Source organism: Megalops cyprinoides, chromosome 22 (assembly GCF_013368585.1).
Source record: "Megalops cyprinoides isolate fMegCyp1 chromosome 22, fMegCyp1.pri, whole genome shotgun sequence".
NCBI classification, from domain to species: Eukaryota; Metazoa; Chordata; class Actinopteri; order Elopiformes; family Megalopidae; genus Megalops; species Megalops cyprinoides.
Window position 1 is genome coordinate 25114551 of NC_050604.1, and position 71844 is coordinate 25186394.

The 71844-nt window shown below is 48.3% G+C and overlaps 1 protein-coding gene across 1 annotated transcript; it reads left to right on the forward strand.

Annotated features, from left to right (window-relative positions):
• Nucleotides 1–16408: 16408 nt before the first annotated feature.
• On the forward strand, nucleotides 16409–49232 carry LOC118769506. The gene is made up of 5 exons (XM_036516634.1): nucleotides 16409–17613; nucleotides 28496–28645; nucleotides 29447–29530; nucleotides 48341–48374; nucleotides 49084–49232. Exons 1-5 carry the CDS (start codon nucleotides 16792–16794, stop codon nucleotides 49230–49232), a joined length of 1239 nt encoding a protein of 412 aa, XP_036372527.1. The 5' UTR covers nucleotides 16409–16791.
• The last annotated feature ends 22612 nt before the right edge of the window (nucleotides 49233–71844 follow it).

Here is a 71844-nt window from a genome sequence, read left to right on the forward strand (position 1 = left end):
CATACACACACTCACACATACACACACACACACACCTACTTTTTCTTTTGGTAACACTCCAAAATCTAGCCTGTTGTATGGATCTCTTTTTTGAAGATTCTTGTTTTCATTCAATAACAGCCGTATAGCTATATGCAAAAATATTGCTTCTGAGCTGACGCTCTCTAGGGGTTTAAACCTAAAACCCACCACATTAAACTGCCTTCCTGCTGTCCCCATCAGTAACAACCAGTTACACGGTCCAATTCAAATCCAGGCCCTGGATGGCCGAAAGTAACACACACCTACTTACAATGGCCAGTTTGGTCTTTTATAACCAGGCTCTCCCTGTTTTTAGTTACCTGATTCATAGTTCTGCCTTGTGCTTTTTTAAACTGGCTTCAGAAATTCCGCTACAATAGAGATGCAGCTTCGGCCCATAATTACCCCAGCACCGCCCACAGGCCCTTCCCTTTCTGAAAGAAAAGCTATTTGAAATTACCTCCAACAGGAGAGTGGGAAGAAAAGACTGTAAAAAAAATAATCCTGCCATCCTGTCTGTAAACAGTAAGGTCTACAATCATGAGTCACCACACAGGGCCCTGGCGCCTGTCCATAAACTGAGTTTTTACATATTTTTATTCTTCAGAAAGAGACAGATGCATACAGGAGAATGAGAATTAGAAGCAGCGCAGCCACTGTGGAGAAGGGGGGGGGGGGGGGGGGGGGGGGGGTCACGGAACAGAACTGACCAACGGACGGGTGTTGGTGTAATCCTTACATTTATATCCATTTATACAGTCGGGTATTGGTGGGTTAAGTACCCTTGCCTAAGGATAGAACTGCAGTGCCCAAGTAGGGAATCAAACTTGCAATCTTTGGGTTACGAGCCCCGCTCCTTACCACTACACCGCACTGCTGGATTAGGGAACGGAGCTGGTTTGAATTGGTTTGAATCCCTGGGCAGAGCTCTGCCGTTGAACCTTTGAGCTAAATTGCCTCTGTAAATGTCTATGTGAATAAATGGATACTGTGTCTAAGCTCTGAAAGGTGCCCCAGATTCAGGAGTCTCTGCCAAGCTTATAAAGTATGCACTGTACAATAACACAGCCACTGTCGAAGAGCTAAACTTCTATACTGATGACATTATACACATACACATAATGTGCACATTTACCATGAAAGCAACACAAAAAGAGTCTTTCGTGTTGTGTCCGGTTTTGCTCCTAATAGCACATTTGAGTCAACAATGTTTTGTTGTTATTGAACTGAACTTTTCCATTACATGAATGAAATGATTAGTCACAACTGTTGTACACAATCTACAGTCTTCACAGTTCTTTACATCACATTACACTACCTTACACACATTTAGCAGACGCTCTTATCCAGAGCGACTTGCAGCACAGTAGAACATAAGCGTGTCCATTCAAGCTGAATGAGCAACAGTGTCAGACCAGGCTACTAGCACTCCCAGACCACAATTCTTACACCATATATCTCGGCGACCTCTAATCTGAGGACACTGTGTGAATACCAAAATAATAAAATAATGATAAAAAACTCAAACTCAGACATAAAAAAGTGAGGCAGAACCAGAAGCACAAAGCTGTGGGTTGGGGTGGGGCCCCATCTCTCTTTCTCTCTGTGACACTGTCTAAGGCTGCTACTGGCCTGTCTGATCAAGCCTCTGGCCCTCTGTCATTCGCACGTTAGGAAATGCTCCTTCTTCTCCCTGCCTCTGAGCGCAGCCACATCATACAGCTTACCACACCACAGAGCTGCTGCTGGCCCACTTTGCTTCAACACGCTGCTATTCCACAAAAAAAAAAAAAAAAAAAAGCTTGTATTTGCGCATAAATTAATAAAAAGAATCATTTCAAACACCTTTGTGGAGCTTTACTCTGGCTATATTTTCGGATTTAAGCAGCTTCGTCTCCCTAACTAAATTATTCTTTTAATGCATTCTGTATGGGTAGTGCTGATATTTCTAACATGGTCTGGATTCTCAGAATTCCTTTTTGAATTCATCTCTTTATTAGGCTTTCTGGTGGCTCTGAAGGCATGTCCTGTAGTCGGAAAGCCCCTGGAAGAAATACCACCTCCCTCAAGATGGCTTTCTGTGCTAAGAACCAGAATCTTTTCTGAATAATCCTGACCTTACCTGCAGATATTGTAAACAGCTATTGCCTCCTCCGAACAGAGGTTTGTTTTCTGAAAAACCTTATCAAGACTTTGAACAAAAAACAGGTTCTTGCTACTTTAAAAGGAGAAGCACGGATCCAGCCTTGTGAATTTCGCAGAGGGACTTTCTGGATGAACTTTATTGGATTATTTATCTGAAAAAAAAAAACATACACTGATGGTACTGATCTGGGTCTGATTGTCAGTTGTACTTCAGCGCTTCTCCTTTGATCACTTGATGGCAAAGCAGACTCTGAAAAGGTCATCTTTATTTGAGTTGCGTAGCAGGGGCGGGCAGTTCCTATGTACTGTAGAGCTGGAAGTGTCTGCAGTTTTTGTTCCACGTGAGCTCTTAATTGCATAATTGGAGCAATTACTTTTCCAAATGAGTGCAGGTGGTGCAGAGCTTTGAAGGGTGACGTGCTGAGTACTTGGAGTGGGGTTTTTTTTTGGGGGGGGGGCAATTTGTCCTTCACTTTGAGTCACAGATTTCTGCATGTAACTCATTTTTATTCTTTAACATCATCACAAACCTGGCATGAAAGATGACATGAAAATGGGCGGGAAATATTTTGCGTTTTATGTCGTTCCATAAAACGGTTTGTCTGAATGAAGGAGGTTACGACGTGGAGATTACGCGGGAGGCCTTCCCTGTGTGGGGCGGTTGTGACGCTGTTGAGGGATGTGCTGCTGTTACTAAGCACATATGTATCTGCTCTTCCTGTGCAGGGTTGGAATATACAGCCTGTTCCTGAGAAAGATGCTTTTTTTTCCGGCGAGTGTAGGAAGGCTCTTCCTTATGACACATCAAGGCAACGGCAGGACTGTTCAATCCTGTGGTTATAGACTGCAAAGGTAATGTCAGCCACTTCTGCTTCAGAGCCATTTGGTTTGGTCCAACTTCCACACACAGCCACACCCCAGGCCACAGTTCTGACATCTTAAAGCTCAAATGGAGTTGTATGTTTTTTTTCTTAAAGCCTCTTTACACAACAGAGCGTTCAACATCGGCTTTCTCCCACAAACTCCGAGCGTTGACAGACAGGTGGCCCTTTGTCAGTACATGCTGCTGGGTGCAGAACATGACCTGTAACATCGGTGACAGGCAGAGAGACGTTTCCCCTGGCAGGAGAGTGAAGTCGAGGGCTCGCAGTCATGCGTCTGGCTGTCTGATGGGTTCTGTCACAACGGAACACGACTGCAGGTCTCCCGGCGGAACATGGAAGAACATTCCAGAAACGTGTTGGCTCTGACCCGGTGACCTTAGAAACATAGCACGGACCGATCTCTTTTTTCCTCTCCTAAACCTTCCTTGTGTATCAATAGTTGCAAATCTGCCAATGGCCTTAACAGCTTGACAAATGTATGTATTACTGGTTTGAAAATATTAATAGAGATATAATAGATATTAATAATCTATTAATAATCTATATTAATAGATTTTTGAGGATTTTTGTGTAAAATCAGTTCATCTGTTTTTTAGGTAGATTGAGGTAGTTCATTATATAATGGGTATATTAATGTTACTGTATTATATAGTGGCCAACAAAACCATTTTGAATTTGAATTTAAATGAAGAGTTTATGCATGTGAGCATTAATAACCACCATAACAAATGTTCAAACCACAGTCCTGACTCATCATCTTAACCTCGTACTGATGATGATGTCGTGGCAACTGTATCCAAGGACAACACCTCCCCTCGGAGCTCCACTTCAGACAGCCGTACCAATAAACACAGTTCATTCTGTAAAACTGTAACCACTGTTAGTCACCAGCGGTTCACTTTACAATTATTATTCAGTGAGTCTATCCAGGTGGAACTTCTGCTTTGGAAATTTTACGTTTGTGAGTGGGTGCAGGGGGGCTGATGCAGTATTTATTTGAGATTTGAAACCCTGGGAAAGTGTTTTGAGTGTGTTTTTGTACTCCAAACATGCAGATTGAATCGCCTGTTCCATTCAGATTTACAAAGGCTGGGTATGTCCAAACAGACACGCTCTCATGGAGCAGCACCACGTCCCTGCAGAAACAGCCATGTTTGCCCCAGTTTGTTATGAACCAATCAAAAGCCTGAGCTGTCACAGCGAAACACTGTGATTGGTTCAGATCAATAAGATCTCTCCACGTGAAGTCTCGCTCCTCCATTGGCAACTCGTAGGCTCTGCCTCAGGGGTTAACAAGGTTCAGCAACCTTCATACTGTTGGAAGTCCGCTTACTGGACTGTGGTGTGACAAAACCAGGAATAAAGGATTAATTACCGCGACTGTGTTTACACGAGCACAGTGACAGGACTAAATGCTACCTCAGGGTTCGTAGCTTCCATCTGTGTTCTTGGAGTGTTTGTAATGACCAGGCTCACTGTGTGTTTATTGTGCATGGGGCTTGGATTATGAATTAAAAGGCAGCCCTCGCTCAGCACGGTGTTAGCCCGTGTTATTTTATGACTGAGTTTGTAGTGAATTTCTACACGTGGATTCTGCTCTTGTTCCAAATAAGTGTTTTTGCATGCCTCATGTCTGCTTTGTTTGATGTGAACTGCAGGTGAACCGTTGATTGCTCTCGTGGAAGTTGCTGGTTAATATGCATGTACCCACAGTGCACTGCACCACCGATTACTCTCTTTCAGTAATCTCCATCTGCTTTCAGACTGATGACCTGGAGAGGCAATAGTTGGATTTGAACATTATAAATACAAACTGGTGCACTTTACTGGCTTCCCTCATCATTCAACATCACTTCAGTTTCACTGCACTGTACATTATACCTCGGCATGTGACAAATAAAAAAACTTTGACTTAAAAAAAAATTAATACAAAATTCTAGTTTCGCCTCTAGTCATTGCTACCAACTAGCCTAACCTAGCTTCCGTGGTGCTGAACAAAACACCAGCAAATAACAAGATTACCTTTATCGATTTAAAGTCTTGTCTTGTCTTGGCATACCTCAATCAATACTATAGATGAGGTTAAAACTAAAATAATATTCAATCGACAGCTTAACAGGAACGTCACATCCGGCGCACACTGAGATTGCACAGAATAAAATCATCACATGTCAGGATATAGCCACAAAATTGCTCTCAGACAGCAACACAGACGGGCTGACAAGCCACACAAAAGACGACATTGCGTTTCTACAAATTGTAGCGAAAATGTGAGCAAAAGGTCCACCAGCGTCCCGTCTGTGTGGTCCTCTGTTAGCGCCCTGCCCTTGGAGCATGACCCTACCGCGCAATGCTTAAATGGGGTGAAAAAATTCGCCGGCTCTCGGTGACCGCAGCTGACCCGTACGGGGAGAGCGTGGAGGTGAGGTGGGGACAGAGCGCTGACTCTCAGCCCAGAATTCAATCTTTCAAAGCCACAGCCTCCGCTCCGGCGTGACTAACGCGGTACGATCCGAAAACCTTCTCCTTTCACAGGCAAACAATGAGGGTGGCGGAAACGCACGTCAGCAGGGTGTGGGTGGAAAAGGTAGCAACGCTAGAAGGGATGAGAAAAGGAGGGCATCATGGATTTTAACATTTCAGGTTTACCCTCATTTTTCAAGGAGGCGTAGGGTGATGGTGGGGGGCGGTTTTTTGCACTTGAGATTGATCACCGTGGCCCATTTTTAATTTGAAATCGTCACATTTCCCGTGACATATCAAAGTGTTTGTAAAAAATGGCGCTCAGGCGCCGACGTGCCGAGATCTCGCAGTGTGGACTGATGCATCTTGATCCACAGAGTGCCTGAGAATTGGCTTCCGTTTCCACGGGGAAATGCGCGTAATTATTCCGGAGCGGTGGTGCCTCATTCTTGCCATGATGAATGTGATTAGTTACCTGGTATGAAGCCCTGGAAGTGAATTTAAACTTGGGAACGTACAGCCGAGCCGATCTGACAGCATCAGAATGTCTTCAGCTAAACCGTCTGACAGACCACCTTTTCTCATTAAGGCTACCCGTACTGAAAGGATTTCACCGCTTGGTTTCAACCACTATATGTAAATGGCAATATAGCACGAGCATCAAATTATTCAGCTCTTTGACTTAATCTATCATTCAGTCAATCAATCACAGTTAATCACACTTCAGTTTTAAGGCCACTTGCAGATAACATTGTTGTCACAGGAAAAATATGGCACAATGAATGAAAAATTTTGCTGAGAACTGATTCGAAGTTGAAAGGTTGTGGCAAATTTTTTGCATTTTACAGCATTATGCTTTTACAGGCCTGTGAGCCCACTTTTTTCCCCATGGGCAAAGTACCACGGCAACAGCTGGCTTCGTATTTTTACTCATCAGCTGTTGCCATGGCGAGCCCACACCCCTTAAATGAAAACACTGAATGAGCGAAATCAAAGGATCAACATGTCATGATTAATGTGCGTAACAATGAGCCTTAATGAGGCCTTCCTGGTGGGCTGGCTCACCCACAACAGCTCTGGACATCTGTCTAATCCCCAGTATTATTTACACTGAAACGCTCACTGCCTGTGAAATTACAGGGAATTGGTCCGCGGTTTTTTAATCACTATCATGAATGAGAATATATGAAAGGTTCCGTTTTTGCCCTGAAAGTCAACCAGGCCCTTGTTCACGCCTCTCGATTGGACAGACCCACTTCCTTTGCCGAATCCGTGGCCATCTGTTAGAGGTGTGGCCAGATGGCGGCAGTGTAGCATAGTGGAAAGGAGCAGGGACCTAATCCAAAAGGTTGCTGGTTCAATTCCCGACGGGAGGACTACTGCTGTGCCCTTGGGCAAGGTACTTAACCCCCAGTTGCCTGAGTAAATATCCAGCTGTATAAATGGACAACATGTAAAAATTGTAACTTATGTACGGTAAGTAGCTCTGGACGACAATAATTCAACAATGTAACATGTGTGAAATGTCCGGTAGGCACAGCCTTCAAAAAGAGCCCTGAAGCTTTTTTTTAATGGTCCGCACATTCATTTAATGTTATTGTGTTCACGGCTTCTAAACAAAGGGCCTCAAACATCAAGTACCTTCATTTATAATGCGGCTGTATTTTTGCAGGAAATGTTCAATATCGCTCCACGCTGCTCCAGGCGTTCCAATAAACACCTGAAGCGCACCTGACTGATATTTTACTGTACAGCTTAGCGTATAGTCACGACGACGAGTTGACAGCTAGTAATTATGATTCTTATTGGATTTGCAGCACTTAGGGATTTGCGAGTGGAATTATATTAACTGTAAAGCTCGGTGTTACTTTGCATATTTAGGGGGTTGTGTTTCCTGTTGCCTTGCGATTATTTCCAATTTGTATTCAGTGGTTGTGCCATCTAATGCCCTGATCCGCACTGGATCAGGCACCCGCCAAAAAAAGAAGTCACAGTAATCACAGTTTATGTTACAGTAAAGTGGAAATCATTTACTTCATTGACTTATTTGAGTATTCAATCAAAGCCACCAAGTCATCTTAAGGTAAAACTTTGTTCAGTAATAATAATAAAGGTATCCCATATTATTAATCCATATTAATACAAAAGTGGCTATTTCCATTTGAAATAGCTTGATTTGACACACAGCTTGAAACAATATATCTTGGACAACCTCATATTTTTTAAGACAGATTTTTTTGGTTGTGTTTTTTAGTGGCATGCAGTTGCATCCTGAATCCTGAATCCCCAGCCATCAGCATTAATGTGTTGTAGCTGCGGAGGTCTGTCCGATCGTTGTGCGGATCGATAGACTGTCACTCACACGGTGGAGTCTTGTCTTTTTGGGTCAATAGAAACCGGTTCAAGGTCTGGGCTTGTCCAATGCAGCATTAGTAAAAAGTGACAGAAAACCAGAGACCAGAGAGAAGTGATCCCAGCTGACCCCAGGAACAAATGAGAACGACTCATGTTATTAAGAATTATATGGTTCACTGTGAAAACATAAAATGGTTGGTGTGTGATGTAAACTTTAGGGATGAAGAGCACAATCATAGACACTCTGGGACAACACCCCCCCCCCCCCCCCCCCCCCCCCCACGGCCCCCTGTAGTCCCAGTGCAACATTAGAGAAAATTCCCCAATCTCCCCCAGAGATGTAAAGCAGGATTCATGCCATCTGGATGATAAACGCAAGCTCAGAACACGCTTAATGTTGTCTGTGTCTCTGGCTGAGGTCAGCGCAAACACCAGTCAAGGAAGGGATCACATTGATTATTTTAGCCTGAGACGTTGTCACTGTGGATCTTCCCAAACTCCTGTTTCCTGTTCCCACGGTTACCCTCATCCCATATCATCTGTGAAGCCCACCACCCGCCCCTCACACACACACATACACGCACGCACGCACGCACACACACGCACACACACGCACACACACACACAAAGATATATAGAAACAACACATGCACTCCAGCAACATGCATTTCTGTTTACATCAATTGAGAGTTTTTTTTTTATTACTCTTGTTATGAGATGAAAAATTGGCAAGCACAAGTTATGCACTCTGCAAGGCGAACTCTGGCAATTTTGCCTCTGACCTCCACTGCTTTGTATGGAACCTGTTTTGATATATTGAGGAGTTCGGCTTCACACGACCCCAATCTGGTCTCGACAATCTGTGAGGCGCTTGCATTAGAACACAGCGACCTTCTCGGCAGGCTGGAGTCACCCACACGCTAAGGACATAACAAATGAACTTCCCCAGCGCTGAGAGTAGGGCTAGTCTCCGGAAAGATCCATCCCAGGGCCAGCCAGATTAAAAGACTTTACTGGTGGTTTTAACTTGGGGGTAATTTATCTGGAAGTGTACTCATGCTCTCCCTCTCCACTCCTCTGAATTAACCACATATAGCACAGTATTAAAGAGGCTGATATTTATAACCAAAGGTACTCCTGCACTAGTAGATTTTTTTTTTCCTCTGCCCTCCTGTATTAAACTTAATGGACCTCCCTCTCTCTTTAATTTCACCAGGGTACAGGAGGATTGGAGTGTATTTGTATTTGTATTTGTATTCAGTTAGTGTACTTGCTGTGAGTTTTTAGAATGTAGTGGATGGTGTCTTAAAAAAACAAAAAAGACCATAAAGTCTTTAATTTGGTGCTTTCAATTTGAATGTAAATTGTACCGTTAAGGTTTACAGCTGTAAATGTGGTTTTTGCAGGCAATTACTTTAAACATTATTTTCGGACTGGACACACAACAATGAGCAGATCGCTGTAAGATATACGTGTATCAGTGTAAAAATATTGCCTGTATTTATAATTTTTTTCATAGTCTTTGGGTCTTTGGGTGTGTTCGGTCTTGTACAGTAGAAAAGGGCCTTTGAAATGTCCCAGACTTGCTGAAAGCACTCTTTGTTGAAACAAACTTTTTGATGGGGAAGGGGGGGGGATTTTTTAATAAACAAGCTTCTCCAAAGTTTCCTACAAGAGCAAGAATTCGCACCGGGCTTCCTTGCGATTACGGGTGGAATTTTTCTCCAATAATAAACCGTATCGGCGAGGTGTTTGAAAGAGAGCCCTCTGGGACGGGCGTTCGGGGAAGGCGAAACAGAGCAGGATTATGTAGGCTTGGTGAATGGCTCATTCTTCAGCCCCACCCTGGGCGTCACGTGCTTCCCGGGACCGGCATGCTGGGTGGAGGGGGTCTGGCTGCAGGCCGGAGCCGGAGGCCTCCAGCCACGGGCCATTGCACGCGTTCAGTCGAGACCCAGATCCCTGACCTTAAATGGACATGTTCTGCCCTTCGCACGGTCTCGGTGTAGCCAGCACACAATGATGTCACTCACACAGACTGAGGGCTCATTCTCCTCCCTGCAGCCAGATGTTCTTGGCTCGCCGGTGGCTGTCGAGGGACAGCCTGTGGTGACTCGTGTGCGCACACACACACACACGCCCACGGTCTGTGAGAACGATGTGTTCGGCCGCTCTCCAGGCGTGTGAAACGGGAGATTATGTCAGAATCTCCCTCCCAGGCCCATTTCCTCTCTGTCCTTCACGCTGCCTCAGTCTGTGTGCCCCTCTGCTCCTCTCTCAGCCTCACAGTGGGACTGCATCTCTCACACACACACACACACACACACACGCACACACACACACACACACTCACGCTCTTCTGTTTCTCCCTGGACACGGACACAACTGCACTCAGATCAGCTGGTGGGTGTGTGAGTCAGTTTGGAGCACAGTTCCTAATTCCAAACCCAGCTGGCGATGATTCACACATTCAGACAGCAAAGGAGACGAGGGAGGTGGGGGGGGCGGAGACGGGTGGAGGCGCAAAGGAAGCCCTCGCCTTAAACTGCAAAGGAGACTCGCCCCACGCTTCCCCTGTACATCACACATGTCATCCACCTTTGCATTATATAACGGAAAAACAACAGGCAGCGGTACGTTCAACAGGTGCCCTGACAGAGCGAGTCCTGACGGTCTCCGCTGTGTGGAGCTCTACCAGGTGGAATGCCGTGATGAACATTCCGGAACGCGTGCTGTTCTGAGGCCGCCTGCCCTGCGTTAGAGATGCTCTCTCACAGACACGGGCTCTGGGGGCGGATCTGAGGGTCTCGCACCTGCCTGTTTCAGGGGACCACGCTGGCCCGCATTGCTTCACAGGCATTTAGTAGCACTGCTCACACAGAGTCACCGGTGTCTGTGTTTCTGAGGTTTCGACCACCAGGCTGTGAGACTATAGACACAAAACACAAGATATCTAGCCAATGGTGTTATCCTCTATATGGCAGTATGGAAGGCAGGGAAAGGGGGTCTTGCAATTAGTCCTAGTTTGAGGAGCTCCTACACTATTTAGTATGGCAGTGTATGGCAGTGAATGTTGGCAGTGTGGTGTAGTGGTAATGAGTTGGGCTCGTTGGGCTGCCGGTTCGATTCCCCACTGGGGCACTGCCGCTGTACACTTGGGCAAGGTACTTAGCCCACAATTGCCTCATTAACATCCAGCTGTATAAATGGGTAACATGTAAAAATTGTAACCCATGTAAGTTCCTCTGGAGAAGAGAGTCTGCTAAATGACAATAATGTAGTGTAAATTTTCATACCCAGATATCCAGCCTGGATATGTAAAATATAAGCATTGAGAGTCACCCCAGATAAGACATTACATTACATTACATTCATTTAGCAGATGCTCTCATCCAGAGGGACTTATAGCACAAAAGAACAGAAGCGTGTCCATTCGAGCTGAATGAGCAACAGTGTCAAAGCAGGCGAACAACTTTCCCAGACCAGTGAGTGTGAGCGTAACACGATTGAAGCCCTAAGACGTCCGCTAAACTGATGAATAATGCAATGGGAGGCCGTGATGGTGTCTGACAGTCCTGCATTAGAGAGGGATTTTGCGTGAAATGGCTGGGTGTTAAATCAATGCTCTGCCCTGCTCTGTTATGCACACGCGTCCGTGTCCTTTCAGCGGTTAGCTGGATGCAGAGCAGCTGCGTGTCCAGACGTGTTCCCCGCGGGGGGGGGAGACTCTCCTGCAGGTTTAACACGGTGCAGACGGGCGGTGGAGCGTCCGGAGGGCCCTCCGGGAGAGCGGATGCAGTGACTCACCCAGCTGGCTCCTCCGCCGACCGCGCTAGAGGGGAGCTCCGAGCTCATGAATAATCCTTCCCAGCTCTGCTCCTCCGCTGCTGTGACTCGCGTGGATAATAAGTTACCCAGAATGCTTTGGGGACAGCTCAGCTGCAGTAGCAGCACGCTAACTTCCGCAGACGGTTGGGACAGAAACCGAATTTAACCCCAAAGAGGAGGCTCAGGTTGACGTTAGCACCCCGAGACAGACCGGAGAGAAACTTCCCTTATCTCTGGAGAGGTGGACTCAGGTGGACGAAAATGAGTCACACACTGCACAGGTGCCACCGTTTTCCGTGGCTCTGGAGACGTGTGAATGACTCCCACAATCCCAGCTCTGTTGCTTGAAACGAAACAGAGTGCAAAAGGAGGTTCCCCGTATGCTGAAGAAGCCGACACACATCCTCAGACGTTTCCACCGGGTTAGAGGGATGATCCAGCCTTGAACAGCCTAATTAAAATAATTTGACTCCGGGGCTAGTGGTAAGCTGCATGTGTGGTGCAGGGAGATAAAGGTTAAAAGTTCTCACAGTTTGACAGCATAACACCTCAGGCTTCTCTCGTTGCTTCAGACTCTCTTGGCTCTGTTTTTCCGACGCTTTAGCGTTTGATATTTTGGCATTAGCACAAACAGACATCATGCTCTGCCTCTGCTCGGAACCGAGCCGCCTTTCGTTCGCCCGGCTTCACGATGCCGTCTGCGTGTGCCAGCCTCTGTGACATCAGGTGGCCTCGGCGCTCGGGATGCGCTGCTGTCGCTGTGGGCTGGAGTGTTTCGGAGAGGCATCAGGAAGTTTGCAAACAGGAAGTGGGCCCTCTTCCAGAGGAGAGACATTTCGGGACGTGTCAGTTCGGACTGGGGTGAGAGGTCGCGGCTTCTCTGGGGCTGGAATGATGTTGTTATGGCTGCCACATGAGATGTCAGAAGAAATACCAGGTCATGGAGGTGAGAGAGTGCGTCTTATAGGTTCCTCCTCTCAGGTCTCAGATGTCTTCTGTCTCCCAGTGGTGCTTCTGTCCAAACAGCCCCAACCAGATGGTGCATTATTCCTCTCTGTGACATGAGCAAAATTCTGACGAGTTCTTATGAGACCTTTACATTCTCGCATTCTTCTAGCATAAATGATAGACTCTTCCATGCTCCATACCATGCCGAAGGACGCTGGAGACCAAATGTCTGACAGCCAAGGATATTCAAAGGCCCTTGGTGGGTTTAAGGAAGGAAGAAAGAAAGGGAGAGAGAGAGAGAGAGAGAGAGAGAGAGAGAGAAGGGTTAGATTAGAAAGTAATGTGTTGAAAATATTTTCCCTCATGTGAGTAAGTCCTTCCAAACAGCAAATACGTCATGTGAGTGGAGATGGGAGGGGTGGAGCAATGTGGGTTAAATTCTTTATTTTTTTTTTAAACTGTCCTCTCCAGTAATTGCAACAACACGAATGGTTTCTTTAAATACATACTAATCCTATGCCTTGGATATAAAGGGAGTAGTTCATGTCTATATTTGGTAAGTAAATATGTTACGCGCAAAAATGCTATAAAATGCGGTTTTTCTTTGAAACTCTCGAAAAAGTCACCATTGTCCTTTAAATACCACGTCGTTTAAATCTGTCTAAAACTGACAATCGCTAGCTTTGTGTTTCTGCGGGAGTCGCACATTTTGCAGGAATGTCTATAAACATGTCTCGCTGAATTTTTTTTCCTCCCTCTGTTTATTCAAGGATGCTGGTACAGTTAGAGGGAACGGCTCAAACGCGCGGAAATTACTGCCAAAACACTGCAATCTCACTTGGCTCGTGTCCCACGTTTTACAGAGCCGCCTGTCTGTTTTTAATCAAAGCCAGCGGAAGGCTGGGCTCTCGGTCGAGGAGCGGCACTCGAGGGCGACTCGGAGGAGCTGCGACGGCAGGAGAGAGCGTCAGCAGGGGAGATAGATGAGACCTGGCGCGCAGGCTGCGAGCGGCGAGCCGCAGGAAGCGCAACACGTGGGCCTTTATGGATACGCCAATCCAACAGCTCGTCAGGCGAGGGAAAGCGCTGATCTTGTGTTTTTTCTGTCACTGAATACTTTACTGGATAAAGATGGGGACTTCCTCCCTACTGTTTCGCTCCTGAGGACTATGGGAGGAAAGGCATGGGTAACACTTCACACTGACGTTGAAAACGTTTAGTCCCGACAGAGAACGACTCCAGTGGAATTTTTTTTTTTTTTTTTTTGGTCTAGACGGAATTAGACGTTGGTTTTGATCGCCATTCTTAAATAATCCATGATGTAATTTATTTCAGTTAGAGGTTAAACGACTAGACAAGACCGATTGATCGTCCTTTACCACGTATTTCATTAGTTCATTTATGGCATTAATTTTATTTTCCTTTTCGCAGAGTGGCAGCTCTCTGTCCATCATCATAAATATTAACCGTGCACCGCAGACGGTCAGCAACCACGGCTGAGCCGATCTCACGTTTCAAAGGGGTTATGTGGTTTCCACCAGAGGTTGCGCTAGGGAAATAACTTTCACATGTTCACTTCTCTACAGCAACGCGTACAGCCCTGTCTGTGCACAATAACAGGATGAGCTGATGGACGTGCCGCGCTAGGAACGCTTCGCCCTATGGCCCTCAAACATATGACAGCTCTTCTGAAGGCAGGAAACACCACGAAGCAAGCGAGGGTCTGGTGGGCATTGGCCACGACATTAAGGAACACAAGCCAGCCTGAGACCCGTAGCATATGCGTGGGAGTTACAGGGTTTTGACAGAAGGCCACCGAACTTCCTCTCACAGCAAAGTGTGCGCTAAGTTTTGGTCCGGACGGATGGATGGAACGGCAAGTGCCCGTGTTTGCGCATTTAAACCCGTCAGCCCCGCGGCTCTCCGGGGTCTCCGGGTCTGCTCAGTGGCAATGGAATGATCTGTACTCCAATTTCCTCTCGTTCCCTCAAGGAAGGTAAGCGACTCTCGCAGTGCGAATGAAACGATGTAATAGATGCTGAGAAGCAGAGGACAAGCTGTTCAGGCACACGGGCTGTTTTTAGAGCGCCGCTCGCCCTGGTGCAGATGTTTATGGGAAAGACACTGGAGAGAAGTTTCTCGGTGCAGAGTTCGCGTCATTAGCACCGGCAGATTGGAGGGTTAGAGTCATGCAGTCGTTCTCAGACAAGTTTTACATTCTTGTAGAACCACTACAGAATAGCCTTTTATGCAGTTTTTTTATAGCTATTTTGGAAAGTTCCCGTCACTGACTTAAAACAGTATGACTTTTTGTGTATCAAAGTTACGAAGAAATAAGGATTGGAAGGGGGTACAGCGCTCTAAATGAAAAAATGTCAATTTTGCGCGAGTACTATCCGTTCTTTAGTGTGTGTATTGTATATATTGTATGTCTTTATTCCGTTATTTCAGTTTGCTTTTTGGTCTTTCAATAACTTACTCGGCCAATGATGACAACAGATTTGACCAGTAACATACACGCTCACGCGCTGCGAGCTCCTCTCGTGCTGCCGAAACTCCCCGGATGAGGCGTTTCGGCGGCAGTCGGATGAGTGCTCATGCCCAGGTGGGCGTGCGGCGCGGTCCCGATGGCTCTATTCCATACCACACAGGTAACTGCGTCAGTGCTGTTTAATGTCGGTGGGTACGTTAGAAAGTGTGAGGACAGAACTTTTAACAGTGAAGTGAAGGATAGACTGAGGGTGAAGCATCCTGTTGATATTAGCCTCGTTGTTATCAACGTTCCTTCGCGTTCAAGTGACACAGTAACGGCCGGTTGTAGTTGAAGCGTTGAAGAGTTTTTTATTTTGCATTGATTCAGATAGTTTTGGATCGTGGAAGCACAAATCATCTGAATTATCTCCAGACCCTTTCTGTGGAATTATATTTGTGGAATATATGTCGAATAACAAATTACCTTTATATTCATTATGAATAAAACTGTCAAGTCATCCTCATCTTATATCTCATATAATTCTCATCATAAATCTCATATATACCTGGGAGCGGGGGGATAGGATTTATGGCAATGAACTTTGGTACATCCATGATTTGAAAGAGAATGCACTGTAAACACAGATATTTCTGTTTAGATATTCATCTGATAATCTGGTAAACCGAACAGCCTGTGACTGCAGTTGTATCCTCGTCTTCTTTCCCCGATAGCCTCAGAGATCGCGGAGCGGCCCTGCTCAGCCCTGGCCTCCAGCCGGATCCTGACCGGAGCGCGCAGTGAGCCGCGACCGCAGCCATGCCCGTGGCGCTGAGGACGCGCAGTTGGGAGGGGCAGGAGGCCCGGGGGACCGGGCTACGCTACAGCTACGACGATTTGGATATAATCTGCCCCGGGATCGCGTACGACGCCCCGAAGCCCGGCGGGGATGCGTGCGCGCTGGGGCGCAGGGAGAGGTGCATGTCGCTGCCAGACTCCCGCCGCGGTTGGCGCGTCCACGGGCTGCTGTTGGGACGGCGCGCTGCTAACGGCGCGGGGGCGCGCAGAAACCCGGGTCGCCTCCTGTCTGCGGCGAACAGTAGCGAGACCCTGACCCGCGTGTCAGACGACGGGTCTGATGATCTCTCGGGGAGCGGCTATCTTGTTGGCGAGGACCAGACCAGAGCTCATGGAGGTGGTGTCTTGGGCAGCGCCGCCACTGAGATAGCATCTCAGGCTGGAATTGGGGAGGGGGAGTGGACTTCACCTGATGGCACCTGCAGCAGTTCTCAGAGCGATTCTGACATAACTGATGACATTGCAGATCCAGCTGTTCAGCACAATTTCTCACCACATCATGTCTCTGACAAACAGAGTGATGGTGGTCATGATGGTGATGATGATGATGATGATGGTGGTGATGATGATAATGGTCCAGATGGGGCCCAGGATCTGGGAAGGGCCAGAACCACCATTAACACCGTTCCCCAGAGACTCGAAACCTTCGAGGAAATTCCCCAAAACGATGAGATTACAGACAATCTTAGGGGTCCACCTGGGCCCTCTCTTCCCCGATGTGAAGCTCAGACAGAACCAAGCCACTGTGCTGTGGGCTGTCAGTCAGGACTGGGAGAAGCCCAAAACTCCACCTCGAATGTCACCACAGGTGATGTGCAAATGGATGAAGGTGTGGGTGGCCGGAAAACACCAGAGCAATACAGTGACATAACCTCAAATATGAATAAGTTGGGTAAAGTTATATGTTCTGAACTAACAGACAGCCAATTCCTGCTGGAGACAAATGACAAAGTGACCTCCACGAACAGTGCGACGGATTTACAATCAGTACTTAAAGACCATAAGGATGCATCACTGACAACGGATACAGTTCAGGGGTTACCGAGTCCTCAAGTGACGGTAACACCAGAGAGGTATGGCAGAGGAACCTCGAAAATTGATACCATATCCGAAGTGACGAGTTCTGAGGAGACGGACGGCGCCTCGGAAACGGAGGCTTTGAGTGAGGTGCCACCACCCGGTGCAGCCCACGGCCAGATGGCTGGAGTGCAAAGCCACAAAGAAACCTCAGAAAAAATGTTGAGTCAAGAGTCGTCATGTGAGGCAGTGCTTGATGATGGAGAGAGAGTGATTGATCAGGGTGAGGGAATGATTGATCAGGGTGAGGGAGTGATTAGTCAGGGGAAAGGAGGGATTGATCACGGAGAGGGAATGATCAGTCAAAGAGAGAGAGTGACTGATCATGGACAGCTGGAAAAGCACAGCAATGTAGCCTGTATGTTCGGCGAGCTGGCACACTTTGAAAAAGTACATGTCCAAACAATTGAGGAGGAGCAGGACGTGGACACCCCAGAGGTGGAGAGGGGCAGTGAAGGCCTGGCGTCTGGAGAACCTGGAAGGACTTCTCATAAGGCAGGAAGTGAGGCAGAAGCATGTAACCAGAAGGCAGAGAACAGCACAGTCAAATTGCGTGCGGGAAAGGTAAGTCATCTACCCAGGCCCGGCTCTGTGGGGGTGCATTACACCCCAGTTCTCTCCTTATTTCCCGATGTCTACACAGTATTTATGACTATTCGTGCACCCTGTGGATTGCAATTGCACCCCTCTGTATTCTCACTTGGAGGCAAACCTGCATCTACCTGAGTCAGGAAAACTGCTCACTATTAGACCGAGAGAGCTGCCGCATAACCTAATGGGCCATTGATTTAGACCTTGTTACTGTAAATTCGTTTTAAACATGTTCCCCCTTCTCCCCTAAAGTCCCTCTGTGGTCGTCCCCATTAGTGGTCCCAGAGGCTTTGTTCTTGGCCGCGCCCAACCGTACGCGCTAAGCGTTGTGTCTGTGCCCATGTTTTCGGCTGCGTTGTGATGCATTTCATCATTAACACTAAGCATCTCACCAACTCCCTGAAACTATGAGCCACACTGTGCATTCAGCTGTTGAACACGACAGCATTTTCTTTCCTTGTATTCTATCTGTTCAGTCATTAGACCTTTACAAAAATAGGTATCCTTAATTAAGCAGCAGTAATGTGTTTTTGACTGTTTTCTAACAGTATGAACAAATAAATGAAGATTAATTAAAATGAAGTGAAGCTAAAACTCCTCCACCCCAGTTTAATAATTCACAGACAAGCTTGTGGTCAAAGCTTGGTGTAACATAACATTTTGGCCATTTTACACCACTTGCAGTGAGCCAACGAATGGCTAACACGCAGCAGAAAGTAAGCAGCCATGTTAAAACGGAGTCTGACACTATTGCTCATTCAACTTTAAAGGGGGAAACTTCAGTTCTTTTGTACTGGAAGTTGCTCTGGATAAGAGCTTCTGCTAAATGAATGTAATGTAATGTGAGAGAATTTTTGAATTAATAAGTGAATTTTTCACGCAATGCCCTCTAAGTAAACTAAGACTGCTCATGTAAGAGTTTATCACACAGTTACTGTTGTGCCGTTGTGAAATAACTCGCAGTGAATCCGTCAGTAGCTGTTTGTTTATTATTGTTCGCTGTGAGCAGGCCGCGAAAGCAAAGCACGCCTGCGGTTTGTGGCTCGTTTTCTCTGCCCGGGCCCCAGTGCATGATGGGGCCGAGGAAAGCATAATGGATCATAGCCGACATCTCCGCAGACCCCCTCCGCCTCTGCGCGGCTAAATATAGCCGAGCCGCCACGGCTCGCAGGCGCTCGTTACCGCCGCTTCTGTGAGAAAGATGATGTCATGGGGAACAGGAGCTCGCAGGAGGAACGTTTAACCGCTCTTAAACAGGCTCAGGTGTGTGTGTGTGTGTGTGTGTGTGTGTGTTTGTGTGTGTGTGCGTGCATGTGTGTGTGCGTGCATGTGTGTGCATGTATGCGCACATGTGTGTGGGTGTTTGTGTGGGTGTGTGTGTGTGTGCATGTGTGTGCGTGTGTGTGCGCGTGCATGTGTGTGCATGTATGCGCACATGTGTGTGTGTGTGTGTGTGGGTGTGCACGTACCTGCTTGTTGTTACGAGGCAGTACCACTCTTTGCCTTCAAAGCATGTGTGTGCATGTTCCATGTAGAATCAAGGTATTGCTAGGACACAATACAAATGTGTGTTTTTGTGTGTGAGTGACACTTTGTGTATGTGTTTATGCTGTAAGAGTGTGCATTCTCTGAGAATCACACATTCAACATGACATTTGAAAACCTTGAGATTGAGGCATTAATCTTGACCAAAAAAACAGAAAAAGCATTATTACACAAGCTTGCCTCAAAGACAGAATGGGGGCCTGTAATGTATTACTTCCTTAAAAAAAAGCTTCCATCACAGAAATGAGCAGCTTAATGGATTGAACTGTTACGTGTGAAAGTTTGATGAAAGTCGATGAGCCAGACCTGGGGGGGGAGACTTGGAGGCAGTGCCAAAAATACCCCCCCCCCCCTTTTCTCCAGGTTAACTCCCTCCCAGCCCTCCCTAATGGACTCATTATTTATAAATGGGGGCCTCTTTAAGCAGGCGAGAAGTCAGCCAATCCCAGAGTGTGAGCCACATAATGTCGAGTAAATTACGGCTAATTCCTCTGACTTTCCACCCTGGCCTTTGGTGTAGGTGGGTAACCGCGAGTCATGCAAAGTATGCAGAGCACAAACCCGGTACACTGCGGAGTGACAGAAAATACAGAAAACAGCAGATGCCTGTTCGAGGAGTTTCGGGGCGAGGTGTTGAGGCTCTGTTGGGAGTACGTTAAGGACACTTGCATGTTGATTTCTGTTGTGTCTGATTGTTTGTTTCCAGCCCTGGAACGGGACACGGCTCATAAAGACACAATGAACCTCAGGTAGAGCGGGAGGAAATTCCATCCAGCTGAATCTGGCGCTGTAGGTGATTTAGAGGGAGTGGTAGAAACACTTTGCCAGTAAATCTTTGCACATGGCAAATGCATCACATCGCAGCCCCTGTCTGCGGGGGGGTGGTGGGGGTGGGGGATCTGTATCAAAGGAGCCGTCTGTGGAGATGAGAGAGGTTACGGGATCACAGCGGGAGGATTGGAAAAGTCGCGCCACTCTCCCCCCATAACGGCTCGTTTCCCCTTTTATTGCTGGATAAAACTAGTGTTTGAGGGCAGAGTGGTCCGGTGCAATCTGGGAAAATAAGCTCCTCCTGATGGCTATCGATTCGCCATCTGGGCTGTGAAAGAGGTGTCCTCCTCACAGCGGCTGACTGACTGCCCGCGCCCAAGGTGAACGCGCTCGATTCACAGAGCCGATTTACCTGTATTTATTGAGTTAAACGGCGCAGTGGTAGTGCATCCATCACGGGAGATAGATCACACGTCTGTCTATGTGACGTGGTGCCGCTGCGTCACTGCCGTGTGACGTGAGTCTAACCTTCGTTTAATCACGGGTAATGCGGTCAATTTCTCTCTGCGCCCCGTCCCACGGGGTGGCTGAACAGAACAGGGCGTCTGGGTTTTATCAGGATGAAGGCGGGAGAGGGGGCTGAGAGGAAGGGGTTATCGCACTTGAGCGAAAATAATGCTAAAATAAATAAACAGGCAGTAATGAAGCCTGTAATTAGCTCCCCGAGGAAGCCACTGTTTTGAGCCACAGCTGTGAAATTGCTGAACGCGACTCACATAATGACACAGAGACAAATCTGATTAGGAAGTTTTGCTTGTTTTCCCCCTGCTCTTTATTTTTTTTTTCCCAGCATGCATTGTCTCCAGCGCCAGGGCCAGATTAGGTCAGACTTCCCACTTCGGCTGTCACCCGCCTCTGCAATCCCAGTTCGGCTCTGCTTCCTGTCCGGGGGGTGTGGGTTTGGGGGGGGGGGGGGGGGGGAGGAGGAAAAGAAAAGAGAGCGGGGAAAAAAACCCCAAAAAAACAAAACGCAGTGCTGTTTGCCCGCCAAACGTGCGCTCTTACCGCTGACCTCCCCTGAGAGCCCCCGTACTTCCTCTCAGATTGGACACCGGCAGCTTTCCAAACAAACGGAAGCGCCGAGCCCTTCGGTGGCAATGAAATGAAAATGCATTTATTGGGTTACAGTCGTGAGACGGGCGAGTGAACCCGCGTCTGAGAGCTTTTCATTGCGAGACGCCGTCCAGCCAGCGATGTCTCGTCTCATTCGTCTTCAAAGCGTGAGGGCGAGAGAGATTCCCACCGCTCTCCTGCTCCATCACTCACGGGGCTGAGCTGTGCCCGTTATCATGGGAAGGGTAAAACAAAGTTAGGTCCTGAATGATTGGTTATCTTCAGGCCACTTCAGTGCCAGAGAAAAACACAATCAAAATAGCAGGCTTATCTCCTCGTGCTCTGGCGACATACCTATACTGTTCATCTCCTAGTTTATTCTGTCATTAGAATCAGAATCACACGCAGTTCTAAGTTCCTGTTCTTTTCATTATTATTGTTATGATGTGGCAAGACTCTTAACGAGACACAACAGGGCTTTATACAGACACAGTGAACCGCAAACAAACAGGGAAGGTTTCCTCAACTGCGGAACATTTTCCTCCATCTGTATTAATAAGCAATTACTAATGGAAATGTTCTAACCATTTTTGGAAGCGTTTTGGGACTACGGGCCACTCGGCTTGCTGACGGGAGTGTTCCAGCTGAATAAGTCATCACGCTTTGCTTTGCCATGGCGACCAGCTCCTCTGGATACGACTCGAGGAATCGGAGGGAGTCCAGGAATCGTAACTGGGTCTCAGGAGAGCAGTAATATCCTCCTATAAGTCCCTAATAACTGGGAAGCTGAATGACTCACGGCTCCCTTTCGTGATTGGTCAACGGCCGCCCTCACAGATGTTCCATGGTGTCCAGTCCTACAGCCTGAGACCTATAAACCGCCTCATTCTGTGGGATTTTTCCCCTAGTCCTTGAGGGCTTCGTAGTGAGGGAAACAGAGAACAGGGAAGTTCCTCTTTATCTTGTTCAAATCAATATGAATCGCAGATTTGTTTGAAATGACGGTCCTTAGGAGAGCATGTTTGGCCTCCCGCTGTTTAAGTACCCATTAATCATCTCTAATGGTAGCTTAGCGTTAATAATGGTGTTATATTTAGTCTGGGAAGGCAGCCTCAACCTCAGAGCCCGACAGCAATGACAGTCTGCATAGTTCGCGTCTCAGAGACTCCCAGAGAACCAGGGAGGGGAGAACAGTACCCGATCACACAGATCTGGGGTTAACCCCCCCCCCAAAAAATTGGGGACAGCTGAGACATGTAGTTCCTTCCTCCTCTCTAAAGACAAACACAGAACTGCCACGTGGTTTGGTGTCTAAATCAGGCGATGACCTGTTTTATTGGTATGGAGTGTGGTTGCTTTTGATTGTCCGTCCTTCCTTCCTGTCCATAATATAATGGAGAGGAGGCAGGCAGACTGGCATAAGGAATAAAGCTCACCGTGCAGTTTGTACTGCTGTGTTTCTTGTGTTTCTGTTACCTGCGTAAGAACATGCCCCGTCCGTCCTAGGGGGTATCGGTGGAAGAGGACTGCCACTGACAGGTTAAATCCCTACAAACTGGGAAGCGAACGCTAGCGCGCTCACAAGACTGATTAAAAACGGGCACAGGAGTCGAACTGAGTCTTTATTCAGCACGGAACGGCAGCTCCTCTTTGAATCAGCAGCCCCAGCAGGAACCCTGGCCATTCTGAGGAATTCCGAGCCGCATGACATCACAATCGTAAAGTGCAGCGGTGATGTCATCCCCCCGGCGGAGGGAGGGGCGGAGCTGAGGAAGCTGGAGGCGGTTGAGGGAGGGGCTTGGAGTGTCAGTGAACCTGATGCCCTCGTGCAGGCTGAGAGGGGAGTCCAGACTGGTGCAGCGGTCCGTTAGCATTACTGCACTGCAGTAGCAGCCAGTGACCTGTAGATGGAGACATCATTAAAACCTGCCTTTATTTGATAACTGCCCTCAGCCTCTTTATGACTGTTCAGCACAGTTAGCCAAGTGTCCTGCTACAAATAAGGCACACCAGCTGTCAGCTGATCCTTTTTGGCTTAAATACATTTAATGTGATAGCTCTGCCGTCTAGGATACAGCATAATACATGATTATGTCCTGTCCATCAATATTCCATTTTACAGCTGGGTCTTTGCAGGTGCTGTTGAGGCAAGCTATCTCACTGTACAAGGTACCTATGAATAATAATGTACTACACCTAGGACTCACATCCTTCTGGTGCCAAGTTCAGTTCATGTGTCCAGTATGCCACACTGCTGTCTATTTTTATACTTGCATCTGGTTTGAGGCAGGTCTCGCTTGAACAGCAAGCCGTCTGCAAAATATCTAATTACACAGTGCATAAAACAGAGAAGGAACTCTGGGATATCAGACGGATTTAAATAGTGTTGTCAGTTTTCAGGAGTGTTAGGCTTGGGCCTCTGGTGGAAACTGCTGAAGTATAAACGTTGTTCGCTGTCCGCTGCCAAGTGTGACCAGCCTTGCTCCCCCGGGACAGAGGTGTGATGCATCTGCCGTGCCTGCCTTCAGGCCGGGAGGGGATGGGGTCTCGACCCGCTGTCATCCTGGAGCAGATCTCAGGGACAGCTGGGGCTTTAGCTCCAGCCAGCAGAAGTGTTTTGGGTCGCGCTAGCTGCCCCCTCCAGCTCATCTCTGTGTGGTCCCAGCTGCTGCTGGCTCTGCAATGCAAAGCCCTCATCCATCTGGGAGCCAAAAACGGCCTGCTGCCAACGTGCAGGTGGGCTGTCTCCCCTGCCGTAGCAGTCCCGCACAGAGACAGCAGTGTAGTCTCTCAGTCCCGCACAGAGACAGCAGTGTAGTCTCTCAGTCCTGCAGAGACACAGCAGTGTACTCTCTCCCTCAGTCCTGCAGAGACAGCAGTGTACTCTCTCCCTCAGTCCTGCAGAGACAGCAGTGTACTCTCTCCCTCAGTCCTGCAGACACAGCAGTGTACTCTCTCCCTCAGTCCTGCAGAGACAGCAGTGTACTCTCTCCCTCAGTCCTGCAGAGACAGCAGTGTAGTCTCTCCCTCAGTCCTGCAGAGACAGCAGTGTAGTCTCTCCCTCAGTCCTGCATAGAGACAGCAGTGTAGTCTCTCAGTCCCGCATAGAGACAGCAGTGTAGTCTCTCAGTCCCGCACAGAGACAGCAGTGTAGTCTCTCAGTCCCGCACAGAGACAGCAGTGTAGTCTCTCCCGTCAATCCTGCACAGAGGCAGTAGCCAGGTCATTTCTTCCAGGAATGCTGGACCTCAGAGCGTTTCCCACTGTGACCAGATGGGCCTGAGGTGTAATTTTAGGGTGTTTTAGTCTGTATTTTCAGTAACGGTCGCTCTATAGGAAATGGCCTGTTTTTATTGCAGTAAACAACAGCTGGATTCAATCCTTAGCTTTTATTTGCCAGTACATGCACTGAATGCAAACTAATAATGTGTTCTGAATAATAGTAATAAAAATATAAACTACAGACTTACAAGCTACAAAATATGAACTTTTTCTATTAGTTTTGATCATGGTTGAATATCATCTTTTACTGATTGTGAAAAGCTTGGTCCTGTTTGTGAAAACGGGATGAGGTCCCAATTCCTCTTCTATTTTTAAATCACAGAACAAAACACATTTGTCATAATGTCCAGTTGTGACTGTGTACGGCAGTCTCAGAATAATTTAACTTCAGGCTCATTACCGGTATAAAATATCAGCTCTGATTGCTGAGGCATATTGATAATGTTCCAACTTTAGTGAAACAGGCTTAGTTTAGTTTCACCATTAACCCTGCCAGCATCTGATTTAAGCAGCACAATGCACAGAGGCATTGTGGGTAGCCTCCCAGAAACGAGAAATTTAATAATCCCCTCTCACCCATCTGGTGAATGAGCGAGAAGCAGGCCGTGTGAGGGAACAGGGCTCATAAATTACACAGAACATGTGTTCATTCCCTAATCACTGGCATTTGGGAGACGCATTTACCCACCATATTTTGTTTTTTTTGTGTGTGTTTTTTTATTTTTAAATGTGTAGGCGGTGTTTATGTTTCTTTTCCTGTTGATTTCTTGTTGGCAGCGCTGGTTTTACTCGGTTGCCGAAAGCAGACGGCATACGGGCGTCAGATTGGCTGGAATCCTCTGCATTCTGCTGCAAATGTGCTTAAAACTGCGTGCATTTGTGCATGGAGTGAACTGCACTGTGCATGGGACAGGTGCCGTTATCTGAGTGGTTAACAGGGCTTCTGAGTGTGACACGCGGTCGACCGATGCACTTTTCCCTCCTGTGAGTGATATTCATATTCAGCGCGGCTAGGACTGCACTGCATGTCTTTATGCAAATGCACCACCTGAGGTCAGTGTAAGCTACGTTATAGCAGGGGAGGCTGGGGAAGGTGGAGGAGACCTGAGATCTGTCCCAGACCACTCCCTGTCACCCTGGTCTCGCTTTGCTGATTGCTTGCTGGTCTGTGAACAGTTAGGGGTGAGAGAGTGGTTTTTTGGATGCAGAATTGCAACTCTTGTCCTACTTTTCACATCCCTGCACATGATGGCTCCCCTGACAAACACCCCTCAAAATAGGGTGCATCTTTTATCTTATTAATCCACATGAAACAGAGCTTGCATGCTGGCCAGTGTCCGTGGTACACCTATAATTGAGCTAACGTTAGTTAGCTTAGCTTAGTTTTAGTTGTTTATAGTTTTAGCAGTTTATTGCAATGTTGGAGTGAGAAAAACAGCTGATAAAAAGATATCATTCTCTTAGTTTCAGACTTTCAAATGAAAATGGCTGTTCAAAACAGGAAGGAAAACTTCATCATAATGGGCAATCAAACATTTATGCATGACTAAATTTGCCCCAAATTAATGTGAAGAGCAAAAGGACATCATAGCCTTCTGGGGCAAAAAGAAAATCTAACTGTTGCTTAGCAAAGAAAGGGTCAGGAAACAAGGAGAACTGGATCAAATGCTTTCCGTACCAATAAGAAGAAGAGCCGCTTTCAGGTCCCCTGACAGCGTGGCTGGGGGGCCCGGGGCATGCCGAGCTGCAGTCCGGAGCTGCAGGGCGAACATCTGAGACACAGCAGCTTCCTGCCCTTGTTGTCTGGATAGGAAGGCACGCTTCGGGGGCCTGGTGTGCAAACAATGGCTCCAGCCGGCCCGGGCCCTCCGTCTCGAGCCGAGGACGAGGGACAAACAATACCAAATTCCTGCTGTAATTTCATTATAATGAGGATCATTTCTGGAGCATGTCACCAGGGGGAACAGTGTTCACTGCAGTTGGTAATGTAACAAAGTTATTCTTTAGTGGCAGTTTCCTCTTCACGGAATGAATCTGTGATATTATATAACATTATGGAAGTTCATGTAGGGTATTGTTCTGAGTGTGGTTACACCTTTTAGCTGCACTGTGAATGAACTTTCTTTTTGGATATGGGGGGCTGTTTGTTTGGCAACACCAGCGTGGGCAGGAAGATCAGGGCGGCTTCACCATCTCGCAGTGACACTCTTGTGTGTGAAACAGGCAGAAGCACATGGCTACGGCTCCCCTTCTCACATCAGCCTCCCAGTGAATGTCAGACACTGTCATACAGAAGCAGTGGGTGTGGAAACCCCACCTAGACAAACACAGGCTATGTGTCTGATGGCCAGAATGCATCAAGGAGGCTTATCTTTGTTACACGCAGTGGTCATCAATACCCATGCAGTTTCTTCCTTCCTGTAGGCTCTCCCTGTTTTGCCCAAACGCCCTTCTCTCCCCCCAACCCAACCCAATCAAGCCAGCAGCCTTCCGGTTACGAGCCCTGCTCCTTACCACTATGCTACACTGCCGCTCGGAATCCACTGCTCATGCATGGAGTCCTGGTTCTGCAGACGGTTCCAGAACTCCTTCTCTCCCACCCAAACCTCCTCCTCCTCCTCACTCACCCCCAAATCACCACCACAATGGGCCCCTCACAGTTTCCTTCACCCCCGACACAGGCCACTGGGCTGGAAGCATTCTCTGGGAGTTCCGGAATCCTGGCTCATGCATGGAACCCCGGTTCTCCAGCAGTGACGCCTGTGACGCGGTGACAGGGCCGGGTCACCCAGGGCATGGCGCACGGGGCCGCCACCTTCCGCAGATGTCCTAAGTGGCGTGGCGAATGCAGCGTCTCTGGCATGCAGGTTTGGCTGCGGGGCGGAGCACTGACATCCGCAAACAGACGCACTCACTGAATGGAGGGCTTGTTGGACTCTCTGGGCCTGCGAGGCTGCCTACATTCCCCGATTGAGTGAATTATGGAATAAGGTCATGGAGACAGGGCTAAGTGCAGTGCCAGCGTGGGGACAGGGGAGAACGTGACTCTGATGATGTTTTGGCAGAGGCCTGATCCTGAACGCCACTCCTGTGTCACCCCTGGGCGGAGCTTACGAGGGTACCAGGATGTAAATACAGTAACGAGTGGAGGGGAAAGTCCTCCACCAGCGGCACACTAGCCAATCAAACGACGCGCAGGGAAACAAGCATGCTGCCGAGCGCTGTGCCATCACCGCGTCGGTGAAATCCTGATTGGTACAGAACGTCTAGGAGCACGCTGTCAACAAAGCTGGGAAAACAAGAGCGCGGTTTCCAGAAGCTGTACATTTTTAAATTGACCAAGATCAAAGTCTGAAGACGTGTCGGTTTTAATCGGTTAACATTCAGACAAGAAATTCCTTAGACTGAGTGACGCAGAGTTCCAGAGGGAACCACACTTTAGTGAGGGTACGCAGCTCTGACACGCTGACGTTCCTTTGAGCATTTCTTCGAAAGTGCGTCAAGCTTAAAGCAGAAGATCGTCACCCGATTTGCCACAGAGCACGGAGAAAGGCAACAGCGTCAGCAGAGTTTAGAGAATGCATATCTCTGAAATAATGCAGCATGATTGCGTCTTTACAGTTATTTTTCATATTTAACAAAACCTCCATAAAACAGAATCATTTTTACTTCAGTATGAACAGAATAGGTGCTGGAAACAGAAATGGTTTAAAACAATGTGGAATGACAAGTGATGTGATGTTTTTTATGTATTTACTTTAAACCCTGGGTTTAATTTTCAAATCTCTTCTTCACCGTTACAACAGTGCTCAAACAGATTCGACAACAGCTACATGTGTTTATGATAACTGGTAATGATATTTGTCCTACTCGGGCTATACCCATGACCTGGCAACCAGAGGATGAATTTGAAACCCCCTGTCTTGACACCAGGGACTGGTGAGCACCTGTAGACTTTGCCGTAATAGCAGTGTCAGATTTGATGTAGAGGACAAAAGCCACCATTTTCAGGGGATTCCCCCCAGCTGGAAAACGCATGTGAAAACACATTTATCAGCATTTATAACCAAATACCGCACTCCCCCCTTTCTGAGATCCAGAGAGAATCGCCACACACTCAGCTTTTCCCGTTTCTCCTGCGCAGGGATCCAGAGGAGAGAGAGAGCGGTCTCGTCTGGACTCCATGGTGTTGCTGATGATGAAGCTGGACCAGCTGGACCAGGACATCGAGAATGCTCTGAGTGCCTCATCCTCAGTGTCCAGCGTCCCCTCTCTCACAAGAGCACACCTCTCTGTAAGCACCTCCTGGCCTTTACAGCACAGAATCTAAAATAATAAGATAGCTTTGATTTGTTTTATAGCACTTTTTTGGTCGCTGCATAATTCTGTTGTGTTATTTCATAGTTTTGATGTTTTCACTATTATTCTAAAATGTGGAAAATAGTAAAAATAAATAAAGAAAAGTGTGTCCAAACCTTTGACTGGTACTGTGAATTAATATGGATGTAGCACAGTCCCTGTAGCTCAGACTGTAATGGACCATAGGATCCCATCGTAAATCAGCCACATCCCACCGGAGGCTTGACCTGCAAAATGGAGATACCCACAGCTGAAGTGCTCCTCCAGGGCCCTTTTTCTGCTTGTAACTTACACTAAACACCTGTAACTGTTCTTGTCTTGTGTATATGAAAGAGTGTTTATGGGTGATAATGAGGCAGTTTGTGTGGGTGGGCTTCCCTGAGGAGATACTCATTACATTACATGACATTACATTCAGTTAGCAGACGCTGTTATCCAGAGCGACTTCCGGCATAAAAGAACAGACGTGCATCCATTTAGTGAGCAACAGTGTCAGACCACATTCAGATATTCAATCTGGAGTAAGTGGGCTGAAGTAAGGAGCAATTATGCCTTCATGCAGCTGTAGTAGTGGTCTTGTGGGAGAGCCTATGGAGCTTTCAGTCCGCTCCTTTGGCTTATTTAAGGAATATGTATATCTTTGCTTTATTTCTGTCTGTAACCTCACACAGAATATGCTCTGGGATGTGTCTTCGATCATATACTGAGAGTTGTTATTGTTTGGATATATGCACAGGAACAGGATTTTGAGACCTGCTCCGCTGTGACATCACCAGCACCAGTGACCCAGACGGCTCCCGGAGCCAAGCCCAAGACCATGGTAGGTTACATGACTGTGCTGACTGGTACCTTGGTGAATTGTTTCTAAATGCAAAGCAGCCGTTGTGTTGAGTAACTGGAAGAGTGACTTCTGACCATGACATGAAATTCATGAAAAATGTGGCAAGCGTGCCAGGCAGTTTTAAACTCTAATCTAAAGACAGAGACAAAGCGCGTTGCGGTTAGACTGAACCTACCCTTCAGGTCACCGTGTGTGATTGACGGAGGGGGGGCATTGAGTTACCCTGCAGGGGACCAGGATGGCGAGTTCCAGATGCTCCCCAAAAAAAAAAAAAAAAACGGATTGGCTGTGAAATTGAATCAACGTTTCATGGATGCTTCGGATTAGGGGCTCACCGAAGCCTGCCCCCCCCACCTCCCTGGACGAGGGGGAGCCAGCGCCGGAGTTTTGTCTTTTCCACCCCTGTTTTGTCAGTGACGGTCGTGCGGGGCGGAAGCCTGCAGGCTCCCTGGACGCCGACAGCCAGCCAGGCACCGGGGGTCTGGCGGGGGTCGCATGAAACCAGTGTGCACCTGCAGCTCTCAGTCCTTTTCTCTTTCTTTTTCTCGTTTTCTTTCTTTCTTTCTTTTTTTCTTTCCCTGCTGAGTCTGCTTTCTGGCGGGACACGGTGTGCCAGCCGTGCTGAGGCTGGTGGAGAGGCGCTTGTAGACTGTTTGACTGGGATGGGGATGTGGGTGGGGGGGGGGGGGGTTCAAATCCCTAATTAACAGGTTCCGCTGGCTCACACGCAGGGGCCAGCGCGTTGCCTGGGAGAGATTAACGGCTTGCCCTCGCTAAATCTCACAGGTTAATAACCACTGTTGTTTTTTTTCTGCCTGTTAGAAGGGGTTTGTGGCTGTACTCTTTTTTTTCTGTGAGAGGGTTTACAGGTGCTTTTGTGGATTTTTAAAAAGATATTTCACAGTTATTTTTGTGAATTTAAGAGTTAATGAGTACATAATTAGAACAGCCCACTGCTGTCTGTAGGTGGGGCCTTGTGGTTGCTAGTCTGTTCCTCTTTAGAGTGATGACTTCACAGCCCTTCAGACTGTGTAGCACAAAGGAAACAGGAATAAGACTGTGAGACTAAACATAGATCACACTTAAACGTTAACTACATAAGCTGAATATGGAAATTTGATTAACCTATATCTCAGCAAAGGTCTTGATTTATGGTCTTGGAAAATGGGCTCGGATGAGTTTGGTACAATAACCCCTGGCTATCCGCCTTTCCCGTCGAATGTATGCAAAACGACGTCCTTAACGGCTCGTTGACTCCGGCAAATTTTTCAGGCAGCCCAACAGAGAGATTTTCCCAGACTCCCTCGAGAGCTGGGGAGTGGGGGGGGGGGGGTGGAAGAAATAAATATGTTTAACTGTGGGTAATAGACAGTAGAGGATGAATCTGAGCCACAGTGGAAAGCCAGCTGTGATTAATAGTCTCTCTGGAGAGTGTTGGCAGGGCGGAGGAGCCAGGGAGAGACAGAGAGCAGGATTCTGCTCCATAGGGGTACTGAGCATTGAGTGACCAATGAAAACGGAGATAGGGCACATGCCCACTGAGTGCTGACCCAAGTTTAACTAGGAGCAATATCTATTACAAAGGCCAGCCACTGAAACTATTCTTCTGCATACTATTATCTATTATTGTACTGTTAGAAAGCAGTTGATACATTGCTCTCTGCAGATGAAGTGTGGAATACTTAATTAAAGAAGTTGGCAAAGATAGTAAGTAGGTGGTATTCGGGAAATAATCATTTCAAATGTGAGATTATTTAGATTTACATTTGGAAGTTTTTTGTTCAGTTTAACATGGGGCAGCAGTGTAGCGTAGTGGTAGGGAGCCAGGCTTGTAACTGAGAGGTTGCTGGTTTGATTCCCTGCTGGGGCACTGCTGCTCAACCCGTGGCCAAGGTACTTAATTCACAACTGCCTCAGTAAATATCCTGCTGTGTAAATCGATAACATGTAAAACTGCAAACTTTTTAAGTAGCTCTGGATAAGAGCATCTGCGAAATGACAAGAATTGTAATGTAACCTGTGGTAATAAATTTATTAAATGTTTTCCAAGTGTGGAAACAGACTCTTAAAATGAAATGTGGCCAATTCTGTAATGTAGTGTAAGTATTACATGTCAGGTTTTCTCTATGTCTTCCCACTCTTTTTCCATGCTACAGGTCTGAGTCCAGCATGGTTACACAGCTACAGTGTAATGGTCTGGAGTTGATAAAGGCTACACGCACAACCTTAACCTTGCTGGACTCGAACCTGCAACCCCTACAGGGTGCTCTGCTGTGGCTCTCTGTCGCCTCTGCTTTACCAAATGGATTTTGAACACCATTTTCACAAACAGCGGCTAATGAGCCGGCTTTGTGCTGCATGACAGGGTGTAATTCGCAGTGAAACGCGGGCTCAGATTGTATCTGCGGCCCCGTGCTTTGTCCTTACGTAACCGCATTTAAGCAAGCTCTATAAACATTTTCCCCCGGTCTTACCCAACATTATTTTGTGTTGTTGATTTAACTGACCCCAGAAATCACAATGTTGCATAAGTTAAACAACTTAACGCTTGCTTAAGTACTTTACCCGCAGTTAAGAACAAAGTGCGCTGTTCTTGGATCGAGCCTGGGTCAGAATGCAGGGCGGGGTGGAATGCTCTGTAAAGCATTCCCTGTGAATGATTTGGCAGCAGTGCGGTGTTGTGGTAAGGAGCAAGGCTTTCAGCCCGAGGGTTGCAGGTTCCAGTCCTTGGTGGAGCACTGTTCATATACCGTTGGGCAAGGTACCCACCCCCAGCATTGCATCAGTAAACTCTGTATAAATAAATACCGTATAAAACAGATTATTTATGAGATGCGTAAATTGCTAGCTAAGCAAACAGAGTAAAGGAAAATTTTTGATCAGATTTTTGCCTCAGCGCTGTTGTCACACAGGTGTAGGAGCTACGTGATTCGCTTCAATAAAACTCCAGCAGACAAACACGCAGTGCCCAACAGGTGAGGTATGTAACCCACCCAGGGTAGGTCTGTTTGCTTGGCAAACAGTACAGGGGTGTTAGCCGGTATGTAAGGAGAGCTAACGGTGATGGCATGTTAGCTGGTATGTGAGGGGAGTTAGCGGTAGTGGAATGTTAACTGGTTGTGAGAGGCGTTAATGGCGTAGGGATGTTAGCTGGTATTTACGGAGAGTTAACAGTAAGTGCACCCTAAGAATTGGCTGTGTCAGGCAGTAAGTGGTGTTCAGCCCCTCTCCCTGGAAGAGAAGGATCACTCTCTGCTCGGCATGGTCCAGCTGCCATTCCTTCTAAAGCTCCTTTATGAGGGGATATGCACAAAGCCTGGAGCTCAGAGGCATTGGCTCATCTGTCTGGAATCTGCTCAGCTGGACCCCGGTCCAAGGCTTTATCGTCCAACTACTGTACGCACCATCCCCCGGGGCCCGGGCCAGAGAACCTGCCGTTCACACTCCCAGCACTTTTCTGTGTCCTTCTTCTCCTACCGGTTCCCCTCTCAGAGAAACACGGAGCCCCTTTCTCACGCCGCAGTGATTTTGCAAATGCTGTTTGTTTGACGTTTGACGTTTGTTTGCGGTGTGCTGGTAATGAGCGAGGCTTGTGACCCGGAGGTTGCTGGCTTGATTCCCAGACGGGGGCACTGCTGTTATACCCTCGAGCTGAATTGCTTCATGAAATCCTCAGCCGTGTGATTGGGTAATGTGTCAGAGTGCAGGGCATGGACGTTGCTCTGGATAAGGGCCCAATGGCTGCTGGGTGAATGGGGTATCGTAACGGTGCCGCTGCTGGTTGTGTGGCCAACAGAATGGGACTCCCGTGGCGGGGTGGGGTACGCCCCCCCTCGCTGATTTCGTTCTGCTCCCCTGCCCTCTGGAACGTCTTCCTCTCGCTTTCCCAGAAAGCGTATCAGTGCAGCATCTGCTCTCCGTCAGCCAGACGGGGTTGGGAAAGAGACGGGGGGAACCGCAGATGGGGAAGGCCTTTTAATCTTGCGCATTTTCTCAGAAAGCGTCCCACGTTAGCTTGTTACTCCATTCCGGCCTCCAGATGCTGCTCACCTGGACCGGGGGTGTTCTCGGGACTCGCGGTTCACTCCGCAGGGGGCCACCCCCCGTCGGCCGTGTTCGCTTGCACCCAGGAATTTAGGGAAGAGGTAGAAAAGTAGGTCAGATGATCACTGTGAAAAGGAATGCCCTTAGCTGGCCTAGGCAGTGTAATATATGGATGGCCTTAGCGCAGACAGGATCTCTGCTATTGGCTAAAGTCAGAATTCCAGCATGAGGCTGGGCGTTATGCTTTAGGCATGCCATGTTATCTGAAGAATGCCACTGTAGCAATACTGACCTCTTTAATATCTACCTCATCCAGAGGAATGTCTGCTCTGTTCATCGGGCTGTGTGGCATTGCGAACGTTCTGTGGAAAGAATGAGGACATGGATGTAGAAGGCAGATGCCTCCAGGGCTGTGTTTAGGAAGTGCTCCATTCATTTACATTTACATTCACATTTATTCATTTGGCAGACGCTTTTACCGAAAGCAACCTACAAGTGAGGCAGAGTGAAACACAAGCAAAAAACCGTAACAAGTCAACAATATCAGAAGCGCTGCATGGCCAGGTTTCAGCGGTTGGCCAGACAAGGTACAAGCTAGCTGGTAGGAATAAAAGTGCATTAAACCATTAGATCTGTTTTTTTTTAAGACATGAGAAGTTGCTTTAGGGGGTGGTGTTACAGGTGTTCAGGAGCACGGAAGAGCTGTGTCTTCAGATGTTTCTTGAAGACAGAGAGGGACTTGGCAGAACGGATGAACACAAGTGCTGAAACTGTTCATAACCAGAGGGTTGCAGATTCTACTCCCAGCACCACCCCTTTGAGGAAGGTGCTTCACTGGAAGGTTCCTTCAGCAGGTATGGATGAGTGGGGTAAGCTGTGAGCCGTGTGCGCCGCTCTGGATGCAGGCCACGCGCTCGGCCTGGGAATAACGCGAAACGGAGCGGCCGGCGACTATTCTCAGAGTCCGCAGAGGAAGCGCGGGTCACTCTGAAAGAAAGGGGGGAAGTGTGGCCCCGCGGTAACCACCCGCTGCAGGAATTCAGCCAGCAGAGCGCACTCTCTGTGGCCTTATTTCACAGAGGCATCTGAAGGCACACAATCAATCAGTCACTCAGTCGATCCGTTAATCAGCCAATCACAGTGTGTGCGTGCTGTGAGCACATTTTTTAAAAATTGCACTGACTCAAAAGTTTGGACAGAGTGTGGCTTTCAGTGGAAATGGAAACACTGTTATGTCAATGCCAGTTGAGGAAGAGCTGAGAAATGATTCCCTGACCCCAGGCAAAAGCAGTGCAGAGAAACTCCTGGAAAATTACACCCCTCCCCACTGGTGGTGAAGCTGAGGGGAAGCTACAGTGCCTGGAATTGAAGTGTCCTGCTTAATTTAGCCTCAGGAACACACACAGGTTGAAGAGAGTTCATCCAGGACTGTGCCAAACCCATAAGAGAGCCAGGCTTAATGGTTATGATCCGTCCCAAACTGTCACCACCTCTATTTGTGTAGGCCAGCTCCCTCCAGCCACACCCCAGGAAAGATGTTCTTAAGCCATCAGGCCGTCATCTCTGTTCAGTTTGGCCACATTTGGACGCCGGTGTGCAGAGTTCCTCCCCTCTGATTGGCCGGTTCGCTCTCCAGTTGGTGGAGGGGGCAAGGGGACTCTTTATTTCTTTCGCTTTTAGCCGAGTGCAGAGCGGCATGCTGGAGCAGGAGAGAGGTTGCTTTGCGTGATAAGGACGCAGGCCGCCCCCCGCCCCCCCCTCGCCCCCCATTCCTGTTTGGCAACCTGCCTCCCCTGCAGAATCAACAAACATCCTCCTCAGACACACCTTCCCCACATTCTGTCAGGCCCGGGGTTGCGGCTCTGCCGCTTCCTGTCTCTGTCGCTCTGTCTCTCTGTCTCTGTCTCTGTCCGTCTCTGTCTCTGGCTGATTGATTTCTCGAAATCTGTGGAAAAATACTTGTCACGCGATTTTTAATATTTTGATCAGGGTAACGGGAAGTGCATATCTGTCCTGGCATCTCGCTGCCCACAGTGACTGCCCAGCACTTGCTCTCTTGGTGAAAACAATTTTCTACCTTTTGCAATTGCAGAACTGTGGTCACTGAGTGTGGTCACATTGTAAGAATTTCTCTTTTTTGCCATAGGATATTCTATTACTTTGATTCTTCTGTGAAGGGTCTGGTAGTATTACAATTTGCTCTACAGCAGTAGTTATTTTTTTACCATTTTAATACGTTTATGTGTAATTGTTCAGTTGTGGGTTTGGGGGTTTCTCCTGCCTGTAGTATGACCTCAGTGTGGCCCCTTCAGAGAGAACCCAGTTCAAGCTGACTCAGGGACGTCCCATCATAGGAGACATGGTTGGTCAGAAGGGCTTTATGTTTCAGTCTGCAGTGTTCTGCCTGGTTTCCGTGGCACCAGAACCTGGCTGTTCCTTTCTGAGTTTGAGTATGTGGAGGGGGGACTCCCTGCAGGCTGCGTTTGGTGCGTTTCTGTGCACCTGCAGGATGTTTTTGGAAAAATCCGACTGAGAGACTTCCGCTGGGCCTTTGTCTCAACATTTTCAGTTGGCATTGGAAGGGGGCCCTTAAACTTCACTCCCATAGTACGATGCAGACATTAATGTTGAGTTAAATATTTTAAGACAAGTCTTTGTAGACATTTAAGGTTTGCATAATTTAGCTTTTATTGCGTAGAAAGCCCCCCTCTCCCTCTCTCTCTCTCTCTCTCTCTCTCTCTCTCTCTCTCTGTCTATCTTCGTTAGTCTAGGTCCAGTTTCAAGTTTGAGTCTGATTTGCAAAGCACGGTCTCCATCTCATTCCACAGAGTAGCGCTGGCTGAGACCCTTCCCAGAGACCACTGCTGCTTGAAAATACAGAAGGCCGATGTGCCGATATTCAAGATGTCAAGCTAAATTAGTTTAACAGGGTAGGTCACAGGGTTGTGCTGCATGCCACTATAACAGGAAGTAGAACAGGCCTCTGCCACTCCAACAGGAAGTGGATCAGGCCTCAGCTGAGATAAAGTCATCCACACCATGGGAAATGCACACCCATGATGGATGACTGAACAAAGAGGAAACTGTCAATGACCCCCGTTGTTGACAAAATCGGGGATGTACAGTTGTTACTGATAGTCACAGGCGTGTTTTGAAAAAGAAACTAAGATTAAAAACAGGTTTGGGGAAATAATGTTGAAAATAAGATAATCCTTCGTGGAGCCAGGGGAATTTTGCGGGGTAATCTTGGGGGTCACTTTCTGGAGAAGAAACGATGACTCTGCCACATTCAAGGAAATAGAAGTGACATCATTTTCTCGTCTCCTCACTGCATTCCCCCCTGAGACTGTAATGGTCTGCCTTTTGTTATATCCCGTCTTTTTAAAACGCCCATAAACATCACTGTACATTTGTTACAAGGGTCATGCAAATGTGTGTTCTTTTCTTTTAGGAAGATAGATAGATATATAGATAGATACTTTATTGATCCAAAAAGGAAATTGCCTTGCCAACAGAGGTACAGAGATACACACCTAAAATAAACATAAAATATGAAACAGTAAGGACAATAAACTGGGAAGTTATACTTCTTTTTTTTGGGAAGGTCTCGCCATTTCTCTTATTGTCTTAACGCCCCACATACCAGCAGTCATGTGTTTTCCCAAACCTCCTCGCCTCGTCGCCGTTATCAGGGTGGTAGTGAGGTCCCTCTGGCTAACAGCAAAAAACCGTGACAACGTCTTCTCCGAATCGCAGACCCACAGAGCTGAAGCCCTGCTGTGTCCTGGGAAATGCGTCTGCAGAGTGGTTCTCGCTCCAGAGTGTCAGCCGGTCCGGCGAATCCCCCGCGCTGTGAAGCTCTTGAGCTCCAGGCCTCGGTGGACCCCCCACTCCGAGGTGCGGAGCGTGACTGGGAAGGGTGGGATTATGGGTAATCTGAAATGGTTTAACGGGAAGTTCAGTGAGGGCGGACAAGGCTGGATTGGTCTGCGAGCACATCAGCTGATAAACCAACCAAAAGCATTTCAAAGTAAGTGCAGGCTGGCCTATGGCAGCAGGATCCAGGCCTGACCTCGCTGTGAGAGCGAGTGCGGCCGGTTCCCACGGCTGGAGGTTCACACTGTACATCTGAGAGCCTGGCTGAGGGTTCTCTCCGCCACATTACATAGCAACACCAGCACGTTCAGCCATAAGACTCAGGTAAAACATACCTGTAGAGTTTCATTCTGTTGGTATAATTAACAGCCCCCCAGTTAAAAGTTAGCACAAAATAAAGACTTATTAGCAAATTGTTACTTATATTCCTGCTCACACCCCGTGTGCATGTAACAGATCCATTTGTAAAGAGGAAGCTCCTGTTTGTCTCTCTCCCCCTTGCAGCTCACACAGAGCTGGGAGCAGCTGTTTCGGACAGTTACCAGGTGCTCCTAAGATCTTAATGCCGTTTTAGATTCTTAATGTTTTCTAAATGGAGCTTTTGAGGTGCCCGTCCCGAAATGGAGTTCTCATGGAACGTGCTTTTTAATGAGATTGAGTTCATTGATTCTGCAGCCCCCTTAAGGGGAAGTCTCTTTTTACTGGGTCAGTGGGGCAGAATGGGGGGCCTTGTCCTACCCCCCCCCTTCCCCCCCCCCGCCCGCTCGCTCGTTCAGACACAGGAACACGTGTTATTGATTCCACGCCATCACGGGACTGGAGGTATGACACAGGACTCGCGCGCGTCACCGAGGCTGTGCAGATGGGCCTCCACATTCCAACGGTTTCATTACATTACATTACATTACTGTCATTTAGCAGACGCTCTCATCCGGAGCGACTTGCATAGGTTACAGCTTCACATATTATCCATTTATACAGTTGGATATGTACTGAGGCAGTCCTGGGTTAAGTATCTTCCCCAGGTGTACAGGAGCATTGCCCCAGCGGGGAATCGAACCAGTAACCTTTCGGTTATGAGGCCTGCTCCTTACTGCGATGCTATACTGTCACATTTCCAGCTCTCCTTTCCAGAGAGAGCTCCACTCTGTGGTACAGCTGGTCATTTACTGATTCCATTTCAGTCAGAGAACTCACCTTGCTCAATGGCACTACCCCGAGTGTTAGGGCTTTGAACTCATAAAGTTCCGGGGCTCAGGGTTTGCGGATGTGACCCACCGCCACGCCCCGCCCTGTCCCGCCCCGCCCCGCCCCGCCCCGCCCTGTGGCATCACGCCGCCGGTTCGTGACACGGCGGAATCGCGCCGAACAGCATGTGTGCCAAGCAGCACGTTAGCCACGGAAATTAGCGTCGCGCCGTCTGCCCGTGGCCAATCCCCCCGGGGGAAGAAGGCTGCTGTTGCTGCATCGCGTGTCGCAAACGATCAGCTGTAACGAACAGGTCTGTGACGCCACCGACGGCCGCAAGCTTCAAAGCGGGGGGTTTACCGCGTGCTTTTGGCCGTTTATATCTCATCGTTAAAGTATGACAGCACAGTGAGGCCGTGCCAGCGCGCATTAGCCCAGCACTGCGGGGGTCACATGGGAAACCATTCGCGAAATGACTCTGCGACCACAGAAACCCTCATTGTTCCACGGATTCGTATCTTAGTCCGGCTCCTGTTGGGCTGAATAATAGATTCACTGTATTAGCTATCTGCAAATCTTAATAAACAAACAAAACACAAATGAAGAAATTATTATTTTTTTGCAGTTGTGTTGTGGAAGCCATTATGTTCATAACAGGAATTGTTGTGTATTTTGAGTGGAGCCCAAGAACAGGTCAATGAAATGCCATGAACTCAGCTTTGGAAAACACAGATTTTAAAAGATATCATCATCTTCCCCTTCATCATCATCATCGTCGTCAACATCGTCATCATTATCGTCACCATCGTCGTTATTGTTGTTGTTGTTGCTGTTATTAATATTGGTCATAATCATGATCATAAGTTCCAAGAGTCTGACACATACACAAGGGTGTTTTTTCCAGAGCATAACCGAAGGCTCACCCCGCCATGAGAAAAGATCAAACATCACGAGCCAAGCACAAGCTCTGCTCGGAAACGCAGGAGTTTCTCTGAGTTCATCTCAGAGGGGAAAAAACCATGTGAATGTCCCAGTGTTAATTACTGTCTGATTTTCCTGTTGGTGTGATGTGTCTTCAGACTGAATCTATTCCCTTTGGTCTTCACAGAGTGTGTTCTTGTTTTTAATTTCATTTCATATGAGACATATTTTGCAATTTTTTGTTAGTTTATGATGTTTTATGGCTTGTCTTCATTGTTGTTCTTACTCTGTTGTGACATTTTTGGTGCATGGGTTGGGATTTTTGCCCATACTTCTGTCACACTGTAGCCTATGTGTGTGTGTGTGTGTGTGTGTGTGTGTGTGTGTGTGTGTGTGTGAGAGAGTGAATGTGTGTGAGTGAATGTGTGTGTGAGTGATTCAGTGAATGTGTGTGTGTGTGCCTGAGTGAATGTGTTTGTACGTGTGTGTGTGTGTGTGTGTGTGTATGCCTGAGTGAATCTGTGTGTGTGTGTGTGTGTGAGTGAGTGAATGTGTGTGAGTGTGTGTGTGTGTGTGTGTGTGTGTGTGAGTGAGTGAATGTGTGTGTGTGTATGCCTGAGTGAATCTGTTTGTACAAGCGTGTGTGTGTGTGTGTGTGAGTGAGTGAATGTGTGTGAGTGTGTGTGTGTGTGTGTGTGTGTGTGTGAGTGAGTGAATGTGTGTGTGTGTGTGTGTGTGTGTGTGTGTGTGTGTGTGTGAGTGAGTGAATGTGTGTGTGTGTGTGTGTGTGCGTATGCCTGAGTGAATCTGTTTGTACATGGGTGTGTGTGTGTGGGTGGGTGTGTGTGTGTGAGTGAGTGAGTGAGTGAATGTGTGTGTGTGTGTGTGTGTGTGTGTGCGTATGCCTGAGTGAATCTGTTTGTACATGGGTGTGTGTGTGTGTGTGGGTGTGTCTGTGTGTGTGTGTGTGTGTTTGAATAAATCAATATATGTCCCTCTGTCTCTGAGTGAGCTGCATTGCTGAAGCCACAATAAAAAGGTTATCAGATTAGGATCTAATACATGTTAAACATCTGGAGCTAAACCTGCAAGCATGTCAGTGCTGTTTGTCTCCCACAGCCACACATTCTGCCCCAGAGTCAGCGAGCAGCAGGCAGAGACAGGCCCTGTGCCCTCGGACGGGGGCGGACGGTACGCGTACCGTCCGGTGTGTCGCTGTGGATGGTATTGCTAACACAAAGCAGATCTCCCATGCAGCTTTCTTCCTGTCCCTCCTGAGGGCTCCACCAAAGCCTTCCGCGGCACGCAGCGCGGCGCGCTAACAATCGGCCTATTTATAGCGCCTTTCCTGTCCCCGTCTTTTCACTTTCCTCGGCCATAAATCCGTCAGGGACGTCGGCCAGAGGAGTCAGGTCCCCGGGACTGGCGGGATTCGTGTCCCCCTGCCCCCCCCACCCGGCGTGAGCGTCACGGTGTAGCAGTTCCTGTGCCCCCTGGAAAAACTCAGTCATTTTGCATCTCCATATATTTTTTCTATTTCTCCTCCTCACTGCATGTTTTTTTAATATCTTATTAAATGTATTACATACATATATATAAATATAAATGTAAATATATATATATATATATATATATATATATATATATATATTTATATACACATATACTATTATATTTATCAGTATCATAATCCTAGAAGCCAATTTAAAAAAAAAAAAATTTTTCTATGGCTGTCTAATCCCAGGTTTTGGACGGTTAGAGTCTTGTTTCAACCCATTGTATGGAAGGGCAATCCCGTGTGTATCATCATTACTGGACTAAGGATTAGAGGGATTATCTAAACTGACTTTGCTGTAAACTCCTGAGTCAGCTTCAGGGAAAACCTACAGAATCCAGATTTCCAGGCAGGTCATTAGTTTGGAAGTACTGCTGGAAGGAAGGGGTGACAGAGACATTGAACGATTGCTTAAAAAGTTCAGTTCGGTTTATATGCAGTATGTACTCCTGCATGAATACACGAGAGATATTCTCTTTAATTAGCTGATGCTCAGTTCTGTAGGAGTACCAGAGGCCATCTGTGTATCAGATAAATTTAAGATCGGGTTAAGTTTATTGCCATGTGTAGTATGTTCACTGGAAATTGTTGCCACAGGTTGTCACTACATAAAAGAGTTCTGGTTGTTATTTAAATGGTTGAATCTAACGAGTTACAGATGGTATTTGAATGCACAGAGCTTTAGCCAACAAAGCAATGGCACAGTTTTCAGGGTAAACTATTAGGGGCCCCACATCTCCTGTACTAATGAAGACATGGAGTTTATGATTCCATCCCAGTCAAAACAGCAGCCTGGCTGTTGCTTGTGATCAGTGCTATAATAAAAGAACCTCTGTATCTATGGCTACAGGGTGTTTTTTTGAGGGGGGTGTGAGGTGGAATGTCTTTCTTTGGGGGGGGGGGGGGGGGGGGGTGAATGATGTTGGGAGGAGATGTATTCCCTCAGTGTGAGTGTGGACACTCTGCTCTCTCCTTCGAGCAGATGAACTGCACAGTAAAAGACAGGAAAAGTGGAGAGGAGGAGGTGGAGGACAGGGTCGCGGTGAAACGGGGGAGTGAGGGAGGGACGGACCGAGCTAATGAAAGGATGAAGGGAGGGAGAGAGCGAGGGAGGGCGGGTTCGTTATGTTTACGAGTCTTCCGCTGCGGCTAAGAGTTTACATTCTGTCTTATCGGTGAACTCCTTCAGACGGAGCTTGAATCCTTGCAGCCTCTTGTCTTCTCTGGAAGTTTCTGTCACATTTTCTGTCACAGTTTCTGAGCCACATCTCTCTCACCTCCCCTGGCGGTGCCTAAAGCGACCTGAGGCCCAAGTGGCTGAGGGGAAGAAGGAGGGGGATACAGTATATTACATGCTTTTAGCAGATGTTCCTATCCAGAGCAACCTCCAGCACAGAAGAACAGAAATGTGTCCAGCCGAGTTGAATGAACAGCGGTGTCAGAGCAGGCCAACACTCCCAGACCAGTAAGTGTGAGCGTAACACTGTTCGAGCAGACAAGGGAAGCCAAGTACGCATATTATCATATATCAGTCACAAGGTCACAGAATCCAAAACACAGATGTTTCAATGTTTGAAATACACCAACTTTGGCCATTAGAGAGTATCAAACCCAGAGAAAGTGTTTGGTTGGTCATGCTAAGCCTGTGTAAACTTTCCCTGTGTGGGCCATTGACCCTGTGTGTGCTTAGTGCCTCAGCTTGGCATACTGGCCTTTTTCCCAGAGGGCTTCAGATGAATTTCATGCCTCAGCCGGGCGCACGTGTTAGTAACTATAAGGTAAACCGCTGGCGTTTTTTACACATCACAGCCCCGCGTACTCTTTAAACCAATCTTCATATGAACATACAATGGGCGGCAGTGTCGCATAGTGGTAAGGAGTAGGCCTAATAACCGAAAGGTTGCTGGTTTGATTCCCCACTGGGGCACTGCTGCTGTACCTTTGGGCAAGGTACTTACCCCAGAATGGTCTCAGTAAAAATGATAACCTTTGTAATTCACTCTGGATAAGAGCAGAGGGACATTTATCAGGATTTAAGCAAACATATAGGGAAAGTCGTCCCTCTGAAAAAGGAGCCGGAGTAGCAGCTGAGCCGTCACTGTGACGGGGAAAGGCCATTTAATCGCCTCATTGCCACAATATTGCATTTCTGGCTCCGTGTCAGTGTGGCTCCCAGCTGACATATGGAGGCAATTAAAGGTGGGAAAGCACTGCACCAAAAAAAGAGTGGGACGCTGAAACGCTTTCCCACGTGTTCTGTGAGGCGGGTGCCAGTCCATCCGCGCGGGCATTCCCCACTCTGTGCTGGGAAAGCAGCGGGTGCTGTCGCTGATAGCTGTATCGGATGCTGGTGTGCATAACCTCTGCGCAGTCGATCTTGTGCGTAGACACTTTTGTGCATATTCTGCAGGGGGACATAGCTGTACATGGTCTGTTTGCAGTGGATGTTCTCATGCATACTTTCTCAGCGGCAGGATGATCTGGGGCGGGGGGGGAGGTCTCTGACCACCCGCCATCAGGATAAACTCTGCCTCTTGCAGTCAGGTGGGGAGAGGGGACTTTAATCCCTCCCACACCCACAAGATCATCATTAGGCAGAATGTCTGCAGATCTGCAGCTTAAACTTTTCTCCAAGGAGGGGGGGGCAACTAATTTGCAGTAAGCAGGGGTTCTGATTCAGTCCTGGAGATTAACCCAGGACTAGCCCAGGGAGACTCTGGGTGGTCAGATGGGTCTGTACCTTAAATATGGAGGGGGGGGGGGGGGTGGTTATTGCTAAGTCTGTGCTGTGTAACATCCAGAACTTTCCATAGTAAAACAGGATGTTACAGACTTCAGCTGCCTCATTGGTTTACTAGCAGATAGAGGAAGTGGGGCATTCCTGTGTCATTACAGGGTTAATTACTCAGCTGTAACTCAGCTGAAATTTCACCCAGATTCCATAAAAAGCTTTGTTTTGTTTTGCTTTTTTAGTCTGGTTTTTCTCCCTGGACCTGCTGCGATGGATTAGAGCAGGACTGAGATAAACCTGTTGTGGGAATGTGCGATGTGTTACGGTGCTGTGCAGCGCTGGAGACAGCCAGATCTCCAGCCCCAGACAAGCCCGTATCCTCACCATCAGCCACCTGAAAGAGAGAGAAGGTCAGACAGAGTGTGTGATCTCCGCGTCTCACCCCGGCGTCTGCATCATTACAATTCTAGTTCAGAATGTCGTATAAGTTTTACGCAGTTTCTGTTTTACATTTTGGTATTTTGTTACATACTTGTGTATAGTTTTTGTAGCCATTACAAGCGGGTAAATTTCAGTGCTTTTGCAAAGAAAAGCACTGTGCAAATCTATTATTTCTATCTTTTTACTATTATTGTTTATTTGGGGGGCTATATTTATTCCCCTTTGTGGCATTTCAGTCACAACATACAAATATGGGGAGGGGGGGGGGCTGTCATCTGTCCTCTGTCCTCTGACATGAACCTCACGCTGGTGTGGGGCATGTGTCTGCCTTCAGAGTCCCAGTCCAGGCTGAGGAACAGAACGCCAATCAAATGTCAGAGTGAGTTTTTGTTTTTTTTTGTTTTTTTTCTTGTGTGGGGGGTATGATCCCTTTGTTTCACAAACAGCTTTTACTTTCATCCTGAGGGTTATCCACGGATGTAAGGGGAGGAGGTGAACCAGAGAGACGTGGGAGCTAATCCCGAACAGAGCCTGCGAGGGGCCTGTGGCCTAAGACTCTGTCTGAGGGGCTGGTTTTAATTGGTGAGATCTGTTCTGCTGGGAAACAAGGGATGCTCTTCTACAGGGTGTAGGAGTCCCCCGTGAGCCCGACCGGACCTCGGCCGTCTTATCTGGGATTGGGGGGGAGGGGTTACGCAAAGAAGGGCGCTAATTAGGGCCCCCTCCCCTCCCGCCAGGGTGGAACGTAACAGTGTACCTCAGCCTCTCTCTAAACCGATTTCCATATGTAAACATGGGCAGCCAGCAGTGTGTGTGTGTGTGTGTGTGTGTGTGTGTGTGTGTGTGTGTGTGTGTGTGTGTGCGTGTGTGTGTGTGTGTGCGTGTGTGTGTGTGTGTGTGCGTGCGTGCGTGTGTGTGTGTGTGTGTGTGCGTGTGTGTGTGTGTGTGTCTCTCTCCGCTGCTCCAGCGCTGCCCCCTCGCAAGCTTGTGCAAACCACAGGTAATCTGAGGTCTAGACAGGATGACTTTTAATGTTGACAGAAGTGATTAGATTTTACACTTCTCTGCAAATCGCGATCTTCCCTCGCGGGCCCTAATTCGCGGCTGTCTGGGCGAGCCTTCCAAGCAGGCGTTTCAGCAACCGAGGGGGGAGAAAAGCTAAATAAAACGACTAAATTTGGCAGGTAAATTGGCACAGTTGTGTGTTCTGGGCTGAACCTTAACCTGAGGGCAGCACTGTTCCTAACATAGGAGGGTCTTGATTGGTTGGCTCTGCTCCAATAGGGTTAAGATATAAACTGTTTTAGCAGCAAAAAAAAGCCACCTGTCTGTTCTAGGAATGGGGAGAAGCAAGATATCATGGGGAAATGGAAGTTAAAGATCAGATATCTCTGATAAGGTTAGTGTGAATGCATTGTGCCAATATCTGCCCTTAGGTTAGTGTGAATACATTGTGCCAATATCTGCCCTTAGGTTAGTGTGAATGCATTGTGCTTTCTGCCCTTAGGTTAGTGTGAATGTATTGTGCCAATATCTGCCCTTAGGTTAGTGTGAATACATTGTGCCAATATCTGCCCTTAGGTTAGTGTGAATGTATTGTGCTGGTATATCCCTTTAGGTTAGTGTGAATGCATTGTGCTGGTATATCCCTTTAGGTTAGTGTGACTGCATTGTGCTGGTATATCCCTTTAGGTTAGTGTGACTGCATTGTGCTGGTATATCCCTTTAGGTTAGTGTGAACAGGTCATGGCAGCCTCTCATATTGCCACAGATGCTGCTGCCATTCATGTATCCATTTTCCCTCCCTTTGCGGGAGGGAAAATGTAATCAGCCACATATCTGCCCCGGGAGGAGGGGAGGGTGTCCCAGAGGCGGTGAAATTGAACAGTGCTGTGATACAATCTCTCCTGTAAATAATAGCCGTGACTCTCCCCTGTGCCAAGGGCAGATATGTGGTTGATTAGGTTTTTTCTCGGGTGGGCCAGAGGGGCACTCTCTTAAAAACATGATTAGATTGCTGTAGAGTGGTAGGATTTAAGGTGCTGTCTGTTGTCTTCTCAGTTGTGTAGTTTTTGTGTACCATCTCCTATGCTTGGCCTCAGGTTAGATATGTTTGGTAGTAAGCCTCATCCACGCCCACAAATATGACTGTTACGTACCCTTGGTCCACACAGTCGGGATTGTCATTCCAGCTGGATTATTCTGTGTTATCATATCATAGTGAAGTGCGTGATAGCATTTCAAACTCGTGCGACCGCATAAGCACTCCTCCCTGTAGAAAAATGAGTACAAGCAGATCGGTTTCCTTTCATAGGCAGGAGGTTGTAGGCTGGACCCCCAGGTGAGGGGCTGTCTATGACTGGACCAATCACACCCCAGCAAAAATGGGCAGCCAATGGCATGCCTCCTGGGCTGCAGCCTCTCTAGCAGAGCATGTGCGGCTTCGCCCCTTTGCACACACAGTTCAGCGCCTCTGCAGCCACCCGGTGGGTGTTCGCCTTATCCGTCCCGGGGCCTAGAGGATTAGAAGTAGGTCAAAAGTCAGAGGTCGAGGGTCAGAACCCTATGTCAAGTGCCTGGCGAGAGAGGGGGAGAGAAAGCTCCACATTCCGCCTGAAAGAGTGCTCTAGCTCTCGAAAGACCCGCGTCTCGCTTTAGAGCTTTTGGTCTGAGAGCAGAGTGCTCCTGCGGCTGGCACACCTACGCTCAGGGCTGGCGATCCGGAAAACGGGCGCCCGTGCCAAAAAGGAAACGCTGTTTACATTACGAAACAAGGCTCCCTGCCCACTCGCTCACGCTCCAACCGCGTGTGTTGCTTACTTTTCATCACTTTCTGGAGGCTTACTGCACCAGTTCAGCTACACTTTTCAACAGATTCATTCATTAAACTTTGAAAAGCGTTTTGCAGTACAGAGTTATGGCCGCTTCACTCTCATCGTGTTTCATCACCAAACATGAAAACCATGCGTTTGGTGTCTTTTTTTCTCTCTGCCTTCCAGATTAGAGTTACATGCATTCAGATGAATGTTATCTGTGCCACGGCTACAGCATTGCTGAATGTGAGATCGGTCCATGCAATCAGAATCGGTAATGTGGAGAAACTCTCCGAGAGGCTTGAAGGATGACACGTGTTGCTGTTGGCCGCGCTCTGTACTTTTAGGGATGGAGATCGGATGAGTCTCTGGCTGCTCTCCTCACCACACAGCACTTGTGTTCCCCTGTTCCAGCTGTTGTTCTGTTAGTGAGCAGCATTCTTTGCAACGATGGGAGGTTGGAGTGTCACAATAACGGGCAGAGCTGCCATTCCTTTTCAGTCACCAATCAAAACGCTCCGCTCTGCACAGCAGAGCACTGTGATTGGGGGCTCCACCCATTTCATTCCACGAAGGTCCATCCTCCCGTCCCTAGCATTTCTTCTCTTTCACTCCAGCCAAAGATTACAAAATGCAGGAGGTGCCATTTCCTCTGCCACAACAGGCTAAACGAATGGTCTATGCTGACCCACAGAAACAGTAATCAACAGTAACCGAAGGAGGATTATGCATTAGTGACATGCAACTAAGACCATAAAATATACCTCTCTGATTTTAATGTTTCTGTGCATCCCTGTATATTTGCAGATTTTTGTTAATGAGTTTTATCTGTACCACACTGCTGCTCCTTACCACTACACCACACTGCTGCTCCTTACCACTACACCACACTGCTGCTCCTCACCACTACACCACACTGCTGCTCCTTACCACTACACCACACTGCTGCTCCTCACCGCTACACCACACTGCTGCTCCTTACCGCTACACCACACTGCTGCTCCTTACCACTGAACCTCACTGCTCCTTTGTTCTGTCCTGATTTCCTTCGACCCTTTTGACTACCAAACTCTGTTTTATCAAGCATGTATTATAATTATCTCTCCCTTGTCTCCCTTCACGGCACATTTGCATATGCTGAGTTTACTCTTACCCTGCAGTTCCTCACTGTCAGCCGTGCCATTTGAGTCTGACGTTTGCTTTTCTTCTTCCATCTCCAGGGGATGCCAGCCGTTTCGGAGAAGGAGAGGGCGGGTGAGTTCAAACCCTGCTGTTCAATCTGCTGCGCTCCTTTAATGAGCTCCGTTCATTAAGTGCTGATAATCTGCGGTTCCTTTTTTTTCTCCCATGGGCTGAAGGCTAAACGTTTCAGAGCTCAAAACAAAGCGGACGTTTGGGGAGAAGGCGCTCAGCTGGTTTTTCTTGTAACGCATACCGAGGGGGATTTGGGATGACTGTCGCGAATAACGCTCTGACAGGCGTGAGTGAGCGTGTCCGTGACTGGCTCTCAGGCTCGAGCTGCCCGGGACGTCAGCGGCCTCACACTGACGTCTTCTTTAGCTCTGTGTTGAGCGGCGCTCAGTTGGGCTCGTCTCACAGCGAGGCACGTCTCACAGCGAGGCACGTCTCACAGCGAGGCACGTCTCACAGTGAGGCACGTCTCACAGCTGATCGATAGATAAACACTTTGCCCACGCTGGTATTCTCCTTGTGCCGTTTGGTCATTTGTGTCACAGTTATCCCAGGATCAGGAGAAAATGCAGAGGTCTGCAAGTGCATTCCATGGACACAAAGTCATGAATACTATGTAGACATTGGCATATAAGGAGACAACAGGAGGTGCACTGAGGTCTGTCTGGGGATGCCCACCCCTAAGCACCCCCGTAGTGCTGGGCCTGGGTTATTCATTTCTGATAAATGGTGGAGTTTCGGGCACGTGTCGAGCCCTGGCTCCCCTCGGCAGGGTTCGGAGCTCTGCGAGGCACCTGGCGGAGCGCAACGCTGGTTCGCATTCCGCGGAGGCTCTCCTCACGGGGTCAGACTGCCCCCCCAGACGCCCCTCCACCAGGTGTTTCAGATTACCCTGACGGCACGCTGCGATGCAGAGCGTGATTCACGAGTTGGCCGGCAGATGTGCTTCAGTACAGTACAGCACTACTGTAGCTCACAGCACTGCCCCTGGGGGGGGGGGGGGGGGGGCATGGCCCGCTCGAGCAGAACTCGGGCATCAAACGAGGCGCGGAGAAGACCGTGACCACTCGAGTCGGAGTCGAACGCTGTGCGACCGTCACTCAGCCGCAAATTCATTCGCTACGGGAGGGGGCCAAAAACAACTGGGGCAGCTGGAGGGCAGATTCCTGCTGTTTCCTGCCCCAGCACCGGGGGGAGGGTACAGGTTCAGCGTGCTCATCCTGCCTGTCGAACCCTGGACAGCAAATGTGTGGGTCTGTAGTTTACTGTGCTTGTGATTGGTGTGCTCACCCACTGCCCAGTAATGGCGGAGACAGCAGCGGGAACTGGGGCTCTATGGTCCATTTAATCTTAATGCTTTATGAAGAGAGATGGGGGGGTGGGGAGTGGGGGGGGGGGTTGTGCCTCGCTCCTCAGACTGAGCTCTCACTGAGAGAGAGGCAGCAGGATAGAGGAGCAGACAGACCCACCTGAAGTACCCCCAACACACCCCTCACCCCTTCACTCGGAGAATGCTGCGCTGGTACGCAATGCCCCCCCGCTGGGCGTTCTCCCCGCTCGGCTTAATTAGCGGGCCGCTGAGAGGTTCTCGTGAGAGGGTCTGCAGCGGGAGCCGCCTGGGGGGGGGCTGTGATTGGTCTCTGGGGCGATGCTGCAGCGGAGGATCTCACCAGGGTCTCTCTGAGCAGAAAGCAGTCAGAGCTCATTAGCTGCTGCAATCACCCCCCAAAGCATAACGACCTACACACACAGCGACACGAAAATAATAAGGAGTAATAGGAAGAAAGCAGAGACTGATAAAGTCAGAAAGCACAGAAATATGCCTGACTACACACAATCTCTCTCCCTCTGTCTCTTCTTTATCTCTCTCTCAGTCTGTCTCTCTTGATCTCCTTCTCTCTGTCCCACTGTCTTTTTCTATCTTTCTCTGTCTCTCTCTATCCCTCCCTGTCTCACTGTCTGTGTATGTGTCTCTCTGTCTCTCTCTCTCTCTTTCTCCTTCTCTTTCTCTCTCTCTCTCTCTCTCTCTCTCTCTCTCTCTCTCCACATATGTTTCATATTATTGGCTGGCTTTTTGCGGCCGGATGCGTAGCAGTCCCAGATTAGTTCACTTAAATGAGCATTAATCAGTGAAATCTCGTGGAGAGCAGTGTTATATACCGGTGCCTCAGTCCTCAGCGCCGGCGCTATTGTTTTACAGGAACAAAGCCTGGGTTTTCGAGCATCCTTCAGTCCCGCTTCAGGACGCACCCAGCGGAGGAACACTTCAAAGCCACTGTGACTCACATCCGTGACCGGAGCACGCATTATTTGCGGCGCAGTTTGAGCCGTGGACCGAGCCCGGCAAACCTCGTTAATGACAACCTTTCTTAACCCCGAGCATGCCGGGGGTTTTAATTCGAGAGCTGTTAGGGTGATGCGTGCGGTGTGCATCTGTGTCACTCGCCCGAGAGGTCCCCTCCCTGCCGGGCACCCCCCCCCCTCCCAATCAGCCTGGTTCTGACTCACTGGCCTGCCATTAGCCTTTAGCCCGAAGCCAAGTGCTCTGCATGTACAAACAGGGTCTGTTTAAGTTTGTTTCCACACAAAGCTAAGTGTTGGAAACACAGGACCGTTTGCTCACTCTTGTTATCACAACATATGATATCTTAAACACATCCCAAAGCTATACACTGAATTACTTTTTATTAAATGTGCGGGCATGGTTCGGCTGACATTCGACATTTGACAGCACATTTATGTTGTTCTCGTGTCAAAATGGGTGCATTATCATTAGTCGATGAGGGATTTCCAGGTTCATGTATGGAGGTTGTTAAAATGGGGCTGGAGGCACTGTTCTGTTCTCTGTAATTACACAGGTATGACTTGCAAGCCACACGGGACGGTATTTGTTACATTTTAATCCTGATAACTGCATGTGAGCGCATAACAGGAGTAGGTTACCTGAGTGAATTTAAAGGTAAATCCACGCTAAGGTTTTTAGCTGGACTGAGGATGTGCGTGGCTGAAGCTTGGAGAGAGGTTTTCAGTAAATAATAAGTAAAAAGATGAAAATAATACGTTTAAATTTTCGGAGTTATCCGATTGGCTGGTGTGTGTCTCCGGTGGCGTTGGAGGTGCAGTGGGAGGGCTCAGACCCCCTGCTCATTTTCACGGAACGGCTCTGACATAGTGAAAGCTCTGCTTTTTAACGCGGGGTCTCTCGTCGAGGAATAATGACTTCTGGCACAGCCCAAGTGTCTGAAAGCCAAGCGCGAATGTGGGACAGGACCAGCTGCAGCCTGCACGGTGAAGCCGAGTGTGAAGCGATCTGATATGCAGCGGTAGGGAGTAGGCTAACGCTCCCCATCTGTGGAGATCATCCGCTCCTGTCTGCTCTGACTGGCACGATGGGCCTCCCTGCCTCTCCCTGTGCATCTGTGAGCGATGCGCCAGCGCAACTCGGGGGTTAGGAGCGGTAAATCTCCGCTCCAGGTCTTCCTCCCCGCCACTGAAGGGGGGGGGGGGGGGGGGGGGGGTACAGTCAAAAAAACATGTAGTAATAATGCCGAGATCTGCGAGGATAAGGCATGCCGCAAGAGCTCTGCTTTCCGTGGCGATGGGTTTTCATCACCTGATGAGCTACATAGATAAGCGTTCCCCCGGGTTGGCCCCGTGTCCTGCCTCATGGCAGGGGGTGCGATGCAACACTATTAATCAGAGAGGACGAATAAATGTAAGGAACCCTGGAAGCCCTGGGAGCAGCAGTGTGTGGCGTGGCGATAAGGAGCAGGGCTAGTAACCAAAAAGTTGCCAGTTTGATTCCCTGCTGGGGCACTGCCGCTGTACCCTTGGGCAAGTTACTTAACCTAGAATTTGCCTCAGTAAATATCCAGCTGTATAAATGGATAGCGTGAAAAGCTGTAACCTGGATAAGAGCATGTGCTAAAATGCCAACAATGTAACGTAATGTAACCTCCCCCACACACACATCCTCTGTGGCCTAGTCTGTGCATTTAATCACAGACAAGGTTTCATCTGTTTCCCTCTTTTTTTGCCTCTTACACATTTCTTTTGTTTCAGGCTGCAAAGACAAGAAAAAAGTTTCATTAAAAATGAAAGCAGTAAGGCTTCCTTGAATGGGTTGAAGTCAGACTGAGTGCTTTTCAGTGGATGACTTTCTGATGCTGCTGAATGCAGCCACTCCAGGCCTCTGAATCCCCTTGACCAGATTGAGAAAGCGCTGCCTACCTATGCGTGATCATGTGTCACACCTCCAGCACCCTGTGTCAGCGGTGATGAATAAGTGCTTTATACGACAACTAATCACCCACAGAGCCTCTGTGCCGTTACCACGGCGAAAAAGCGTAACCACGACAGCCAAAAACAGAGGCTTTGACAGACCTGAGCGGTCGGCTGCCCTCGTTACCGGTCCCTCGCCAGCGCGATTGTCTCAGAGATGGAACCTCACAGTGTGTTTTCTTATCAAGAGCAAGGAAGAGCAGGAAAGGAGATTCATCCCATGCCAGACTGCCTGCCCCTGCTTCTCCCCGTTCATGCGGGAAAAGGAGGGAAATTAATTACACTGCAGTTAATTAGCCACCCTCGCCCCCCACCCCCTCACAGCAACCCCCTCCCCTGCACAGCGACCCCCTCCTGAATGAGGCTCTGTGTGTGATCGGGGCCTGTTAGCGTGCGGTCTGTCGGGTGTGCAGGCCTTTCAGTGAGCAGCTCAGTCATTCTCCTTCACCTGCGGTGGAAATCCCAGAATGCATTGCTCAGAGAGGGAAGGAACACAGTTGTGTTAAAAGCTCCCTGCATTTATGAGAAACCACTGCAGTTACTGACACTTTTACACAACGCAACACCATTCACACGTTGCTGAACCGTGTTTTACGATATGTATAAAATGATCAAACAGATAAGATTTCAGAAAAGCCGAAAGTGAAGTTCGTTCTTTGAGGATGTGAGTGGCATGAGTGATACAGGTGTCAGGTGGATTAAAGGTGTTAAAACAGGCTGGAACACTGGAAGAATTAATTTAGGCGGTGGTTATGATGTAATATTGCCTGAAGAGATACACCTTTGAAGAGCAGATATATAAGACTGTGATGTTCTTGGCAGATATCAACTGTCTATATTATTTTTCCATTTGGATGATAGTTTAACGTTATAAGTGTTCTTTATGTGGTTATGATCACCCACCCTGGAAGGCATCAGATTCTTTATTGTTCAGCTACACCAGTTTATTTGCTTATAGATTTTTCATGAATCAGGACAGCAAAATTGTTGTTTTCTTCATATATTTATTTATCAGTTCAAATATTCATCAGAAAGATTTGACATCTGTCTATAAAAAGAGTCACTTAGGTTTGTGTCATTTAAGTCACTGTGTAAATTGTTACGTGTAAAGTATGTATATAATTGTGTATTTTTTCATGGGTGTTTTGTAAGTTTTGGAAGTGGTTGCCCTGGCGATCAGCGTCAGGTTTAGGCGCGGTTTCTCAAAGGTGTGGTGGCACTGAGGCTAACTCCGGGGTTCCTGGACGTCTTCTAAAAATATCGCAGCAGGAATTTATAAACACAACATGATTGTGCGACGCTCTGACGGGGGGGGGGGTTTGCCGGCCGCGTCCGGGCGCGAGGAGCTTCAATCTGACCGGTGGGTGGGTGGGTGGGCTGCCATCAGGGGGCGCGCCGGGAGGACGGAGGGAAGAGGCTGGCAGAGGGAAGCTCTCTGTCACTCTCCACGGCTGGCAGCGGGAAGCACACTATCACTGTCCACGGCTGGCGGGATCGGGCTCGGCGTCTTCGGTCTGCTGCCCTCTGTGGATCCTGCTCTTAATCGCCGGGGATTTCCGGCTGGGGATTTTTTTTTCCACCTTGACATTGTTTTTCCACCTCCACCGCCCCCACCCGACCCCCCCCCCCACACACACACACACACACACACACACACAGTCCCATCCTGCCTTTTTGGGAAAGGCAGTGCCCAGCTTACCGGCAGCACAGCGAGAAATTACTTACGGCTGAGGCGTTTTCTCCTGCCGCTACCTCTGCCTCTATGGGGGGGGGGTTCTGATGCTCATGTTGACTCAAGTGCCAAACACTCCACAGCCCCAGGCAGGATCTTTCAGGCTTCCTGCAGTGGATGCGGCTTACAGGAACTCTCTCCCAGGGCTCTCTCCGGCTCCCCTGGCACTCTCCCGTTGTGTTCCGGAATGAGGCCGCCCTCGTCTGCAGACAGTCGGTGTCTTTGTGGCACGTGAGCCGCAGTGTGGAGAAGCCTCAGGGGGGCCAAAGGGGGCTGGTGCTGCCGCCCGGGGGAACAATACGGCACAGACTGCCGGGACAGGGGGCTGAGTGTCACGTCGGCCTGATCGGTGCCCCTGTGTCCTCGCTCCGCTCAGCAGCGAACAAAGCAGCATTAGATAAACGTTAGGTTACGTTATAAACGCGTGCTCCCTTTCCAGGGCGGATAGCGCTGGTCCCGTCAGGTGCCAGGTCAGGTCACCTGCTTGCATTCTCAGAGGTTTTTGTCATCACGACTGTGTTGACCCACATGGGACCAGAACCCACAACCTTCTGGTTTTGGGAGCCCCATGCCGAACCTGCAGCTTCAGGTCCTCGAGGTTACAGTGAACCTTGGATGTTTGACTCACCAGCTTGCTTGCTGATTGCTGAATCTGAGGCTACTGTTAGCTCTCCTGTCTCCTCTTCCTGCTGATTCTTATTGCATTGGATGTGATTGGCTCAATACCTGGGGCTTCATGCTGATTGGTTTGCTTGCTGTTGGCTCCATTCTTCATTTTCAGCATCGCAGCTGTTACGGCATAGACTCCTCATGTTAAGATCTGAGGAGGTTTGGATGAGCCTGCCTGGCCATCTGGTCTGAGCTCTCCATGTGGATGTGAAGAGGTTTCACAGTCATGTCTTTGGGTTAAAGTACATAAGCACATAAGCATGCCTTCAGTACAAAGTATATATGTAGATATACATACAGAAATATGCCTTCAGTATGATCTATTCATACATATACATACATAATTATGCCTGCAGTGCAGTCTATTCATACATGTACTTATATAAGTATGCCTTCATTAAAACATCTATTCATAAATGCATAAGTATGCCTTCAGTACCGTCTATTCATACATGTACATGCATAATGGTGCCTTCAGTACAAATATTTTCATTCTTATAAATATTTAAGTATGCCTTCAATGCAAAGTCTATTCATACATATGCAAGTAGAAGTATGCTTGCTGTACAAATTCTGCACACACATATGCATACAGGAGTGTAGTTTCAGTACACAGTGCCAGTCCATCACTGCAGACGAGAGAGAGGAGGAAACATCCACCTGTATAAATGGATTATGTGTAAAAGCGTAATTTGCTCTAGATAAGAGCCGGTAATGTAATGCCTTGCGTGGGAGCAGTGTCCTTAACTTGGCTCGCAATTAAACGCAAGCGCCGCTGTTTGGCTCATTGGCGGTTTGGCGAGTTTAGCGAGTTTAGCCATCTCTAAGTTGACGCGTGTCTGTGGTGAAAAGCAGGAACACCAGTCAGTCTAAGTCACACACGAGCGTTGATGGCATTTTGGGGTTAGTCTGGGTTGTGGATTTGGTCCGGGTCAGCATTAGTTGCCATATGCTCACAGAGCATGCAGGCATTGTTGTAATACACAGAAGGCCAGCGGTGGGGGGCTGTTGGTTAACAGCATCTGTTAAATGACAGGATGCAGAGTAACGCGTTGGAAAAGGTCACCCCTCCCCACCCACTCCTCCATTTGTATGCGCTCTGAGGTCGCGCTCTGAGGAAGTCCAATAATGCGGTTAATTAAATCCTTACGTCCCGATCCTCGTCAGCCTGCACGCTGTTTATTTTCCTATGTGGTAAGAGTCCTGCCCCCCGCCATCGTCTCTGACGGTAATGGACTGTCCCGTTGTGTAACGCACCGTTCCCGTAGGTCATGACTGTTTCCGTACCTCGCTCCTGCCTGACTCCCAGCATGCCTTGCGCGCGGTCACGCAGTACTGCAGCGGCTCATTCGGCCGTTCCCAGCTCCGCCTCACAGCTCCGCTCTGACAGATAGAAGAGATTAGCCTGGCCTGTGCCACTCCCGATAAACATCTATACGTTCCTCTGCTGCGGTACGTGCAGTTCACTGGAATTCCAGCTATATTTGGAGAAACGATAAAAAAGAAAACATCTCTCCGCCTGATTTCAGGATATTATTAGGCTGTTGGAGGGTTCTTCGATCCAAACGAAACAGCAGTGGGTTGTGATAAGATCTTCTGTAAATGATGGCGCCCTAAAACTGATTTGCGCTTACGTGTGTGAGTTCGTACTGGAGGACAGTAATGGCCTAACAAACGTGAAGCTAATTAATGTTTTTTTATTTGTGCTTTTTTCATGATGCAGACAATGTTCTGCTTGTCCCGAATATACGCCCTGCGGGATTGTTAGTTATAATCTCTTTCCCTCCTGATGTGTGTCCACTGTGCTGTCCGCCCTCCTTCCACTGCGTCTCCACGGAGCCAGGGATCGATGGTTCCTATGGAAACCTCCGCGCGGGTCCTTGCGGGCCGGGGCAGAGGGGCGCGGCGCGGTTCCGTCCCTCGGGGCGTCTCCGTGGCGACGGGACGGGAAGCCGCAGGGACTGCCGCACAGCGGGGAAAGGTCGGGCTGGGAAGAAGCTCCTGTGAGAGGAGGGAACACAATCCGCCTCTCGTAGAATGTCAAAAGCCACATGTGCCTTTTCTTATATGATTAGACATCAGTCTTTGCCTGCAAGGTTGAGCAGGCTGATTGTTAGGCTGTTATGTTGGTATGTTCTAAGAAGAAAATCTGGAAACACTCTGTGGGGAAAAAAAAACACTGGTAGTGGAGCTGCTTTCTTATTTGGAGTGCTGTTCTAATAAATCCATTTCTAGAAGGGTTTTTAATCAGTAAAATGGCCCCAAGAAGGTCAGTTTAACACCAGTTACCACATTTCAGCTTTGTGCGGTCTTCACCAGACTCATTTTCACTTTACCAAGGGTGATTCAATGTTCCCGCTGCTCTGTGTCAGGTCTGGATCGGGGATATATCTGTCAGACAGCAGACCCTCTCAGAAGGTGTCTGATCACAAGGACACAACAGCAGCTTTCCAGCTCTGAGTCAGAATCAAAGTCATGACCCTCTCCAGACAAGAGCACACTCCTTTCACCACTTCTCCAGCCTGATACTCCACGGAGGATGTCTTTTATAAGAAATACAAGTTATAACCCCTGTCTGAACAGCACATATACATGTGCATATACGTAGGTAGATACATACATACTCATGAATACGAACTGCATTTCTGTGTACAGGTATCTGCTCAAAATGAGGGATAAGACCTGTTGATACCTAGAGCAATTCAGTGCCTTACAACTTGATACATTGTAATTTTGCACATCTCATGCAACTAAATAAGCAAAACCCTGTTGCCGTGGTGACGACCCCGGGACCGTGCGCGGGTCTCTGATGGAACGAGGCGGACGGTAGCAGCACTCCGCTTGTCTAACGTGTCACCGCCTGTCGCTCCGGGCTCTGCGGGTGCGTGATTGGACGGGAGAGGGACAGGCTAAAAGCCAGGCTGAAACCTCAGGGCGCCAGTCGCCCCGCGACTCACAGCTCAGATGCACAAACATCCAGGTAATTTACCTGCCTCGCTGACGGCCGTGTCGGGCACCTCTCTATGTGCAGGCAGGGTGTCTGTCACTCACACGCCTACGGTGTCAAAGTGACTTTTTCCCTCCGTGCGGTGAGCTCCCACTGTCCCTGAAGGAGCTGAACTCTGAGGAGAGGGCTGATGGAACATGCTGTATTACTGAAAGGCGAAAGAGTGACGGAAGTATTCCACGGACATTACTGCTGTTTCCTTCAGCTCTTCTTTAGTCATTGCCTTGACCTGAAACTGGAGCAAATAGAGCTTTAATAGCCTGTCAGGAGGTCTACCCCCCTCCTCTGACTCTCTCTCTCTCTCTCTCTCTCTGACTCTTCCTCACTCTTTCTCTGTTTCTGACTTCCTATGAATCTTTTTTTCTCTATCTTTGACTCTCAAGGAATCTTCCTGACTCTCCGACTCTCCCATGCTCACTCCCTCCCCCTCTCTGACTCTCTCTGACTCTCCTACACTCTCTCCTTTTCTCATCTCCCGTGTCTTTTCAGTGTCTCTTTGCCTCATTGGCATGACAAAGATGACATTTCTGTTGTCTCTCTGTGACCTACTCCCTCTCCCTAAATTCAATTCACTTCAATTCAACTGCCTTTATTGGCATGAAAATGAAATATTTGTGTTGCCAAAACCCAATCACATTTCCAACAGACATAAAAAAGGCGGATTTATTTCTATTTCTCTCTCTTCCTCCCCTCCTTTCTATTTTAGACGCTCTCACAGGTACAGTGAGTGCCCGGCTGCCAGTCAATGCCATGTACTCAGTGTTCGGCCAATGGCTCACAGCTTCCTTCCTGAGCCGGGAGAACAGCACGCTCTCCGCTCTGAATCCCCACGCTGCCCCCTCCAGCAGAGCGCTGCTCCTCTCCGCTGCTCCGGAATATGCTTATTATAGAAGCAGGTGAGACTGCAGTCACAGGCCTCCTGAGATAAATGACAGCTGCTGTAATCCGGAGAAAGTGGGGCTCGCGCTTGCCAACGAAAACAAAGAGGCGAGCTATTTATAAACTCGTATTTCGTTTACTGTTACACAGAGGGAACAAGCCCTGCCTTCTACATTTTAGGCTGGTTAACTTTGTTTTGAAGCCCCCAAAAAATTTAATAATGCCCAGTCCCAAATAAAAGTGTGAACCCCTCATGAACCCCATTTCAAAATGGCACTTGTGAATACAGGAGAAAAACAGAGCATCAGTTATATGAGATAATGTATTTAAATATATGTGCTGCACCCCATTTTGAATTTGAAATTATCAACATTTGTAAACTTGAAGTTGCAGAATTTGCAAAGGCAAATAACAGCACATAGGTTTACCAGACAAAGTTTTTTTTTTATGAAATATGACAATATGAAATTATAACATATTTATGCAGTGAAACTGTTTTATCCCGTACATGTCTCTCATACTTTGCCATGTAGTAACTTGTGTGCCCTGTTCTGGTGAAATACCTGGTAAGAGGGAGGCTGAGTCACAGGGTCGACTGAGAGCGTAAAGGAAGATAAGTGAGAGGTAGAGGAAGCCAGGCTTATCAGCTGGAGATCCTGGCGGAGGTCAGGGAGGTGGAGCGTCTGGGGCTGCTCACTGTCTCCCCTGTGCCGCGGTGACCTGGCGGTGCGGTCTGCGCCCGGCGTCAGCCCTCGGCTCGTAATAACCCTCAGCTCCCTACGTTGTGCCGCTGCGGGAAGGCTCTACGCTCTCCTGGACAAACAGGGCCTGCTGAATGGGCGGTAATGCGGTAATGACACCTGGAATTGCACCCTCAATAAAGCGTCTGAATCTGCTCGGCATCCGTCTCCCGAGACAGCGGGGGGGGGGGAACAGCTATCACCTTCTGACACAGAGATAGCATTTTACCTGGATTTCTGTGTAAGGGTGACCCCCCCAAACTCTGAACCTGGATCAGTGTCTCGTTTTCACATTGAGGGGGTGGGGGGGGCAGAGGGGGAAGGGGGTGTGTCTGGTCTGTACCAAACACTGGGTAAGGGCTGTAATACATCCCGGATGTGTGTCTGCGTGAGCGTGCGTGAGCGCTGCCCGACGGTAATGCAGATCCGTAATGAGGCTTATCTTCAGAGTGCAGAGGCAGTAATGACCTCAGCCCTCTCAGATGTTGCCTGTTAGCCATTACGATTAGCCCTGCATGTGCAGACGCCGAGATGCCCTGTCTGCGCCGCTCTAATAGGCCTCACATCACCAGGTTATTGCGGCAGCGTTAAAGGACTCCTTCAGACCGGCAGTAAAAACTGCTCCTGCTGCCATCTGAGACCGGCCTCATCAGAGGAGACAGACAGGAGAGACAGAGAGAGAGAAAGAGAGGGAGAGAGAGAGGGAGAGAGAGAGAGACAGAGAGGGAGAGAGACAGAGAGAGAGAAAGAGAGAGAGAGAGTGAGAGAGAGAAAGAGAGGGAAAAAGAGAGAGAGAGAGACAGAGAGAGAGAAAGAGAGGGAAAAAGAGAGAGAGGGGGAAGAGGGAGAGAGAGAGAGAGAGAGAGAGAGAGAGGGAGAGAGACAGAGAGAGAGAAAGAGAGGGAAAAAGAGAGAGGGGGGGAAGAGGGAGAGAGAGAGAGAGAGAGAGAGAGAGACAGAGAGGGAGAGAGACAGAGAGAGAGAAAGAGAGGGAAAAAGAGAGAGAGAGAGAGAGAGAGAGAGGGGGAAAAAGAGGGAGAGAGAGAGAGACAGAGAGGGAGAGAGACGGAGAGAGAGAAAGAGAGGGAAAAAGAGAGAGAGAGAGAGAGACTATACCCTAGCCAGGCTCAATCACAGTATCTTATCACCTTCTAGGACACCATGCTACAGAGCTTAGAGTCAGCTTCTAAGTATACACTTACAAACACACACACTCACACACATGCACACACACACATGCACACACACACTCACACACACTCCCACACACACACGCACACAGTGTGATGTGAAGTGAGAGTCGGAGAGAGTGCACAAACTGCACTCTGCTCCTACACTGGACAGGTTTCTGGGTCTCTCCACTGCTCCTTGTTAGCTAACAAAGTGCATCACTAACAGCAGGGGGGGGGGGGGGGGGGCTGCAATTAAATGAGTCATTTGTTTTGAGACACTCATAAATTCCTCTCTGAGATAAACGCTAACACCAGCGACACACAAGCAGCCTGACGTGTGTAATACCTTCGCCTGGTGTTTGTGTGTCAGTGGGGTGTGCTGCTGTTTTGAAGTAATTCACAATGCAACACAGTAATTAAACTGAGGGGAGTGAGAGAGCGCCGGGGGGGGATTCCCGAAACCCCATTCCCTGGGTCACGGTAAGGTATGAAACGCCACAACTCCTCCCCACACCATTCATACATTCACAGCACAACGCTCAGTTTTTTTCTAGATTTGTCAAAATTACCTCCAACACCAGTGAGTGGACCTTTATGTAAATGTCCAAATGTCTGTCTGTCTGCCTGTCCCTTTGTCTGTAAACAACTGAAAAAGTAAAAAAAAACTGATCAACTTTCGTGGGACACTGTTGGACATTTACTGAGGCAGTTCTGGTTAAGCCCTGTGTCCAAGTGTACAGCTGCAGTGCCCCAACTGGGAATCAAGCCAGCAAGCCCTGTGCAACGAGCCCTGCTCCATCCCATGACACCACACTGCTGCCAAGACCCATTTGGTTTTTTTCAGTGATGACAACTTTGGCCAGCTGACAGCCTTAATTTTACCTTTCTAGTACAGGTTTGGCCAGCATGGTTCACACAGTGAGATCACTATGGCAGTGCATGGGTAGTTTGGGAATGACCTAGTTGCTGTACAAAAAGCACAAAGACAGAAATATAAAAACCTTTGTGTTTTTTGAGCCTTGCACAGTACAGCTCTGAAGGTCCTCTTGCTCTGATCTGTGATGACAGCGCAATTCTCACCCGAAACCGGCCTGTCTGAACCCGAGAGCCGCTGGAGATCCAAAGCGCCCAGACGGGTCAGAGAGCACACCCCATGTGATTGGCCGGCACTGTCGTGGAGAGGTACTGAGCACTTAGCACCCCTCACACAGCTGTCCTGTCCCTGTTACAGGAGGGAGGGGTGTGGGGGCGGGGAGGCTGGGGGGTGCCACCGTGCCACCCTTCTCTGAGGGCTGCTGATGTTAAAGGAAGGAGAGTACTCCCATCAGCTGGGTGGAGTGATCATAAAACTCCCACAGTGAGAGGGAGGTATGGAGAGCTCTGGCTGCCCTCCTGCCACTCACATCAGTAACTCTCCTAACTGACACTGACATGGCCGACTCTGTGATCAGCTCACAGGAGTGCGTGAGGGAGTCTGGCCTACCCAGCTCTCTCTATCTGACACCTCCGTGAAGGCGTCCCGGGGCTGTCAGTGACCTCTGACCTCTGCAGGGCGGAGCCTGGCGGACTGAGACATGCAGCAGTGAACCACTGCATATGTTAGCCAAGGAGCGAATGCATCATCATACGCCAGCATGTCTCTGTCTGCTTATTGGTCATCATGTGTATGTAGGTGTATGTGTATAGCTGTGTGTGTGTGTGTCTGTGTATGTAGGTGTGTGTGTGTGTGTATAGGTGTGTGTGTGTGTGTGTATGGTGTGTGTGTGTGTGTGTGTGTGTGTGTGTGTATGGTGTGTGTGTGTGTGTGTGTGTGTGTGTGTGTATGGTGTGTGTGTGTGTGTGTGTGTGTGTGTGTGTGTATGGTGTGTGTGTGTGTGTGTGTGTATGGTGTGTGTGTGTGTGTGTGTGTGTGTGTATGGTGTGTGTGTGTGTGTGTGTGTGTGTGTATGTGTGTCTGTGTGTGTGTGTGCGTGTGTGTGTATAGGTGTGTGTGTGTGTGTGTGTGTGTGTGTGTGTATGGTGTGTGTGTGTGTGTGTGTGTGTGTATGGTGCGTGTGTGTGTGTGTGTGTGTGTGTGTGTGTGTGTGTATGGTGTGTGTGTGTGTATAGGTGTGTGTGTATGTGTGTATGGTGTGTGTGTGTATGGTGTGTGTGTGTGTGTGTGTGTGTGTGTGTGTGTGTATGGTGTGTGTGTGTGTGTGTGTATGGTGTGTGTGTGTGTGTGTGTGTGTATGGTGTGTGTGTGTGTATGTGTGTATGGTGTGTGTGTGTATGGTGTGTGTGTGTGTGTGTGTGTGTGTATGGTGTGTGTGTGTGTGTGTGTATGGTGTGTGTGTGTGTGTGTGTGTGTGTGGTGTGTGTGTGTGTGTGTGTGTGTGTGTGTGTGTGTGTGTGTGTGTGTATGGTGTGTGTGTGTGTGTATGGTGTGTGTGTGTGTGTATGGTGTGTGTGTGTGTGTGTGTGTGTATGGTGTGTGTGTGTGTGTGTGTGTGTGTGTGTGTGTGTATGGTGTGTGTGTGTGTGTGTGTGTGTGTGTGTGTGTATGGTGTGTGTGTGTGTGTGTGTGAGATACCTGTGTGAGTATTATGCTGTTTTCATTTACTGAAGCTTCTTCCAGGCAGGAGCACACAGTCGTTTTGCTTTATGTTCAGAAGAGGAAGCATGCGTTGCACATATTATGATTCTGATTACCATTATTATAATGATGGTTATTATTGTTGCTATTATTGCTTTTGGTCCTTTTCAATAATAATAATTGTGTGTTGAGTGTAATAGACTGACATTGCTGTGTTGCTGGCAGGGCTGGTCCTGCGTTTCTGTGCACCGGTGTTCAGTGATGGGGGCGAGCCAGCCGCTCAGTACGGCGGGAACAGCGGGTCGTTTCACAGCTCCGGAGCACGCCGTCTGTCCTCGGCCCGCAAGGCCGCCGTGCTCGCGGACGTCGCCGCGCTTTTCGGATGAGTTGCTCGGGGGGGGCGGGAGCTTGTTTTTCGGATCACTGCTCTGTCCTCCTCCCCTGCGCCGGCGGTAAAAGCGACGGGTGGCCCAGAGGAAGGCTGAGTGTCTGCGCCGACACCGCGGCGGGCTCTGGCGTGTGGCGCTGTTAGAGTCTCTGGGGTAGGTCACCTGACCGGGGACAGGGCAAAGGAGGACGTCGAGGAAGTAAAACGTGCATCGAAAAGGCTTTGTATTGTGGCATCACGATGGAATCCCATCACAATGCCTCGGACAATGGAGCTGAGGCACAGATCCAGAGTTACCGGCTGTCACATACTTGCATGCATGCTTGCATATCCAGTAGTATATATTTCCAAACATACTGGCAGATGTGTACTTTCAAATATGCATGTCTGATGTACACACAACAATGCTTAGACCTATACCATGACCTCTGACCTTCGCTTGTGCTCATATCTGGTTTTCCCCACGGTGTTTCAGGACTACAACAGTCCTAGAGTGATCAGTTAGTCACTCATTCATCTTTTGATGCTGCTGCACCCATGGCTGTTACGATGAGCTCCAGTGATTATAGCGCACATAACACTCCGGTTAGTCACACAGATGCGTTCCGGGCTGTCTGAAAGGGCGGCTCACATCCTTACATTTCCACGAGGTATAGAGTTCTGAGGAGCGGCAGACGCTCCTGCCCATTGCCGCTTTTAGGTTGGAGAACTCCTCAGGGCGGAGAAGAACAAGCACATCTCTGGCTGCTTTCACTGGAAAGGGTGATTGCAGGGTCAGCAGTACAGGCGGGAACATCTCAGCTCTGAAAAACAAAGTGCAAAAGTTCGCTAGAACTATCATTTCTATTTTATTTCTTTTTTTTTTCAGAAAAAAAGTTTGCCAAATCATCTTGTGACCAAAGAAATGAAAGACAAAAAAAAAGAGCCTGTCCCCAATAGCTTGGAACAAGCCCTACAAGTTATTTCAGCCTTCATCTTCAAACGGAGGAATTTGGTCACGTCTTTCAGAAGCTCCACGGCCAATTTGTTTGGGTTTTCCCTCATGTATTAATTTACACGTAGCGGCACATTCCCAGAGCAACTGAGCCTGCTTAAACATCACATGCGTTTCATCGCTACATGTGCCATACATCTGTAGCAATTACAGCCCCGCTTCAGCCATACCCTCCAGGCCTACCGTGGCAACATATAACACATGCCTACAGAGCTATCAACAGCCATGCTGCTCTGTAATTTAACATAAAGACTGGGTGCCAGCCAGAACAGGATGCTTACTGTTTGCAAGGGCAGGACTACTTTTTTTTTTTTTTTAGCTGAGTACTCGACCAAAACGTATTCCTGCGGCCCATGTGTTTTCCTCATAAACTGAACTGGAGATACACATCTCTCGCTCCAGATGTTTTACTACGCTAAATTGCTTTATGGCAATTTGTCCCATGCTTGGAATTTCGTTAACCCCCGGAGATAAGGGGGTTATGTGATCCCAGCATGCAACAGCCACAATACGTGGTCGTGTTTTGGTGATTGGGCATCGTGTGCTGCTGCTGATGGTGCTGGACAGGACGCAGGCTGAGGTCCTTCCTGTTTATGGGATAGAGCACGTTTCTTTTCCTTTTCTTCTGTTCAAGCTGTCTTACCAATGGCCTGATGGCCATGTTTTGTGACCTGAGGGCAAACTTATTCGAAAGCCTGGTATTTACACAGTTCCGGAGATTAGTTTATTATATTGCTTAATAATCGTTCAGTAAATTAGATTGTCTTGTTAATTATGTAAAAGATGAAAGGACGATTTGCTCAAAAATGTGGACATTGTGTGAGTGGTTTTGTGTTTTTAGAAAGTACATAGTGGCCTGGGTCTGGATGGACTGGCGCCTTTCTGTTGCTGGCTCCCCCTCTGAGCCGGGTTCTGCTCAGGGTTTCTTCCTGTTAATTAGGGAGTTTTTCCTTGCCACTGTTGCCTTGGGCTTGCTCTCAGTGGGCCTCAGGCCTGGTAGCAATGTAAAGCTGCTCTGTGACTACTTGTGTTGTGAAAAGCGCTATACAAATAAAGTTGAATTGAACTGAGTTGAATTGTTGCTGCAGATCTAGACATAAGTAATCAATGAGTGAGGATGGATGGATGAATACCGTTCATCTGACGTCACCTGGCAGCCTGGAATGCCTTCAGTAGCAGCTGCCATACAGAGGTGCACGATGCTGAAGTTTACTCTGATGTGCACCACCTGGAATTCTGTGTCTGGGAGTGGCTCTGAGATAGCAGCTTGCTAAAGATACACAGCTTACCTTAGGCTTTGTGGTTTGACATTAAGCAAGGATCTGAGTGGTTTGCATTGTACAAGCGCCAACTGGAAACGGTGCGTGTGTGTGTGTGTGTGTGTGTGTGTGCGCGCGTGCATGTGTGTGTATGTGTCTGTCTCAGTTAACCTTGATTAGTTGATTCATTATTACATTTTATTATGCATACAATTCATATTATAATTGAACGATTAATTGCTCTTAAACGAGCTTTCAAATGGTTTATTTCCAGAGAGAGCTTTGTCTGTGTGATGTGTATGAAGAGATTCCAAATCTAGGTCAGTTTGGCGTGGTTGACTGAAGGCTCAGCTGTAATGAAGATCGGAGTGTTTCCCCAGGGCCCGCTTCATATTTGCTAAGCTGAGCCAGGCAGGTACTGTGAACATGAACGCGTTTGAGCATCAGCCGTGTGGGGAGGAGAGCCTCTCTGCGTCGCCCCTCTCTGGCAGGTGGGGTCAGGGCTTCCCCGAGCGTCGGCGGTGCCCCTGTCCTGACCGACCCCCACGGCGCGCTCTCGCCCCCTTCTCTCTCGCTGGTGTCGCCTGACGCCTGCGGCAGCGGCCGGGAAGCGGTCCCCAGCCGGGGGGAGGAATGCGTGAGACGATTAGCCTGGCATTCTGGGCCTGTCAGCTTCAGAAAAACAGCATCTTCACATACATACATCATTCCTGTTTACAGTCCGCGGTATCAGCGTGTGCGTGGGGGCGGGGGGCATCTGGGAGGGTGGGGGGGATCTACGGGGGGGGCTCATTCATAACTGTCACATGCATGATAAAAACTGCCTCTCTTTCCCTCTCTCTGAATGTCTCTGTCTGTGTTGTTTTGCCTGGTAACGTTATGGATTCTCCACCATCTCGAGAGGCCCGAGAGACGTAGCTAATCCCTGCAGCGCTGATCCCCTCCACGCCGCAGTCTGCCAGGGCCATTGTTTACTGGAGTGCTGGGTACACACCTCCGGCCTCCTCAGACCCCCAGACGTCCAGACGGGGCTTATGTTAAGAAGGCCCTTATTTCAAATGTCCTTGACTTCATTTGGAGTGCATACCCTACGGTATATATTAAAAGTTGCCTGTGTGTGCTCTGTGTGTGTGTGTGTGTGTGTGTGTGTGTGTGTGTGTGTGTGTGTGTGTGTGTGCGCATGTGTGCATGTGTGCGTGCATGTGTGTGTGGTACATCGTACATGTCATCTCATGCTCTGAAGGTAAACTCCAGATGTTCTAAATCCATATTTTTTATCATATTGATTTCTGCTCCTACATGTTTAACCTCTACACAACAGCTGGTCTAATTATTGCGTAAGCTTGTCTGTGTGGGACCACAGTGGTGTGTGTTTGCTCAGCATAGATTTATCCTCCCTTCAGTAGAAGTGAAGGTGTCATTCATTTAAAGTAACAGTGGATCATAAAAAAATTCACTAAGCTTGTGAAATGCAAACAGCATTTGACCAATTTGTGAATGATTCATTATCCACTCCGCAGATCGCCGACCCTGTGGGGGTTCTCTGGGGGTTCTGCAGTATCCCTCTGCCTTGGGAGGACCGGATCAGAACCAGCTCACGCAGATAAGCTCAGAGGGGCTAACTCACCGTCGCTGCTGGTCTTCCAGGGGCGGCTTTGTGAGAGGCAGCGTTAGCGGGGAGGTGGTGTGAGGTTACACGTCTGTTAGTGAAGCCTCAGTATGCAGGTATCTGAGCACTGAGTCTGAGTCAGAACCAGCCATTCAGAGGAACTGCAGGATGGCCTCCATCTTAGCTGGTTCCCTGAGAGCAGTGGGTGATAAGGAGCTGAGCTGACTGGCTTCTTGCTCTGCATAGTGCCAGGGTGGGGGGGGTGACAAAAATTGATTCGTCACCAGAAGGTTGCCTGTTTGAACTTCAGACACAGCTCCGCCTGCGAGTTAGGCACTGGTTCCCAAAGTGCTTCTGCTACTTGCTCCGGCTCCTGATTAAGCTGTAGATGCCAGCTGTCACGCCCTGCCTGGAGAGGAGGGTGTGCTGAACAAATAAATATGCAAAACACGTCTGCTGAATCACTGACGCGAGCAGATCACCTCCTGGAGATGACAGGGCAGGTTTGCTCTGCCCTTCACTGCTCGGTTTTACACAAACCAGGTGTGTCTTTTAAGTTGGAAGGGGGTTAGCGTACTGTTCATTATTCAAATATCTGGCAAATAACAAAATCATACCATCCTGCCTCCCGTGGTAGTCTGTCTGCTTCTGTTTGCATTTACAGTGCTGAACTTCTGATGTCAAGGTTTTCTAAGGGTGGTCATTTTTAGCTGTATGCACAGGACACTGGGGAAGAGCACAGGGTTAAAGCTGCCATGGTGGATGAGTCCTCACTGATATCCCACGGAGAGACTGAAGATAGTGAGCTGACAGCAGCTTAAAGAGCTAAGCACGCAGAATCAGAGGCTTCACGCGTGCTGAATCTCTGCTGAATCTTTACTTTTAAGCGCATGTGTGAATGTAAGTCGCATAATTATACAGAAGTGTTCTCAGGCTGTTCCTCGGAGATCGGCACATGCAGTCCAGAGAGGGCGATAAGGGATACCTCGTGAATCGGCCTCCCCCTGTTCAGCGAGGGAAAGGGTGTGGGCAGGTGGATGAGCTCTATAACACTATAAACCTGTAAGTGAGTGAGATCAGCTTTAAATGCAGGTGTGGGATGAGACGGGGGGGGTTGAAGGGAGGAGAGGGGGGTGGGGGTGTGGGAGAGCCTTCGCCTTGGGCGGTTCAGACCAGTCGGTCGTCAGATGTAATCGCTGTTTTGTGTGTGCTGGAGATTTTTTTGAATACATGCTTTATTTTTGATTACGTGCTTCTCGGCCCGTTTAAATGCACAGTGCCAGCCTTGTAACAACCACATGGCACACACAAATACACACACACGCACACACACTTTTAACCTTCTGTCTCCCGCAGCTTTGTGGCTTTGCAAATCAGCTTTATGAATCAACATAAGTGTCTGCGTGTCTGTCCACACCAACCTGCAGCCCAGCTCACCCAAATCGCTGAGAATCTATGAATGGGAGTGTACTTACCATTCCATTCAGCCTTAGTGAGAATATAACACACTCTCAGTCCCCAAGAGGGCCGCCATTTGGTGTCAGGTTATGAAGCTGGGCTTGCAACCAGAAGGTTTGATGGTTGGATTACCAGGCAGGGCTGTTGTATCCTTGAGTAAAGCACCCAGCCTGACCCGGGTCAGTAAACATGCAGCTGTAGAAATGTGTGAAATTTGACCAGGAGAAGAACATCCACTGGGGAAATAAAGTAATGTAACATTCCTCAAGCTCAAGTGAATCGCTGTGTTCAGCACCCTCTGCGTGTGAGAAGTGAAGTGCCAGCGTTTCTTGTGTCCTCATAACCTCATTAACATCCTGATCTGTCACAGGTGGAGGTGCTGTTGTGTGATGTTGTCCAATCCGTGTCCTCTCTTGGGGTGCGTATCGGCCGTTTGCTGGCCTGACCTCTTCAGCGACCCCTGCGTTCCTCCCACAGCCTCCTCACAGATGAGCTGGAGTTTGAGCATTAAGGGCTTCAGACCTGGATCCACCTGAAATTTCCCTTCTTTAATTACAGTTAATTTCACTGCATAATGTTGTGCAACGGCAGGGCGGTCCGTTCGGGAGGGAGACGTGGGGGCAGCGCGGTCGCGGCGGGATTAGCGGTTTCTTACACAGGGGGTTTACACACACACTGCTCTCCTGCGTTTCCGGATGCCTGGGTAATGCAGATTGAGGAAAACCTGTGTGTCCTGGAGGCTGTCCAGACGGGTTTCACAATGACGCAAGCGAATAATGAGCCTTTCTAATGCATTATAATGCTCACGCTGATCCCATAACAGTTATGACAGGCATAATCGTGGGTTTTGATATCAGCGCAGCCTGATCTCATGTATTATTTGACATTTTTCCGAGTGTAATTAAACACACGCACAAACACACACCTACACACACCCCTGCATTCCTGTTGCTGTAACCTTCAGGGAGGATCAGTTTAATTCTCTAACATTAGACATGGAGGTGATTTTGCACTCTCACACTGGACAGTGAAAACAAGCACAATGTGAGGGTTAGAAGTGGCTTCACTGATGTCTGTGTCATTCATCTCAGCCTCATCATTACACTGAAGAGAAGGAGACACAGAGCAAGCAAGATTTACTCCCCCGTCACTGCTGAATGAGTTGATGAATTGATGGATAGATGTATAAATGAATGAGTGAATGAATGATCAAATGAATGAATGAATGTTCAAATGAATGAGTGTTCAGATGAATGAATGAATGAATGTGTGTTGAAATGAATGAGTGTTCAGATGAATGAATGAATGTGTGTTCAAATGAATGAGTGGTGAAATGAATGAATGAATTAATGAATGATCAAATGAATGAATGCATATTCAAATGAATGCGTGTGCAAATGAATGAATGAATGTTCCAATGAATGAGTGTTCAAATGAATGAATGAATGTTTGCACTCAGTGACTGTCTGAGTGCCGGCTCCTTTATTTTGGCTCGCTCTTCAGTTGACTGACTCTACTTCTTCCCTGGAAGCTGTGACTGAAATTACAGTTTAGCTTGATTAAAAGGAGTTCATCATCTCAGCCGAAGCGCAGCCATGGAAAAGCTCGTAATGTCATTTCCAGCTGCGCAGCTCTCAGCAGCAGCGAAGCCTTCCCTGTGTGGCCTGTGTCAGAGACATTACTGCAGGGAGGGACGTGACTGTCTTCACAACAGAGCTTTCCTTCAGTTTAACCTGAGCAGAAGCCACTCTTCTGTGACTGAGGGATTATCTGTGAGCCTCTCAGCAGCAGAACTGCTGTGTAAAGACTGTGAAACGGTTTAACCTTGCAATGGACATTCTTCCTTTTAGATATGTGTATAGGTGTGCATGGGTACAGGTGTTAGTGAGTACAGGTATGAATGTGTATAGGTGTGCGTGTACAGGAATAGGTGTGTACAGGTGTGTGTGTACAGGTATAGGTGTGTACAGGTGTGCGTGTGTACAGGTATAGGTGTGCACAGGTGTGCATGTGTACAGGTGTGTATCAGAGATCAGTGTGCTCAGCAGCATGTCCTGCATGGATTCCCAGAGCTGTTTCTCTCAGGCACGCCTTTCCTGACCTTGTGCTGGCATTATGGTGATGTCACTTTCAAATCCACCAATCAGAGAAAAGCTCCTGTGCATTAGCAGCTGGCGTGTGTTAAAAATGCCCCAAGCAAACCCTGACATCAGCATGTTCATACAAACGTAAAACAATCCAATAAGGAGTGTAAAGAAGCATCGGGAGTATTAGTAATATATTCTCATTCATTCACACATACACGCGTACAGTCAGGCAGTATGTCATTGAATATATTTACAATGGGAAATATCCCTTTTACCTTACATCCTGCTTCAGTGAGTAGTCATATACAGAAGTTTACAGAGTGAAAATCCCAGGTGGGAAAGGACTGTTCTAGCCTTAAGCGAAGCTTCTACTGCTTTGGTAAACAGCCAGATGCATTAATGGACCATTTGAAAAACATTAGCAATGTAATTTGCCCTGGGAAAAGGCTCTCTGCAAAACAAATAAAAGTATAAATGAATGTGAAATAGACAGGCTAGCATGTGTTGCTTTATGTGAATACGGGTGGAGAAAGGGCCCAAAGTTTTGGTTGTCTAGCTCAGCGTTTCTCAAACCTCTCCTGGAGTACCCCCTGCCCTGCATGTTTTAGATCTCTCCCTGCTCCAACACAGCTGATTCAAATGATCCACTCGTTATGAACTCCTGAAGCTGCTTAATAACAAAC

Excerpts from the sequence above, each read along its gene's own strand:
- LOC118769506 (XM_036516634.1), top strand. The coding sequence starts at position 16,792 with ATGGATGAAGGTGTGGGTGGCCGGAAAACACCAGAGCAATACAGTGAC. Across the intron at positions 17,614-28,495 it reads TCAAATTGCGTGCGGGAAAG|GGATCCAGAGGAGAGAGAGA; the intron begins GTAAGTCATCTA and ends TCTCCTGCGCAG. Across the intron at positions 48,375-49,083 it reads TTCGGAGAAGGAGAGGGCGG|GGTTCGGAGCTCTGCGAGGC; the intron begins GTGAGTTCAAAC and ends TCCCCTCGGCAG.